The 69,627-nt window shown below is 36.8% G+C and overlaps 3 protein-coding genes across 6 annotated transcripts; 1 reads left to right on the plus strand and 2 right to left on the minus strand.

The window, feature by feature from the left end:
* Positions 1-6,531: 6,531 nt before the first annotated feature.
* Positions 6,532-19,492, plus strand: LOC18442872 (ubiquitin carboxyl-terminal hydrolase 3). The gene is made up of 6 exons (XM_006853081.4): positions 6,532-6,897; positions 11,303-11,419; positions 15,767-15,865; positions 15,958-16,146; positions 16,568-16,749; positions 18,635-19,492. Exons 1-6 carry the CDS (start codon positions 6,775-6,777, stop codon positions 19,023-19,025), a joined length of 1,101 nt encoding a protein of 366 aa, XP_006853143.2. The 5' UTR covers positions 6,532-6,774; the 3' UTR covers positions 19,026-19,492.
* Positions 19,493-20,137: 645 nt separating this feature from the next.
* On the minus strand, positions 20,138-36,348 carry LOC18442873 (multifunctional methyltransferase subunit TRM112 homolog B). The gene is made up of 2 exons (XM_006853082.4): positions 35,859-36,348; positions 20,138-20,348 (listed from the first exon to the last, which is right to left on the minus strand). The coding sequence occupies exon 1, from the start codon at positions 36,227-36,229 to the stop codon at positions 35,861-35,863; it is 369 nt and encodes a 122-aa protein (XP_006853144.1). The 5' UTR covers positions 36,230-36,348; the 3' UTR covers positions 20,138-20,348; positions 35,859-35,860.
* Positions 36,349-39,993: 3,645 nt separating this feature from the next.
* On the minus strand, positions 39,994-58,829 carry LOC18442874 (uncharacterized). 4 transcript variants are annotated; one of them, XR_016054057.1, is made up of 8 exons: positions 58,164-58,829; positions 57,918-58,058; positions 52,803-53,030; positions 50,356-50,579; positions 44,687-44,823; positions 43,299-43,379; positions 41,040-41,106; positions 39,994-40,487 (listed from the first exon to the last, which is right to left on the minus strand). XR_016054057.1 is itself a non-coding variant. In XM_006853083.4 (8 exons), exons 1-8 carry the CDS (start codon positions 58,487-58,489, stop codon positions 40,179-40,181), a joined length of 1,497 nt encoding a protein of 498 aa, XP_006853145.2. In that variant the 5' UTR covers positions 58,490-58,829; the 3' UTR covers positions 39,994-40,178. The 4 variants fall into 4 exon arrangements, 2 of the variants coding, with proteins under 2 accessions (XP_006853145.2, XP_088720928.1); XR_016054058.1 differs by having other exon boundaries at positions 41,030-41,106; XM_006853083.4 differs by having other exon boundaries at positions 50,356-50,563.
* Between the last annotated feature and the right edge of the window lie 10,798 nt (positions 58,830-69,627).

Below are 69,627 nucleotides of genomic sequence, written 5' to 3' on the forward strand. Positions count from 1 at the left end.
AGGTGACCATTGCCTTTGTCGTTCAGAAAGATTTGAAGCCAAAAATGCTCGTTGAGATTGATTTTGATCAGAAATCGTTTGATCAGAAATCGAAGCCATGAGGCGGAGTAGACCACACTAGTCTAGGATCGCGTAGGGTAGTCCACAATTAGAGTTTTACTAGTTTAGGGCTTGTGTGAGGATCCAAGAAGTGGGTTGAGCTCACTAGAATTACATGTGAGCCTAGGCTTCATTGAACCAAGAATTGCTAAGGTTTAGAGGTTCTCAATCCAATGGAATTAGCATTAGGGTTACATGGCGTAGGTGGGCAAAGTTCCCACACGTTATTCACCCCAAAAAAACAAAATCCCATTCCTTCCAAATTCAAGTTTGAGGGAGGGGTTAAAGAGGCGCCATTGGATTTATATAGGGAGTTTTGGAACGTGATGAAGGTGTTTTGTGTGAGGCTTAATGAAGGGGGTTTTATGAGGCTTAATAACCCACTTAAATAATTTTATTTTATATTTCATGGGTCAGCTAGGGTTTTAAGGTTGATCAAATGGTAACTAGGGCCTAATATTGATTAAGGGGCTCCTAATCTTGGGTTTAGACAGCTTTGGAAGGTTTCATGATAGGCAGTATGGTTTGACCTAATTAGGCAAGTTTTAAAGGGAGACTAACCTAATTATGCAGGCTTATGGCTGGCTAAGGTTCTAAGAGCCGTAAGTGTGTTCATTGTTGAACTACGCAGGTTTAGGTTTGGTTATGGGAGTTTAATTATCATGGGCCCTAGTGGGGTGTATGGAGCATGGGGTAGGATGTACTAGGGTGTATTAGAGTAACACTGCCCTAAGGCATAGCTTAGATTAGAAATAAGGCGTTTGGATGGGGCAAAAAATTAGGATTTGTCTAGAAGGGGGGGTAGGTTCCTACAGTTTTTAGGAATCCTGGTTTATGGAATTTCCCTAGCTCAAAATATAGGGTGTCTAGAGTTGTAAATTAGGGTCACTAATTTGGGAAGGCTCTCTAACTTTCTTTTTAGGCAAGTAATTGCATATGAATTATACCCTCATAAAATATTAGAGAAGCTTTTTATGCTTCCTCTATAGCATAAAAGTTCTATCTTCCTCTTTATCCAATCCTCCATTTTGAATGGAAGGCTAAGATTGTCCCAATCACAATGTCACATCTCTATACTATTTTATTTTTAATTGTTTTTAGAAACTATTTTGATGCCAAATTTTGGACATCCATTCTTCTATTAAATTCGCACTAGCAAAAATTATTTTCAATAAAATAAAATGACCAAATACCCTTGAAAGTTTCAAGGAGTATTTTGATCATTATATTTTATCAAAAAATTATTTTTAATATTTTTTATAGGTGTGCCCTAAAGAGAAGATGGTACGTACCAAATTCCATACTCATATAATTTGTATAAAGAAAATTAAAAATAAAATACTTTGAGATATCGAATCCAAGATCAAACGGTGAGTCTTTGGATCAAAATTGGACGGCTGGATGGAAGGAGGAGGATAAAACTTCTACGTTGTAGGAGAAGCATAGAAACCTTTCCCTAAAATACTAACCCTCAAAGAAAAATAAATGCTTGCCAATCCACTTTGCTTCGCTCTCTCTCTCTCTAAAGCTTGGTTCACTCCTGGCCTTCTCTTTCTTTTTCGCTGAACATGAGGCCTGGAAAGCTAAGATATATAGAGAGCAGCAATACGTATACAATGCTCCTGTGGGAGCACATAATGTACACCTACTCCCTCAGTTAGGAGACCTACTTGTGAGATTTTTGAACCACTTAAAAATCACTAGATCATTATTTTATTAAAAAGATTTTGTATTTTGAGTTGTGTAACACTTAGATCTCACCCTTTGAAAATAGAATGGTCGGACATAATTTCTTTGAAGAGCATAGACTATGAAATTTGGAAATATTTCTTACCAAGGTCAGTTTATAGATAATGATGTTACATCCCCATAAATTGGAATCTAACTGGATTTTATTTTACCTGACATTATGTACTGCGAGCATGCAAGGAGGACATGCATGGCAGCCCAAGATTTAGAGCTATTAATTGCTTATTTATTGGACAGAAAGAGGGTTCCAAAATTCAATAGGGAAAAAATTTAGAGAACCTAAAGTCAAAATAAGATAAAAAAACTGGAATTCAAGAAAGAGAACCTACCCTAATCAAACTATGTTTGGAGAGACAACTTCACATGAAAGAAAGTGAGGGAGAAGTTCATAAAAAACTAAAAGGAAACATCGCAAGATAAGAAAAAGGGAAAAATTTATATGGAGCTGAGGCTCTAAACAATCAAATTCAAGCCTATCTTAAAAGTTCACTAGAAGAGGTTGTTTTGAAGCCCAAATATCATCAAATTGATCATCTCAACATCAAGATGCATAGACATGAGAAAAAAATGGATTTCAAGTTTTGGAAATAGTGTATTTTGCAACGCTTTTTTGGACGGTCAATTTTAAAGATTTTCAAGGTTTCATAGATCTCTTGATCTACATTATTTTTTAAGCTTTAATAAGCTTTAAAATTTATAAATAAAAATAAAAATATATTTTAAAGCTTTCAAAAAGATTTTCAAAATTGAAACTACATTTCTCGACACTATTTGAAGGTAGGCTCTAATTTAATTGTTTAGAGCCTCTATATAAACAAGAGGGACAAATTCACCAATTGAAAAAAGAGGGAAAAATCCATCAAAAATTGTACAAGAGGAGAGTGAACCCCACATGTCGAGAAAGATGGATTTAAGCTTTTTGGTTTGATTAGTTGGACTTCACATATAAGCTTTTTGGTTTGATTAGTTGGAGTTGACATAGTAACATATCCAATGTTAGGGGTAGCAACGGGTTGGGCCCCGCTGGACCCAGACCCAGATTCAGACCTAAATAGTATCTGGGTCCAGATTTTGGACCCATAATCGATCCCGTCGGTTCTTGAGTCTGGTCGGATCCATTATCACTCTATGATTTTGATTTATTTTTTTTTTTTGCCATCATATATACCTTATGACGAGCACTTTTTTTTTATAATGTAAATGTTACCATACCCATAGCTAGACCCAAGGTTAGGCCTACCCGTTATGTCTCAGGTCTGATCAAGTCTAGTGCCACCCCTATCCAATGCTTTGCTCCCATGCTCGAATCCTACATTTACAAGAGAAAGTAACTCGTAGGGTGAGAAATAAGAAAAGAAAGAGAACCGCACGAAGAGAGGCGTCACACATGAAAATATTTATGGGCTAGGTGGCCCGACATGGGCCTGGCCTTTTTCTTGGGTTGTGTTGTCAGAGTGAGTACATATTTACTTCATAAATTAAAAAAAAGCCGCCGTTAAAGCAGACACACATTCAAATGGTGTAGAAAGATATCGTTTTAGTACTGAAAATCTTTATGATGGTCCGAAAATTTATTTTCATATCTAATTATAAAATTTAAATATTAAAAAATATTGTAGATCAAGCAGATATATGAACATTTGAAATATTAAAAAATTGCCGGTCTAGATTATGCATTACAAGATGCAATATTTCCAAGACATGAAGTCCATTTTTTTCATGCCCATGCATCTCAAGGTCGAGATGATTGGATTTGAGGGTAATTTGGCATCATAACTTCGTCTAGTGAATTTTTGACATGCAGCTTAGTTTGATGGTTTAGAGCTTCAACATTATATAAACTTTTTTCTTTTCTAATTCATTAAAAAAAAGGAAAATATCAACCCCTTACAATATTACAAATTTTACTCAGGGATATGTATTTGTAAGTTTATGTATCAATCAAGTATGCCCTTAAAAAAAATATTGCAATTCCTCAAATTGCCAATATTTAATATTTGAAATGTGAAAATTTTAGGGGTATTTTCGTTATTTAGCATGGGCAAGGTATTGATATTATTTTAAAAAGGAAAGGCTTTATATATAACTCTATATAAAAACTATTTGTGACCCCTATTCTCAGTTATCAGATTTTGGTGGATGGCTGGGATGGCTTATGTCACAATGTCACAAGTTGGCTCTCGAGCGTAAAAATCTTGATCTGAGGCTCATAGTTTTTTATTTTTAATATTCATTATATATATTATGTTGCAGCAAAAATTGGGGCATGCATACATCTTACAAGGGTGTTCAAGATAAAAATATAAAAAAAATATTTTCTTTGATGAAAAAATTACCATAATACCGTTGGATTTTTTGGGGGCGTTTTAGTCATTTAATTTTATAAAAATATTTGTTTTTAATATTTTCTAAGTGCAGCCCAATAAAAAGATGGGAGATCCCAAATTTCATTCTAGCAGGTTTTTTAGAAAAAAATTTAAAGTCAAACAGTATTGTGACGTGATATTATGACATGAGTAATCCTAGCCGTTTATTAAGATTGAACGACTGATAAGTGGAGTCGCATAGAAAATTTTCCCTTTTTTAAAAATACCTTTCAAATTGTTCCACTTCAAAAAGAAGTGCAAAAAAATTTTCCACTAAAAAAAATACATTTCTTGCTTGTTAATATTGAACACTAAAGATGGTAATTTTGCTCATGTAACTAAATCGAGAGAAAACTCATCTTGCCCCTCAAATTTCAGTATTAAGAAAACGGGACCCGAAAATATAAGGAAAGGAACACTGTTTCGTGTTTCTAAAACAAACAACCAGGGGTAAATGAGTAATTTTGCTTGAGCCACTCAAGTATTGAGGGTAGTTTCATCAATTGGCACCAATGCCTTATCCGTCCGTGATAAATGACAAAAATCCCCTAACAATCCCGCATTTCAAATATATTGAATGCGGCAATGTGGAAAATTTTAACGTCCTTTATTTAGGATGTACCCAATTGAAACTTCAAACCCTAAAGTGCATTTAATACTGTAAGGGTTTCAACCCCTTTTTCCATATTTTCCCAAAAAATTAAATTTCGGTTGAGACTCTTTAAGTCAGCCCACCCAAGGGTTGGCACGGAGCTGACTGTTGGGCCGGGCCAGGTGTAGCCCGGCCCCGAGCAAAAAAGTTCTTAGCCTAAGCTCGGCCCTAGCCTTACTTGGGTTCTGGTGGATAAGTAAATTAAAAAAATATAAATAGTAATGATCTAATGCAACAGTTATATCATAATATAATGCAACGACATTTCTAGAAAATCATGTTTGTGGTATTTGTATGACCTCAAATTTTACACACACACTCTTTTTATCTCAATAATCAATTCCCAAAAAAAAAAAATTCAATTTGAGCCCTAGATAAGGTCAAAATGAGTCCCCTCCAGAAACGAATCTAGGCCATTTATTTTGTGAATTTCAAGATCTTAGCATTTATAAACTCAAAATCAGTTTTTTCTTTTTTTAACATTGTTCATCTAATGATAATAAAGCCATCCAAAAAATTTGAAAATGAAAAAAATCCTTCTAAGGCTTAGATCTAAACATCTCAGCAAAATGAACAGCTTAGGGTAATTGGGCTAAAAAAATACTTTTTAAATTGTTTTTTCAAATTTTTTTTTTTTGTAATAATTTATTAAAATAAAAAAATTGTATATTTAAAATTTTAGATCAAATAAATGGCCATAATATAGTTTTTTAAGGTTGTTGCATCATATTACTATATAACGGTCGCATGAAATCATTGCTCATATATGAATATCAAGAACTAAGGGCTCGACCAAGCCAAACTAAGCCAACCCTTGTTTTGCCCTAGATCTTATCTGCCCAACCGGATCCTCAAGCCATATTTTGTGACCTAGGCCTTAATTTTTAGGGGCCAGTTCTACCTGGCGAGGCTAGGGCACCTGGGCCTATAGTGTCACAGCTTGGACATTGGGCTAGCCCTGGCTCTAACTATTTAGGGTTGTGGGCGTCCAGCCCATGCCACTCTCATCTTGTTCATCCCATGACGGAGGCACACTCGTCATCCACGAAAGTTCTCTACATTGTAAATCCCGTTTGGACTTTCGGGTCCAGACCCAAGGCCATTATGAAATAAAGAGATAGGTGTCAACCTCATACTGGATAAGTATGGGGCACCTAAAAAATCAATGGAGAGTGTTACTTACATGCCTGAAAACCATCAAATCGATCATATGGATTTCAATATCAATAATATTTTTTTTTTAAAATGTAGACTTTAATATTAATAATTATTTTTAAAAAAATAAAAAATTTTAAATTTTTAAAATAGTTCACTTTTTAACACATTATCTGGATCATTTATTTTCAAGATTTTCAAATGTTTATAGATCTGCATAATCAATTATCATCTTTAAAACTTTAAATTTCAAAATTAAAAGAAATAATATAATTTTTTATCATCGCAAATCTTTGCGGTATCAAAACTGATGCATTTTCGGTATAGTTTTGAGCGAGACCTTACTTCAATAGTATAAGGTGGACACCTTATAGGCTTATACAAACTGACCCTATAGAAATTTGGATCCAGGTTTACATATTTTTTCCTATTTATATTCCGTTTCCACGCGTGAGCCGCTTGTTGTGCAACAACTGCACTATACTCGATCGAAAACGGACCCATCTCTCTCTCTCTCTCCTCTGAAACAAGGGCAGATCACACTCGCAAATCCTTCTCTCTGAAACTCTACCTTCTCTCTCCTGAAAATTTCCTTATACTCTCTCTCTCTCTCTCTCCATCTATCTATCTTTCTTTCTATCGGATTTATGCGCTGTTTTTTCACGACTTTTAGCCAGTTGTTTTGTTTTCATGGAAGAATCAGAGCATGCCTCCTAATTAATTAGAGGCTGAATGCGTGATTAGGAGTAGGGCATGGTCATGGGAGCCGCTGGTTCGAAGCTTGAGAAGGCCTTGGGTGACCAATTCCCTGAAGGCGAGCGTTACTTTGGTCTAGAGAACTTTGGTAATACCTGCTACTGCAACAGCGTTTTACAGGTTAATGGTTTTCCCCTTGGTTATCATTTTCTTCATTTTTTTTGGTTCGTTTAATTATCTTTCCCTAATTTGTATCCTTCATCTTTGAATGGTTGTTTTGATAATCGGTTGCTGTGTTCCTTTTGTTTGCTTTGCATCCACAATATAATTTGGCCAACAGTGTCATTTTATGTAGATTCTGATAGATATATATCTTACAGAGCGTCTGTTTTTGGTAGAAAATTTTTATGGTTTAGATGGTTTTATTTTAGTGTTTTGATTTGTTTAGGGTTCCTTAATAGAGCAGAATGGCGGCCCAAGATTCTTGTGCCAACCCCAATTAGTTGGGAAAAGGCTTTGACAATGATGATAATTTGTTTAGGGTTGTAATTTTGTGATGAACATGGTATTTATCTTGTTTCAATTCAAGTTTTGCTCTATTTCACTTGGATTGGTTTAATGGCTATGGGAAGAATCAGTTCTGCGGATGTTAAAATTGAAACCCTAGAATTCTTGTTCGTTTACCAGGTTTCATGCGTACAAATTTCTATTTTTTCTTTTACTATGTAATGTCAACATTCAGTCAAAATTGATGTACAAAAAACAAAAAAAGTTTCTTTTACTGTGGTAACAAGATTCAGGAAATGGTAAATGATGACTTGGTCAAATCTCTTATTTGATTTTTAAGTGTAGGGTAGCCTACCTTCCTCTGCATAAAAAGGAGGAGTTCTTTTTTAGTAGGGTTTAGTGGATCTATTTAAAAATAAATAAAAATAATAATAATAGTAGGAAAAACTTTTGTATTGTGATGCTTTGTTTATTTGAATGGGTTAAAATGCTCACCATTTTGAATTGACCAGTTTGACCATATAACTGGTTGAACAAAGCGGTCCAAATTAATTTGTCCTTTTTTTATTACTTAAGGGTAAACAGACCAAAAAATGGAGGCATTTTTATCAGGTCCTTATACATTAATCACGAGCGTGTCGAAGAGTTGAGGAGATTTGTACTCTAGGTGATGCTTTTATTGTACAAGCATCCAAAGCAAAGTAAAATTAAGCATAAGCATTAAACTTCAATGTCCTTGGGTAGATAGTCTGAACTCAATCAACTATGAGCAGGTTTTGATAATACCTAGTGTCGCTGGAAAGGAAGACGAAAATATAAGTGTGTGGACAAAATACAGTTAATGTAACTCTACACTGAACTCTTCCCTTGATTCTTGAGAACCTTGAAGAAAATCAGACTGGACAACATTTACTATTGATATCTGGGTGCATTTTCCTCATTTATCCCTGCACCAACTATCTCATTGAGGAGATACATCTATTATTATTATTTGTGCGGGTGTCACATTGTTGTCGGATTTTTATTATTGTACCTTGAATAGCTAGCAATATTGGTTGTTTATAGATATTTCTGTTATTTAAATGTTAGGTCTATTATTCTTATTGGTGTTGGAGTGACATTGTTGTCAAATTTTGATTATTTTACCATTAATAGCTAGCAATTTTGGTTAGTCTTAAGAAAAGAGCCCGGGCTTAATTGGTTACTGCTTGACGATTTGCAACGCTACGTTCTAGGCTCAATTCCTACAAAGGGTAGGGGCCCTCTCCTCACTGACACACCCAAAAAGAATTTTGGTTGCTCTTAGATATTTCTGTTAGTTAAAAGGAGTGATCGTTTTTTAAATGGCTTTGACTGTGTATTATACGCATTGACACTTTACCGTTTGTAGTCGTAGATGGATATATCTATTAGTGTAGTGACCAAGTGGGGTACATTTTTGTTATTCACATGTGCTTTGGCATCTTTTCTTTTACTTCCCAATCTTGTTCTTCTTGACTTTTTCTTTTCATATGCAATAAGCTAAAGTTTTAAATAGGGGTGGCAATGGGTGGGGCCGGGTCCGGTTCAACTTGAACCTAGTCCGAGGTCGTGTCGGGTCTGGGTCTAGAAATAAAGAAAAGAAAATTTATATACTTTATAATATATAGTGAATGTTATTTAATTTATATAGTTATATATTTTCTACTTATATATACCGGGTCAGGTCATGGTCGGTCCTAAGTTGGTCATGTAGGTCTCAAGCCCAGAGAAAGGAGGAGGGTTGTGCTAGGTTGGCAGCGAGCATAAATTTTTTGCCACATTTCCATTTCATGAATCCTGATCCAATGCCCTTGATAGAGTCGAATGGCAGCACATGATTTGTGTAGCCAACCCCAAATAGCTGGGATAAGGTTCAGATGACAACAATGATGGTGTACCGGGTCGGATTAACCCTAGCCAAACCTAATAGGATTGAAGGCTAATCTAGACCTGACCCCGGTCAGCTCCAAGTCATTTGGACCAGTACCCAGCCCATAGGGTCCAACCCCTGGAGTTGGACTTGGACCCAGTTCGATCTCGCAGGTCAACCTGACTGGTTTGCCGCCCCTAGTCTTAAAAACTGAAATCTTCCTTGGTTATTGAGAACCTTGATGGAATCTTCAACTTTGTTGCTCATTTCCTATCAATGTTTCAATTCATTCCCCTCCATCTGTCTACACCCTGAGTAGTTTGTATAGAAAGTGCTTCTTTTAGTCTTTGAGCATTGTTATCATGTGTTCATAGAATCAGTAATACAGCTGGATGGTTGTTGTCATTCCATGAACTTGTTGTGGTGTAATTCTTTTATATATTATATGTTCTTTTGAAAGTGTGAATTTGTGTTTGTATTGTGTATAAGTTTCATCTTGAAGGTATTTTTTTAAAGTGTCAAAAAATAGTATTCCATATTTGGGTGCTTGCTACATAGTAAGTTATCAAAAATAGAGGGTATATAGTTTCCCACAGTAACCAAAAACTGTAGGCTGTCACTCCCGCTGTTGCAAAATAAGTGGAAGACTGCACCCTCACGAGAGGACTATAATCTAAAAATTTGCTATCTGTTACCGATGGGACCCTGCGCTGCGCCTTCCTTGGGGACAGATTCAGCAATGTCAGAATGTCACTCAGATCTTCCTGCACAAGTGAAATATGTGATCAAATAGTGAAAGTAATCTCCATGGGCAATGGGCAAGGAGAAGTGTTGAGCATATTTTGGTTTACTTCTATTTTTGTTGGGCAAATTGGTTTAGATTTAAATCTAGTTGCCTGGCTGTATAGGAGAACAGACTTTAGGAATAGGTGATCTGGAGTTCCAGTCTCCCCGGATCCCGAGTTAACTTTCAAAAGAAAAATTACCTGCCGTATGTCATTAAATTGATCTCTACATACTAGTTTTTTTTTTTTTTTCCTTTTTGCATTATTTATCGCCCACTATGCATTGTTGATCGAACTTCATTGTACAAATTTTGAATATAGTTAAGTAGTTTCACAAGTTTAGATTTTTGTGAATGGTTAATTGTTAACTCTGAATCCCATTTCCTCTTCACTTATATTGGATGCATAATAAATTTTTTCTACATGAGAAGGGCAAAATACCAGTTTGTAACTGTGGGGAAATATAAAGTTAGTGCCAGCACAAAATAAATGAAAATAAGCTAAGAGCCTATCCAAACAATCATGAGGTGGATGCCATTCATCTTCTAATGTGCAGTAATTGTAATAGCTACGGTTATCTTGCATCCTTACTTCAACAAGATTCGACTAAACATTTGAACCTTTAACTGACGTCCTTGATCCCTGTGCATGACCTGATACCCAGTAGGGAAAGCCTCATAATTGGCCTTTTACTTATCTTCAAGGTTTGTTAGACCTACAAATCCATTATTCATCCTGGTCCCCTGGAAATAAGGGTGGTGACTGAGGGCTTCTTTCCAGCAGAAAAATAATCATTCTGAACCTACTTACTATACCCCAATGGTCATCGGGTTTGTTCCCTTCCACTCTGGACTCCTAATATTTTAGGGTCAATATTCTTGTGAGCCATCCATTTAGATCAGATGGTTGGGAAGCACCAGTCACATATTGATTCTATGTTTGTGGTGCCACATAGAAATTTCCCTCTTTTCTAATTGGTCATGCTTAGGATCATAAAGAAAGCCTCTGACATTTCCAATTAAAAAAAATAAAAAATCTCTGGATGCCGTGCAGACGATATTTGTAATTGCTCATAGGGTATTTATACTCATTTATATTTAGTGAAAGTGCATTTTGAAATGGTTGGTGGCTGTCCTTATGGTTCCTTTGAAGTTTTAAGTGCTTTATTTGTTTGAGATCCTGCTGTGATGGGATTCATGGATGCTTTATCTGTGACATTTTGTGCCTTAATCAGAATCGTTTGTCTCATAAGTCTGCCCGTTTCTCTCTAACGCACTAACATTGAATGTCTGTGCTGTGTACACTATGAAATATATTTCCAGCAATCACAAGTCCTGTGGCTTCCAATTTCTCTAGTGACATGCCATTTTCTTTGTTTGAAATAATTTATGTGTGTGTGCAGGCCCTTTATTTCTGTGTCCCTTTTCGTGAGCAGTTGTTAGAATACTACGGTAATAACAAGACTCAGGGAGATGCAGATGATAACCTTCTGACTTGCCTGGCTGAACTTTTCTCTCAGGTAAATTTCTATTGTAGATTTTTATTATAGTCATGTAAGCTTATTGCATTTAATTTCTGTGGGTCATGAACCTGATTTTCATTTTTCCAACTTGCTATAATTTATGAATGGTTTGAAACTGGAGATACTAGAAACAATCAAGTTCTATGATAATGTGTTATTGAGGCATTACATGTACATTTGGGATGGTGGTGATCAGCATCATTAACAATGTTCTTGCATGATGTGTCCTAGTTCCATGGAGTGTATATTCTGGAACTATGCTACTGCTTTTAGGATGACCATTCTGGGGCTAATGGCAAGAATTTGGTGAATGGATGTGTGAGCATGTGTGTGCTTACCTTTTTTGAGTTTTTTGAGTTCATGAATATCGCTATTTGGATGGAAATGTGATTGCTGCACTGGTACAATGTCCGTTAAATGCACCATTAACAGATTGTGTAACACATCCTTCTTATCTTAATGAAGTGTATTGATTGTGACCTCACTTCACAATAAAATTGCAACACGGCTAACTTTTGAACCTCCTTCCAATCTTGTCCCTACTCTAGTTGCCTTTCTTTAAAATTGGACACAAGTGTCATTGCAAAATGTGTGCATCGTAGAAAATTTGAGGAAAACTGAATACCATATAGGAATAAAATAAACTTTGTAGGTGTAGCTTGCTTCCATGGTGTAGGATACTCGGTTCTTGGTATGATGGAATCGTGGTTCCGAATGATATTGGAGCCATGATCTTGGGCATGCGGATATGGATCCCACTTACTAGGGAACTCGTTCCCAAAATAATAGGAATCGAGTTCCCATAAATCTGGGTAAGAGATTCAAATATGCAAGGAAGCGTCCAGAATCGAGATCTGGTCACTCGGAGTGTGGGATCGAGATTCCTGGGCGGAAGCAAACCCCTACATGGGCGTTCCCGGTAACTATGACACACATTATTTTCACAAAAAAAAAAAAAAAAACCAATGACACATACACACACATGTATGGAGGAAGGGAGGGAGGGAGGGAGGGGTGGAGGGAACTTCCTCTAAGATGCGTGCAATACTAAAGAGGGCCAATGCCCTCCATGAAATTTAGGATTCTGGGTGAGTTTAACGTCAGGCGGGCACCCTTTTGGAATGATTGAATGCATGCATTTCCAAATGCTCAGAGTTTTAGCCAATTTGGTGTTGAACCCTTTTGTTCTACTATTTTCATGGGGGTTTGGGTACCTGCACTTTTTTATTAACTTGCATAGAAAAGAAATAATAGAAGAAAGTTTGTTATTCTAAAATAATTCTGTATATATATATATGAAAATAATTTATAATTATTTTCTCAATGGTTGAATTTTACAAATCTATCAACTGACATTATAAACTTTAATAAGTATCTGAACAGATATACTAGTTGCTGATTGAGTTTTAAGAAATTGGAATTGTGTTTAAATTTAGAGAATTAGTAGAGAGATTTAAAAGCAATAAATTTTTGGTTCTACATTTAGTGGAATTGGGAGGCTGGTTTAGTTTACGAAAGGATTTGCCATATGTTGCATGGATGCGGGTATTGGTTGTGGTTTTAGTCATGGGTTTGGGTTGTCAGACTGTTTGAGCCTAGTAGAATTTGGCAACATGGCTGTGTATGTGTGTTTGTGTGGGTGTGGGTGGGTGTTTGTGTGTGTGTGTGTGTGTGTGTGTGTGTGTGTGTGTGTGTGTGTGTGTGTGTGTGTGTGTGTGTGTGTGTGTGTGTGTGAGAGAGAGAGAGAGAGAGAGAGAGAGGAGGGGGGGTAGGGAGGGAGGGAGGGAATCCTATTCACTTAATATTTTGGCAAGAAGGAGATTCAAGGATCAAGCAAACTCTGATGAGGAAATCACTAAGTATCTAACAATGGTGCATCTAGTAGATATTGCCGCGACAGGCGGTTTGAGACACTTTCCCCTGTCTTTGTTTGGTTTAGGATTTAATAAATGAAAAACTCAAGATTGAAAAATAAAAGTTGATATGACATCACATTATGTGATACTTTGGTAGAAGAATCCAACACATACATTAGAAGATTCAAGACTTGTCAGATTCTTCTTGTCCACATGTGTTTTTTTTTTCAGGTTTCTTCTCTGTGGAGAATCCAGCCATGTCCATGGTGTACCATAATTGTGTCCATATGTCTCGGACACGAGTGCAAAGCCTAGGTTGAAAATCCATGCCACATAGGTTTCCCTCTTTCCATGTCCATCCTTTTGCATCTAAGAAAAATGACTGTGCATTAAAGAATTGAAAACCTGGAAGCTAGGCTGATCCTTGCGAACTTCATAGATTGATTTTTCTGATATGCTGGTGGATTTTTTCCTGCTGGTTTGTGTACTATGTGATTTTTGTCCTTCGTCAATTAATCCCCGTGATGAGTTTGAGCTTTGTCTCATGCCTCAATTTGTATTGAGAAACTTTGGAACATGTAAAATATCATCCATGATTATTAAAATATTCCCTTGAATCTCTACTGAAGTATGAGAGTTTTTTACAGCTCCTGCCTGGGCTTTATTGATTGTTGCTGAGAGTTTTTTACTCTGGCACTGACTGAGAATGAAGAGGTTCTTCTGACTCTATAGCCTACCCAGCTCTCCTTGTTTGCTACTTCTCCACATTTCATTTCATCCCTTGCCCTCTCTCTCTTTTCCTTTGAATGGTTGTCTGTTGTCACATACCATACTCTGATTCTTCTGCATTTCGTTCTTTCTGGATTTAAGGATAAGAGTTCCCTCTCTTTTCTCAAAATGATGTCTTATGTGTGAAATGCGGGAGATCTAAGGCAGCACTCAGAAAAGTTGCTCTGTTCATGGCACGCAAGCATTTTGCATTTCTGTGCTTTACCTTTTCCCCCTGTTCATCTGACCATCTTTGTGTTGACCTTTATAGCAACCTTGTACTTGGGTTGCAATGTATTTTCGATGCTAACATTCTGTGAGCGTGAGGGTGTTAACAACATAAGCTCTCCCGTTTACTCATTCCCATTGTTTCTCTGGCTCTCACATGCATTCTTTTCAATAAAAAATCTCAACAATCTTCAGAATATGTTTGGCTCTTTATGAGTGTCACTTTGGTTCCTTTCTACAAACACCAACGGGTTTTGTCCTCAGAGTTACAAAGCTGCGAATGAGTCCCAAAATGTCCAAGTTGAGCTAGTGGCACCTATGTTAGCCAATTGGGGAAATAAAAGGTACAGATCACCTTTTTTTAAAATAATAAAAAATAAAAAATGGGATACCTGTGTGCCGTCCACCATTTCTTCTAATTAGGCAATGTGGATGACCTATTGTTTTGATCTTTAAATTCATGAGCAGAACAGCATCTAATCTCCATTGGGCCATTGAGGGCGACATCTGGTGGATGGCTGGTCTACTTCTCTACTTACACTATGCGTGGAACATGTGTTTTATGGAACCCTTTCGAGCGCAACTTGCCATTTGAGGCATCCCTTTTAAATTTTCAATACTTGAAAGTCCTAAAGAATGATCTCTAGAATCTCTTGGCAGTTAACATTTTCAAGAAAAAACTCTCTAGAATCTGTTCATGAAGATGACATTGGTCTTAGCCTCCATTAGTGATTTCTGATTACATTGTACATATGACCCATGGGTTTGGGTCAGTTATATAAATAGACATAGAGAGAGGAACACCTTGTTATTTCCCTTTGGGTTATCTTAGGTTAGTTAGGTTTCTATTTTTTATGCTAGTTACCTTTTTGGGTGAATAATAAGTAGTTTTAGGATAGATTTTAGGCTATAAAAGAAGAATATGGAATTTCAATGAAAGTAATGAAAAATCATCTTTTATTGAGCAGCAGCTCTAGGAAGCCCATCCACATTGAACCGCACGCTTTCACACCATTCTTTTTTATTGCTTTATGCGAATATTTTGTTCATGCTCCTTGGATTATATCAAGTACTACGTGTATAACAAACTTTGGCCATTGTGCCCTCTACTCTTCTATTTCAATGCTTACTATGATGATAGACTTAGAATTTCACATGATTGGGTAGTCAATTGATCAGGCCTTTTGTATTATGACTGTAATTCGATCGGTGAAATATGGTTTAGGCAGAAAATTAAGTCAAGTCAAAAATGTGTCAGCTGTTCTAGTTTGAGTTGAATCTCAATGCTTTAAAGAAGCCTGGGTTTAGGAGAATCTCTGAACGAGGTGCTAGGTAATTGTGGGTGTGCTTTTCTTCTCTTTTACAGTTTTAATTTTCCTTTTTGTGTTTTGTCCATTTAAGCAAGTCCTTATGTAAGGGGCCATAGACTTTTTCTTCAAGTGATGAACACTGGCAACAGAGGTTTATTGAGTGGATGCATTGGTATGTGTAGATATGCTCACAGAAGAAGAAAACGGGTGTTATTGCACCAAAGCGTTTTGTCCAGAGAGTGAAGAAACAGAACGAGCTTTTTCGCAGTTACATGCATCAGGTGCAATGCTGTGATTTTTTCGAGGTTCTTCCGCTATTCTATATATCTTTTCTCTTTGCCTAAGATGAACCTTTCTTGGTTCTGCTTTGTAGGATGCACATGAATTCCTGAATTTTCTATTGAACGAGCTGGTTGATATTTTGGAAAAAGAATCTAATGCTGCAAAAGCTTCTCCAGAAACTTCATCACCATCTGAAAAAACTGCCAATGGGCCCCGTAGTCTTCAACCTAATGGTGTCCAGAAAGAACCTCTGGTCACCTGGGTTCATAAGAATTTTCAGGTAAGGCTTCATTATGCATGGCAGACCAAGAAGCATGTTGGACTGAGCAGCCTTTTTCCTGATATGGCTGAATGAGGGTCAGACTAGATTAATGTGGGTATGATTAATCTGGGACATCCACTGCCCATTTGCACTTACAGATGTGGAGATGAACCAGGGTATGGTTGATCTCCATCTTCGGTCATTGAGAATGGATGGTGGACACTTCAAACAGCACACCACGGTTCCAGATAACCTCCACTGTCTATCGTTGAGAAGAAATGGGTGGATTCCATATGCACAGGCTTTATATTGCATACTTGTCTTTCCTCCATTTCCTTACTTCAACTCTCCAGCTTGGGTGCAACATTCATTCTTCATGTAATATGGGTTTTAAAGTTTAACAGTCTCCAAAGTGTGTGCTTTCTTTTGTTCTTTTCAGGGTATACTGACTAATGAAACGCGATGCTTGAGATGTGAGACTGTGACCGCAAGAGATGAGACGTTTCTCGACCTGAGTCTTGACATTGAACAGAATAGTTCCATTACAAGCTGTCTTCGAAACTTCAGCTCTACTGAGACATTGAACGCGGAAGACAAATTCTTCTGTGACAAGTGTTGCAGGTTTTCTCCTTACCATTTATATCATATCATCATCTAGTCTTGCAGTTGAACATATTGAGTATATATTTAATATGCTAGACAAACCATTTTCTGCTTCAAGGCGTGAATATGGGCATTCTTCTCTGGATTTTCTCAGGATTTATTAAGTATACAGGAAATGGGAGGAAAAAGTTTCAGAATTGTTTAGGTGCTGTAGAAAAACATGAAACATTACAAAAGCAAATAGAAAATGCAGTTAAAAGACTGAATTATAACCGGAAAATGTGTGAAACATTTGGGAAACATGTGGTTCGCATGTTTATCTAAAGCGTGTAATAAAATCGAACACACGGAATTTTTAGCAATAACATGAGGATACATGGGTGAAGTTGAACTACCAGGGAGAATTGTGGACATAGCAAAGGGAAACATGTGAACATCTGTCTTCTTGTGAAGGCGGAACAGGATTTTACTTGTTTCTCGAATGAGTTCACCAGATGAACAATGTCACTGCAACTCTGTTTGTAATTATGTTTATTGGTTTCCTTTAATTTATTTAGATGATATTTGTCCCATATTTTGTATAGAGAGTGTATGATATATATTGGACAGACTTGGACAGATAAATCAGAAAAACCTTTTTTTGTTGAGATAATTGACGAGAAGAGGAATAACATGCCTCTACATCCATTTTTGACACTGGATTGTTGAAGAGCTGCCAACTTACTGTTTTAAGCCAACTATAGGAACCTTTTAAGAAATGTTATAGATTTCCAACTTTGATTTTAAGTTTGCTCATGGGAATTTCCATTTGTTGGTGTGTTGTTTTGTTTGTGTGCGCTACTATTTTGAAAATATTGAAGGGTTACCAGGATGTTTTTTGGTTTGCGTGTGGCAGATACAAAAGCTTAGCTTCATTAAAATCCCTTGTAGCTTTCCTTGTTTGCTTAGCTGTAATCACTCGCCATAGTCAGATCCCTTACAAATCCCCCATCTACCCTCAAATTCCTAGTGTTCTACAAGTTGTGGATGGAATTTTTAGGGAAAGCATGGTTGTTTCCTTTGAAACTGGTATGACCATTAAAAAAAGAACAATTGTTTCATGCGGGCTGGACTGCATTTCTACAATATGCGGTCTGGAAGTATAAGGCATCCATCTCAAAATGGATGCAAATAAGTGGTCCATCTAAAAACAGTTGTAACTAACGGTCCAAATGTTTTCTTAATATAATTATTATTTTTAGTTTTCAATTTATTTTTATTTTTATTATTATTATTTTTTTCATATTAATGATCTCCATGTTAAAGATCATGTATTCTCTAAAATTAAGATCAAATTATATTTAAAAAATAGATTTATTGCCAAGCCCGCATTTCTACATGTGTGGGCTTGGCCACATGCTAACTGCGTCCTTAGAAAAAACAATTATTTTGTCCACTGAGCTTGATATCTGGATATGATATTTTCCATTTTCAATCACCCATTTGGTCCAGATAAGTTGCAAATTTGCCGTGATATATAGTTGTTTCTAAGCCTATCTCATTAATAGATTGGAACGAACTGGTTTGAAGATAATCCAGATGTGAAACATCCTCATTTACATGAGAGGAATGTATAATGATTAGTAGGAGGTTTGGTTTTCAACATGGTTTATGTTATGTCCATCTTAGTTTGCTGCTTTTTTCACCAATCATCAGTTTGATCGTAGATATTGATGCGATAGCTTGGCATGGTGTTTCCTTTGAGAGATGATGTGTGGAGATTTACCATGTAGTGGGATTATAATATTCAATCATCCATAAATCGGAATAGACTGTCAATGTTGGTTGGAATACATTTCAATGGTCCATTGGACTGGTATATTTTCCTAGTTGTCAATTGGTTTCTGTTTTCTATCTCATACAGCCTACAGGAAGCTCAGAAAAGAATGAAGATAAAGAAGCCACCTCATATCCTTGTTATCCACCTTAAGCGCTTCAAATACATTGAGCAGCTTGGGCGATACAAGAAGCTTTCTTATCGTGTTGTCTTCCCATTAGAGCTCAAGCTTAGCAACACAGTCGAGGATGCAGATTCAGAATACTCTCTATTCGCTGTGGTGGTCCATGTGGGTTCAGGCCCCAACCATGGTCACTATGTGAGCCTTGTGAAGAGCCATAACCACTGGCTGTTTTTTGATGATGAAAATGTGGAAATGATTGATGAATCAGCTGTGCAGACCTTCTTTGGGTCTGCGCAGGAGTACTCAAGCAACACTGATCATGGGTATATCCTCTTCTACGAGAGCCTCAAGTGAGAGAATGTTATCATGTGAGGAGCCTCAAGGGAGAACGGAAGAGTATGCTGATTTTCCTCCAGTGAGAGAGAAGCATGTTGATTTTTTTTATGGTTTCGGGTATTTGTTCTGTTCCGTGGTATGATCTCAACTCTCCCAATTTATGTCTACTTGGCACGGGGCAGTGGCTATGGTTCCTCTAATTTTTCAAGTGTTTAGAAGAGAACTCGGGGAAAATTTGGTTTTTTTGTTGGTCATTTTCTTTGATTTTTCCTTTTACAATATATTCTCGAGTACATGCACAGATGGGGGTGCCTATTTGAGTGCCATGGATGTGAAGTATCATTGCAATGTTGCCATGTACAGTGGACAGTTGAAGCACACTGTCCTTTGTTCAATAAGGAGTGTAAATTGAGGTTAGAGACATTGTATTTTTCTCTGATGGGACGTATTTTATTTTGTCATAGAAATGCAATTTGTTCCAGCAACTTCATGTTTTATTTTCCTTCTGGTATTCCATGGTTTTAGAGCAGGGGAGCTTCTTTTACCTGAATTATTTATTGTTGTTGAACCAAAAAATGCTTGGTTCTAATCTTGGTGGTGTTATATTCTTGATTAAGTGATTTCAAATGTAAAGATTAGTTGACAGTCAGAGCATTGCACATTGCACTATTAAGCTGACCTTCCCTGATTCAAAAACTTGTATGATTTTCACCAGAGGATGATACGATTAATTTGACTTTATTGAATTGATAAGTTATATGCTTTATGCTGGATAATATGATTAGACTGACCTATCTTGAATTGAAAACTTGTATGTTTGCCAGATGATAATTTGGGGTGCAAGGCATATTTGGATGATATTTTGAGATGCAAGGCCAAAAGACAAGCATGAGCACGTACCCACAAACAGATCCATCATATGCATTCTATAAAACCAATCTCTCTCTCTCTCTCTCTCATGTGCACACACAATGTAATTGCATGCAGAGCAGTTCAACACGCATAAACATACACAAAAAAAGGCTCACATACAGCAACAGCTCTAATATCAATCATTAGGAGCAGATTTCAATATATGTCCATGGCTAACTTCGGCACCAATCCCTGCGAACCTTCATAAGTGAATGCACTTAACAGAACTTGGAAATCTTTTTTTATAAAATATGGACCTTATATGATTTCATATCAAGTCTGATGAATAATTTCTCATATTGAGCGTTTCTGGTACTTTTTTTGGCCAATTTGGTGCCAGTTACCTTCAAAATTCTCACATTTGAATGTGATTTAAGTCCTCATTCCATCCAATTTACAAGGACTTCTTCCCAAGAGGTCTAACAATCCCTGGTACAAGTAAAAACAAAGAAGCGTGATTTTGAAGGACAAACTTAATAATTTTACAACATCGACAAAACAGCCAGAAGCAAATGCACTCGTCTGCTACTTTCTTACCTTTATTATTAAGTCACAAACTTTCAATACATGAAGTCAAGGTTTTGATCACGAGTCAATTGGGAAAGCCACTGTTGTTTGCCTCCCTTCTTTTTTGCCATCTGCACCCCTGTGCATATGTAGATATCCTAACTAGTATCTTTTGTCAGTCCCACCAATATTTGGGTGGGAATAACTGAAACATGGTGCGCACACAATCTCCAATACATACTATTTATATGTCGTCATCGTTATCATCCAGTCTTATCCCAATTACTTGGGATCCGCTATGATAAGATGTGGCAAAGTTTTATTCTGAAAGCCTATCTAATGCAACCCACCTCCTTTACCCGGACTCGTGATCGGTCAAGGGATAATTTAAGGTCCTCGCCCTTATTAGACCGAAAATGATCAAGATCTTTTTAGATTAGCGTCAGTTGTTTAAAATTATTTGAGATTTTAAGTTAATTAATATCACAGCACATTCTTCGTAATCCAATAAGGTGAAGTATTCTAAGCTCTTGTTCAAGTTCCCAACAGTTTCCCAATGCTCCCCAAACTGTCAAATATCAATAATGGAAGGTTCGGTGCCATCAATCCTCCACTCGAAGTCCTTGTGTCAAAATTACAACGGACAACACCCTGAAACCATCCATCAAGAACTCGTCTTTAGCACCCCAATCATCCGTTGTCGGATTGGACAGTTGGAGGAATGCTGGGAGGCTGTAGAGAACCTCAAGAAACAGCAGTGTACAAATTAAAAATAATTTCTAAAAATTTCAGTTTGTTTCCTCAATAGGATTATTGTAATCTAAAATGAATCATAGGATTTACTAGAAAGTAGGTTCTCTTAGGAATTGCAAGCCATCATATTGAGCATTCAACTTATTTTGAAAGAAAAGAAAAAAGAAAAAACAATGGTTGGACAGCTACAACGTGAAAATCATCTATTGATTTTAATCTTATAAAACTTATTGGATACATGTTACAGTTATTTCCCACAAAGATGGAATTTTGATGCCTTCAATGGAATTGGATGCTTGTGGGTGACTCATCGATATGGATAGTGAATCAAATGCAGGTGACTGCTTTAGGACAGTTAAAATGAAAATGCAAGTTTCTGACCTAGCTACTGTCCCAAAATCTATTCTGTTTAAGATTGATGGCAGAACCTTTCGTTTACAAAAATGGGCTTATAGGTTTGCCCGTATACGAAGAGAAATTCTACTACGTGTACCCTCTGTGGTCCAGAGCAAAAAAGGAGGTGGATTGGGTTTGGTCTTCTACTTGGGCCCTAGCCCCGTCCTTCACTAGGAAATCTACGAACTCGTTTGACGCCCTCGAGGTATGCATCCAAAAGACGACCATATCCCTATAGATGTATACAATCGAAGCGAGGTACCATGGAGGTGTGGATCTCCTGGTTGCCCATGATATAATATTACGCTCATCTCCCTCCACTATAAGGTATCGCCCCCAAGACAGATTGACGCTTTTGAGGCCCAACAGTAAAGCCATTGCTTCGGCATACTGAGAATCTTGAAGGCCAAGATACTCGGAGTAAGTTAATAGGATTGTACGATGCTAGTCTCTGAAGACACCACCAGCACCTGCATGGCCGGGGTTCCCCAGTGAACAACCATCGAAGTTAAGCTTTATGAATCCTCCTGGAGGTAGCTGTCAGTTGCATGATCCTTGCGTCTTCCGTGGTCGTTGGTACAGGATGTTTTCCCATTGACTTAGGAAAGTATTCGGAGCAATCCCTAAAAAGATCTGATGGTTGGAGGCCCAGAAAGTTACAAAGGATGTAACCTTGTGAAAAAGTGCTGAACCTTGGGTAATATGGCCTTGAAATATCTTGGCTTTTCTTTCTATCCAGATTACCCAAAGGATGGCTGCCACCAAGGCCTTCCATAGGATTCGCCCAGGCTTTGGACAATGTGGGGCAAGGTCATAGGAAATGAGGTCCTTGACCATCAGGGGCATAACCCATAAGACACCAAACAGCTGCAACAATTGACCCCAGAGATCGTGGACCAGGTTACAATGAAGGAAGAGATGAGGATTCGATTCTTCCTCACACAGACACATGACACATCTGTTAAGAATAGGAATCCCTCTCTTTTGAAGTTGAACTGTAAGTACCCTCTGGAAGCCCCTATCCAGTTGAATATCTGAAATTTTGGAGGTGCTATTGTGGACCAGACCTTGAATAAAACAGATGGAGGATTAAGAGGGAAGGTGGGAGGTTGAATGAGTCTTTTGTAAAAAGAGGCCACCGAGAAAGTACCAGAGGGGGTAAGGGACCAAAGCAACGAGTCCCTCCCTTGTCAATGCAATGCTGCCAAAAGAGAGAGAAAGTGGTTTGTTTCCTCTTCTGAGAGGTTTCTTCTGAAGGAGGGGTTCCACAATCTTCGGCCTCCCTCCAACACCATTTCCTCCACTATGGTAGAATCTTTGTTAGAGGCAATGGAGTAAAGGGATGGGAAGAGGTCCCTTAGAGGAGTGTGGCCGAGCCAAAGATCTGACCAGAAGCACACTGTAGTTCCTCCTTTTGGATGAAACCTGATGAATTTTTTGAACAGTGAGAGGGAAGAGGTGAAAGACTTCCACGATTCTGAGGCCTTGCTTAAGGATCTCCTCTCTGGCACCCAAATGCCCTCAAAAATCTTATATTTACTGCGTAAGACCTGAGCCCAGAGGGAATCAGTCTAAGTTGCAAGACGCCACCACCATTTCCCTAAAAGGGCCAAGTTATGTTTTCTTGGGATCCTGATTCCTAAACCCCCTACTGTTTGCGTAGGTAGACCTTGTCCCAAGAGATTAAATGATATTTTGTTCTCTCTGTCAAGGTTTCAAAAAACGCTAGGCGGCCCACCCCTCGCCTTGTAGTTTTTTTCACTTTGGGGGTTTTCATATATTGAGTTTTTGTTTTTGTTTTGTTTTTTTTTTTTTTTTTTTTTCCACTTTGGGGGTTAAAAATAAACCCCATAATGTTGTTATACAACTTCGGGGGTTAAAATGGTCCCTTTGCCCTTTTGGGCGATTTAAAAAAAACGAAAAAGGCCTTTCGGCCCTAGGTGCCCGCCCAGGTACATCCACCCGTGTAGGGCCGCCTGAGTCTAGGCGTGTGGATTTTTTGTCCAGGCCGCCTAGGTGGGCGCATAGGCGCCAGACGGACCGTTTTTTAAAACATTGCTCTCTGCCTGTCCAGACCAAAGAAAATTTCTCATTAGCTGGTCTAGCCGGTTTGCCACTGAGGATGACATTTGGAAAAGCGACATGAGGTAAACCGAGGTGTTGGCTAAGGTTGCTTTGATCAAAGTGGTTCGGCTAGCCTGAGAAAGGTATCTCGATTTCCATCCAGCCAGACGCCTATAAACCTTTTCTATCACATGTGACCAATGTCTTTTTTTAGGTTTACCCAATCCCAGAGGCAGGCCAAGGTAAGTTGGAGGAAGATCCTCAACTTTGCATTCCCAATTGGGGATAAGCTCTCTGATTTCAGTGTTGGCGATTGCTACCCCCATCATTTTTATTTTTCCATGTTAACCTTGAAACCTATGGCCACTTGGAAACATTTGAGATAAAGCCTCAAATTTTTAATTTCTTGTGAAGAAGCATCTAAAAAACCTAATGTGTCGTCTACGTATTGCAGGTGGGACACTGTAGGGCCTTGGTGAGAGGTTTTGAAACCCGTGAGGAGACCTGTCTGGTATAGACAGGAGATAGATCAATTGAAGACATATGCTATAATAGCAAAGAGGAAGGGGGAGAGTGGGTCCCCTTGACGTATCCCCCTCGAGGAAGGAAAGAATCCTTTTGGGGTTCCATTTATGAGGATTGAGAAGTGAGGATGGAAATAGCAACCTCTCATCCATCTTCTCCAGCGGTCTCTGAGCCCCATTCTTACCATTGACTCATCCAGTATAGACCAATCGACATGGTCATACGCTTTCTCCCAGTCTATCTTAAATATGAGACCAAGCTTTTTGGATAAATGTTTAGAATGAATACACTCATGTGCTACTAGAGCTCCGTGTAAAACTTGTTTATCTGTAATGAAGGCCGACTGTGACGATGAGATGATAGAAGGAAGGACTTGTTGAATTCTTGAAGCCAGCACCTTAGCCAGAATTTTATAGGAGGAGTTGAGCAGGCTAATAGGTTGAAAGTCCTTAAGCTCCTCAGCCCCTTCAACCTTGGGGACCTAGGCAATGAAGGTAGTGTTGATGGCTTTGTGGAGGATTACCCGGTGGAAAAATTCCTCGAAGAAACTCATGAAGTCTGGGCGAAAGGTTTCCCAGAATATTTTGAAAGGTGCTATTGGGAACCCATCCGAACCGGGGGCTTTGTCTTTGGCTAACTCATCCAAGGCTTTCCGGATTTCCTCATCCGAGAAAGGTCGTTCAAGCCAAAAGGGCCTGGCCTTGGGAAAGAGTAAGAAAATCAAGGTCGGCCATTTTAGGTCTAGGACCCAGAGGTGCAGCGTAAAGGGCCTGGAAATAGTTTAAGATAGCCGGTTTAATTTCTCCAGGCTGTACCAAATAGTGGTTATTGGACTTAATAGTCAAAATTGTATTGCCTCTCTTGCGACAATTTGCTATCCAGTGGAAGAAGCCTGTGTTTTGGTCACTTGCTTTAATCCGATTTACTCTTGACCTCTGGAGCCAGTATAGTTCTTCTTTTTTGAGGGTGGAGAAGTATTCAAGCTTAGTTTGGGTCCTCATGTTCGATTCAGTGTCTATCAGGGGTTTGGACTCCTCAATACGGTCAAGGTCTTGCATGGAGTTGAGAAGAGAAGACTTAATTTGGGAGTAATTCCCAAGGATCGACTTACTCTAGGTCTTTAGGGAGGCTTTGAGAAGTTGAATTTTGGTTTGGAGCCTATAGCCTGGTCTTCTCGAGACCTTGTCAGAAAAAAAGTTCTACCAGATAAGAATCAAGGAAGGTAGGGACTTTTCTTCCAGCCAGGCTAGTTCAAATCTAAAAGGTTTCAATCCTATGCTGAAAGCTTGGGTGTCTGGGAGAATAGGATAGTGGTCAGAGGTAGGTTTAGGCAGGGCCATGGCATGAGAGCCCGGAAAGAGTCCCTCTCAGTTTAGAGAGAGAAGGTTGGGGGGAGTGGTTGGATCAAGTAAAGCGGTTTCCTTGTAATGGGATATCCAAGAGTTCATTTCGGAAAATGCAATCCGAGAAGTCGATCATACCCTGAGAGATGATAGAATTGGAGTTTCTCTCATGCGACCATCATGTGATGTTGAAGTCTCCACCCAAACACCATACAGGGTGGGGTAGGGCAGCAACATAGTCCAATTTTGTCCTAAGACGTGGACAGAGAGGATGAGTAGGGGCCATAAATGGCCGAGAATTTTCGCAGAGAGCCATCAGAAGAGCTAGAAAGAAGAATGGTAACGGAGAATTCCCCTATGTGGGAGGAGAGGAGGAGGTGCTCTGAAGGGTTCTAGATCACCCAAATACCCCCTGAAGCCCCATCTGCAGGTAGAGCGACCCACTGGAAAGGCCTTCAACCCCAGGCCTGACGAAATATGTGGAGAGAGGGCTCAGGTAATTTTGTTTCAGTGAGGGCAAGAATAGCGAGGAGGTGTTGCGACGTCAAGTCCTTTACTGCCTCCCTTTTGAACGGGTGTCCCAAACCTCTTATGTTCCAAGTAATGATCTTCATGGTTTGGGAGTTGGAGCTGTGGTAGAGACTAATTTGGCAAACCTCCTCCGAGAGGGCGAGGAGGTAGTGGAAGGGAGACCTTCTAAAGGGAAACCTTCGTATGATATAGAGCAGAACAAATGGAGAAGCTCCCTTTGTCCTTTAAACCTCAACTTCAGTCGTCTCTGAGCGTCTGCAAGAAAGAAATGGTGAGCCGTTCCTTCAGGGCCTTCATGCTGGAAGCCCATAATATGATAAATATCCTTCATTCTCTCCAAATCTCTGTTGATCCCATCCTTGTCGACCCCCTCGATGTTGTCCCTCGCTGAAGGGGGAGAGATGGGCATGCTATGATCCTCGGGCAACTCCATGACTTGCTCGGACGGTGGTAGGGGTAGATAGATGGTTGGTAGGGTAGAGGTCGGGACGTAAGGTAGGGAGAGGTTAAGAGAAAGTAGGTAAGGGAGAGATGGGGCGATTAACCGAGCTGAGGGAAGCAAAGGGAGTGTCGGGAGAAGACGAGGGGAGGGGTGGGAGGGCTGAGAAAGGGAGGGGAGTAGGCGAATGAGGAGTGGGAAGGCAGGACATGACAATTTGAAGTGGCTCAGAGAAGGAAAGAGGAGGTGGATTCAATACACCCTAAGCCAAGGTAGGTGGGGAAGAGGATGAGGCGTGGTTGATATAAGTTGGGTAATGAAGAGAATATGGGCTAGAAGGGTAGTAGGAACCAGGATGGACAGAAGAAGGGAAATATGTAAGGAAGTGGTGAGACTGGGGGGGGGGGGCGTAAGATGTATAAGGCCAAGGATAATGTAGGGTGTAGTTAAAATGAAGAGTTCGGATCCTGCAAATGTGAACCAGCTGGGGAAAGTAGGAAAAATGAGGGGCAAGAAGAGAGGAGATGAAGTCTAGATCTGAGGGGAGGGGTCCGTGGATTGCACGACAATGATACCGTAGGGGAGTAATGGTCTGTCCATAGATGGAGAGAGAGAGAGAGAGAGGAATGAACGAATGGGGGTGTAGATCAGGTACAGCTTCCAGAGTTGGATGGAGGGGTAGGAAGGTGAGAGAGATAATGGGAGAGGGGGGAGGCGTCAAGTGAGGTGGACACAGGTACTGGGTGCAATGGGCAGGGTGTGTACGCAAAGGGTGCCGAGAGGATGGAAGAGGGAGGAGCACCCACAGGGAGCGAAAGAATGTCAAGAGAAGGAGAAGAAGAGGTAGAGAGATAAGGTTGGGCTAGATCTCGAGGTGAGGTAGATGTCAGCGTGTCAATGCCAGAGGGGTTAGGGTGAAGTTGAGGCGCCTTAGGAGATGACGGTTGGGCGAGGGGGGGAGGGAGGTAGGTGAGGGAGTCGGCGGTGGGGAGTCGACCGATGTGAGTTGACTAGGCGACGAAGGCAGCTGCGAAAAAGGCGTGACTGACCCGCTAGCTTCGAGAGTGGATCTCGTCAAGATGGGGGCACTTGTGGCCTGCGAAGCTGGTTTGATTACATCATTTCCGTTTCATGGCTGTTCTGGAACATCACGGTGAGGCTGCCAAATGGCTGACCGTGGTGGTTTGGGTGCCTTGCCCTGGTGTCACACCCTGAGGTTCAATGGAGCAACGGGGGGCTGCCGGAAGCACCTTCTAGGGTGTTTGCGCAACATAGTGGTCCATGACTAGGATTTGGGCTCTGCTGGCAGAGTAGGGTCCGCCTAATTGAAGAAGTGGGGAGGAGGCAAAGCCCCCAACCACGATAGGGTTACCGGGAAGAAAAGGTTGTCGACTTCAAGCCAGACACTAGAAGGAATAAGGCTGGTATCCAGCACCTCCAGAAGGAGACGAATGGAGCCAAGTGGGAGCATCTCTAAAGATTGCCAATGGATGGAGATTAGGTTACCGCAAACTTCTGCCACTCTCCGGAAAGTAGACGGGACCACGCATGGAGAGGGATGTGGTCCAGGGCAAGCCATATTCTCTGCTTCCTGAAATACCCTTGAACCGAGGACCAGGCATGGAGGAGGCAGGAGGCTCCTTTGAAGGTGGAAGATAGAGGCTCCTATAAAACACACGAGGCGTACCCAGGGGACGGGAAGGTGAAGAGGAAGTCACCGCTAGAAAGACATCTGCAGGTGAGATTGGGCTCTCCCCAAATGCGTTTGGCCCATCTTTCAATTCCTCTGGCATCGTCACGTCTGAGTTGGAATGTTGCCACTAGGCAAGCGGAGAGTTTTTGTTTGACCAACGCGAATTCCTCCGACGGAGTTGAGATAATGCAAGGGAGGAAAGGACAAGGAGCAGAGATATTGAGACTCCTCTCGGGTGGAGCTGGTGGAGCAGTTTTTGCAGAAGCAACCAACTGGGAGAAAGTGGCCTTAAGGGGTTGCTTAGTTGCCGCAAAGGGCTGCTTTTCTCCCTCGAGAGAGGATTGGGCGACGACTGGATATGAGGGCTGAAGTCTAGAGGGCGGAGGGTGGGTTTTGGGTAGAGAGCATAAATCTGGTCCCAGCTGAGAGGAAGAGGAAATGGAGGACGACAACGGTCCCTCATTGTTTTTCCAATCCCTAGAAGTCTTTGTCAATGATATCATATGAAACCATGTATTATTTGAAACTTAAAAGAAATAATTCAAGATAGATATATTACCTGGATCAGATTTGGTCCTTTATCTCACTGCCATATCCTTCTGAATGATTTTAATGCTTCTCAGCAGATATCCTGTCCTGGATATCCTTGTTGGAAACAAGCCTTTTAAGACACTCGTTAAAGTCCTCCACAATTGTATCCTTATTTCTTTCTCTTGGTATCCAGGTCAGCATAAAAAAAGACTTTGGATTCAAATAGTACCCAGCTTCATGCTATGGTCAATGAAGTTGCAAATCCCATTTGCTAACTATAATCTCACATATTGGGCCGTAATTGTTTGCATCATTGCCTAGGGTCTCCAGAATTTCTCTCTTAGCTCCATTTAATGTATTATATATATATAAAGAAGGGATATGGATGTCTCTTGGACACATATCTGGAGGGAAGGAAACCAAGAAACAGACGCCCTAGTTTAAGCAGCGGCATCAATGGATGGATTTTAGAAGTTTCTTCATCGGTCTTTTGGATCAGTTTCTTTTTCTAGTTGCTGTTTCTATACTGTAACCTTCAAAAAGAAGGCTTTTGGATTCCTCTTTTGCTTTTATTTCTCCCCTAGAGCATCCGCCCTTGTGGATTGCCTAGGTCTCTTGTACTTATCCTTTTCCATAATTTAAGGTTAACATTATCAAAAAAAATGTATTATATATAAAGCCCATAGTGGGCCTCACCTCACCATAAGCCAAATCCAAACTTGGATCAAGGGTAGAAATATTGTGAGTACCTTAACCCACCCAAAAAAGCCTTAGACAAAACTATATCATGTGCCTTCTTCTCTTTACCATACTTGCTCTATTTGTATGTAGACCACTCCTCTGAAGTGAGCATCATTTTCGTGTCGTTTCTTTTGTCACATATGCTCTGTAGACTTAGGAAAGAGGTGGCAAATTTCATCTTTGCAAATCTATTGTAATCGGGCAGGCCTATAAGCCCATTTTTTTGTACAGGGTCAATTTACCTATTTTTTACCGAGAGACCCGTCTAGTGGGCACTCTCAGATTAACCCAATACTGTGTTCCAACTCTTTATAGCAATACAAATGTTAACTTAAATAAAGAAAAAAAGACTTGTACTGATTGTATTAAATATGCAATTTGGAGGCCAATGATGGAGCCAACATGTAAATTGTGCTCCAAACTTACCAAAAAAAAAAAAACTTGTAGTGATTGTATTAAATATGCAATTTGGAGGCCAATGATGGAGCCAACATGTAAATTGTGCTCCAAACTTACAAACGAGCTTAAAATGTAGCTCATCTGGTTTTGAGCACAATTGGAGTCCATTTGAGATGGTAAGTCGGCAATTTTCAGACTAGTCTAGCCCATGTTTTATTATAATTCACATTATCTTTTAAGCTGTTACTCTAGTTCTCTAAATTTTAAACTAGATCAAGCATTTTCCCCACAGTGGCATACAAAGAAAAGGAACAGGTTTGAGTAAAAGAGGCTCAATGATTTAGTCTTCGTCAAATATTATCACATGCTAAAAGAGAGTTTCAATGAACATGACAAGAGGGGCTCCATTGCACCTAAAGGTATGGTTGAGGCAAGTAAGTGGAAGGTTGAAGAACTTGGAGATGAAGGGGTCTCCCATAGTGTAGGTTTGACTAGGGATATGGTTAGGAAGGCTTTAGGGCAAGCTTCCAACCCCAGGAGGACCACTACATTGACTATGACCAACAATACTGGATCAAAAAGAGAAGGGAGTTAGATGAGAAGGAGGAGGCCAATTTGGAAGAAACTGAGGAGGGTGACAGTACTGAATATGATGGCCTAGACTCAGATGTAGGTGCTCAGGACGAAGCCAACAACTACAAAGAAGATGAAGATTGAACTGAAGACTAACTTCTTAAATCTTTTTATATCACTGTAGTTTTATGACCATTACTACATTTTGGATCGTGTGTGGAGATTGGAGTATATGAACTACGTACTTGTGGTTGCAATCCCCCATTTCAGGTATTTGAGGACTATGGAAATGTTATATCTTTTAGTCTTTTACAGTTTTACTCAATTACTCCTTCTAGTTGTCACTTAGTTACTTAGTTTCAATGTATACACTACTGAGAGCATACTGATTTATCACAATTCTCAAATATCAAATGTGATTCACATTATTCAATGATTTAAATGTGTTTCAGAAGTCAGGCGCATTTTATTTGCATTATACTTGGTTAGAATTTACATGAATGCATAAATACGCAAAAATGATATTGTTTATATGCAACCTAAGACAACAAAATCCAGAATCTCCATGCCCTACTCATGTCAGAACTTAGATTAAAATGTGAATATGAGGTCTAAGAGACTGGGGTCCATCAAACTGCAATCTATAGAAAATGGATCTCGATACCCCTTAACTGTAGATTGGCAAGTGTCGGGATCCCTTTCATGTAGGTTGTTGGCAAGTGTCAGCATCATTTTGCTCTAAAACCCTAAAATTACTTTGACAAATAATTCCCTTTCCATTGGACTTGGGTCACTCCAGAATCAATCCCCACCTCTTTCGGATTTCCCTATGTCCCCCATGGCCCAAATCCGGTCTCTCTTTGGAGAGCCTCCATTGTTGCCACCATTTGGACCATCTGGATAGAGTGAAGCAATAGGACTTTCAAGGCGGAAAGTAGTTCGTCACAGCAATGTTTTGACAAAATCCTTGAACTTGTCACCTTCTGGGCTTCTCATCACAAGACTTTTCGAAACTTTTCCCTCTCGGCTTCTCTCCAGAACTAGCAGGCATTGCTGTATTTTGCAACCCATCAAACATTTCTTGGTCCTCCTTGTGGAGACCCCCCGACAGAGGAATCATCAAATTCAACTTTGACGGTTGCTCACTTGGCAACCTAGGCCCGCTCACTCCAACAGCCTCTCCTTCTCCATCCCCATTGGCCATGCTAACTCCATGTTTGCCGAGGCCCTGGCTCTCCTCGTCGGCCTCAAAAAGTTCAACCTTGACTGGGGTAATGTTTTGATTGTAGAAGGCGATTCCAAGAACACCATCTTATGGGCATCTGCCTCCACCCCACACACCTGGTGTTTGGGCCATCTTTTCGATGAAATTGCTCACATCTCCTACACCCACATCATCTCGTGGAAGCATATCTGGAGGCAAGCTAATGCTGACCCAGACTTTCTCGCCAGGCAGGGTGCATCCAACAATGTTTCAGAGGGGTCCCCCAGCACCTTTTTGAGCTATTCAAACCCTTTATATCCCTCCCCCTTGTGCCGGATTGTATAGTTCTTTTGGGATTTTTTGGGCCCATTGTGGGTTTGTATTGGCCCCCACACTGTGTTGGGGGGCTTATTTTTTGGATTACAGTCACTACTTGTAATTCTCTTATCTTAATACAATACAGTTAACAGAATAAAAATAAAAAAACAATTTCCTTTTTCTTCATTAAGAAGAAATTAGTAGGTGTTCAGAAGCTTAAATATAACTATTGGTTTTACTGGAATGCATCCAAACATCCTCTTTCTATCCTACAAGGCCCCACTTCTTGGGCTTCTTTCTTCTCTTCTTTAATGTTTTGCAGGGGATTAATGGCTACTAAGGAGGTCAACTTCCTCAAAGGGAAAAGAGGTCATTAACTTGGATAAATTAGTCAAGTCTTCCTCTTTTACCTGTGTAAATTCTTTTTCTTTGAGGTATGAGGTCATACTTCAATTTCTCTTGCATTCGGGGAGATGCCTTGCAGGGTACAGAGTTTCCTCCTTATCCCGGTTGGTTTAGAGATCAGTTCTCTACTGCCATGGATTAGGTGGAACTAATTCCCTTCTTGTTGGGCTTATCTATAGCGGGAATCCTTACAATGGCGAGTTCCCAAGTTAATTTAATTCAATTGAGGCTCTTGCTAAGAGATAATTGTGGGTCAAATACATACACAATTATTAGAAATCTCAGTGAGGGCAAATATCTAGAGTTCACAATCCATGGCTGTGAAACCATGAACCATAGCTACTCCGAACCCCAGAGCAGCCTGCTCCAAGCTTTTCAAGATGCATTTCCAGGAACAAAATAGTCCAAATCAAGCAAAAGAAAGAGTACATTAATTAAAAAAAGGTAGAAAGAAGGGAAAATTGGTTACCTGTACAAACTATATGAAATTGTGAATATATGGTGACCTGTGTGTCAACCGGTGATAAAGCCATCAGTAAATACCAGCCAAGACCGCGGGGGGTAATATTAGGGCCATGCCTGAAGGCATAGGCAAGAGGGATGCGAGATGAAGAAGCGTTACTGCTCCCCGAAGGAAAGAGTACTAGCATAACCAACCAAAAGAATAATAACCTAACCCTCTCCTCAAGAGTGACTTGGTCTTACACATAACAAGATGGTCCAAATTGATCCAACTCACCGAAGAAGGGAATGAGACTCCTAGTAACCTCCCACAAGCAGGGGCACGGTTGTTGGTCGAGATTGTAGAATTGTACATGGTCCTTGAAAGATGCAACATTTAAGGAGTGAGAGCTTCCACCTCACCCCTCCTCTTGTAGCAGTTCCTAGTTGACAAACTACGAACTGCTACAGCCACCCGAAACTTTCGATGCTAGGTGTCGAAAGTTCCGGTTATCAAAACAGCCTCAAATTTACAAATGTCAATCCTTTTCATTTCAAATCAATTTTCCAATTCAATATTGAAACCCGGGATCAACAGCATGGCTAAACCTCGCATTGGCCAAGCAATGACACTCAATGAGAGATTTTTCACAATGCCTCGAAGTTGATATCCTATGTGCCTTGAAAACAGGTTAGCACCCTCTTACCATCAGGCAATAGGAATTCAAGCAGCTTTCTCTATTATTCTCTTGAACCTAGGATCAGTGCATGTTGAAACCTCCAACATGTGTGACACTTAGTTGACATCCAAGGTGCTTTGAAAAAAAATGTCAACACCTTTTGACCATCAGATAATAGGAATTAAGTTATCTTCTCTAGTACTTTCTACTCCATTCTTTGTCTTTGGATGTCTACGCCTTTCACACTCATCCTGCCATAGCGTGCAGCATGGGTGCCAACGAGGGAAAACTGCAGACACCCATTTAGGATAAGGAAATTTCCAAGTGCCAAAACCCTAAAACCCTATGAACTATACCCCAATTATCTCCATTAACCTACCATTGACCTGAAATACACCCAGAAGCAAGACCCTGAATCAAGGAGCGAACGAGGGGGAGGGGTAGGCACTCATGGTGTTTGCATAAGGCACGTACAACTACCTACGAATCAATGTTATCCCAGTTTTCAACGAGGCATGAATGCAACATGAAAATGGATGAATGTCATATCATGGTAAAAATGGGTACCAAAATTCTCACCTTATATTACATACATAAAACATAATATCACTTGCTCAAAAAAAAAAAAAAAAAACCCTTATTTAGATTAGACTTGCTAATACAGTCTAAGGACTAAAGAGTTTTGTATCTAGTAGGTTGGGAACCTGCAGACAAATATCATATGGAGTATTATTGCTGATTGGATCTATTGATTCTTGAAATAGGAAAGACAAACCAAAAATCGTATGAAACATAGACGAGAAGGAGGTCAATATGATGTGGACTGGAACCCCTTAGATTATCTGCTAGGGTGCAACATTTCTATGTTCAATATTAGAAAATCATTTTTTCTTTGTAAGCGATTACATTTTTCTCTACATGACAGAAAGGACCATTGCTGGTTTTGGATAACTTAAAGCAATGAAGCTTTTTGATGCCTGGTGTAAGAACAGATGAAATGGAATAAGATAAAATGTAAAGAAACTCTAGCTAGTGGGTCATCTCCTATAGGAAGATTCATGTTTTTACCATTAAAATAACCACTGGTCATAATCTTTAATTTGGGAAGATAATGTAGTCTCAAATGAATGTCAGGTGAAATTTTTTTTATATCTTGTAGTATATTGATGGAAAAAGTTTTCCGGGCTGAATTGCCACATGAACATACTCTAGCAAGTCATTATTTAAAACAATGAGACGAACAATTGAGGAGAACAACTTCAGAAAAGAAACAAGGAAAAACTGAAAAGAACACGAATATAAAGCAAAAAGCTATCCATTTCCATTTTGAATAAAATTGTTGGATTATTTGATGCCTGAGACAAAATTTTGATATCAGAATTACTGAAGAGCAAGTATTTAATTAAACTAAGTGTTTAAAAATGACATCTTCCAGAATACAAATATTGATTGTTCAAAAACAGCTGAATACCAATGATTGAGACTAGAAAATGTAAATAAGAAGACATTATCATCAAAGCTATTGAAAATAAATCAAAGTATAATTGGATAAAACTGATTTGAATAGCTTTACATAAAATTTCTAACAAGGTTAAAAATTAACTGCTGTGAAACATATACTGAAATGTTTTTTTTTTCCCAATAAATACTGATAGAGCATCGAGTTGTTCTTGATTGTATGCATTGCGTATCTTGCAAGTTGGTGAACTAGTAGATAACCACATGCCCAAGCGCTGTTAGCAAATTTCTCCTTCTTCCCTTAAACCATGATCAGAAAATGCTCACTTCAAGAGAGACTAAAATAGGAGAAGAATAAATCCAGAATCCTAACCCTAGAGTCCTATACACAACCACTGCACCTGGAAACCTCATTTCACACCTTAAACCTTGACCCTAGTTCCTTCGCCAAACACAGAAACCTAACCCTAAAAACCAAGTTCTACCACCAAAGAAATCCATAAATTATCAAAATTAAAAGCCTCAAAGGCGAGAAATTTCTAATAATTACAAGTAATTCAAAGCAAACAATTGCTTTCTGACCCTACAAACCAAGCTCCTTAGACCCAACAAACCCCACAAAATTGTCAAAATCCACAAAAAAGTCAATAAATTCCAAATAATTACATGTAATTCAAAGAAATCAATGTCTCTTTCACCGATCATCAGTAGGGAGATAGAGGAACAAGAGGACGAAATGTTACATATCACACTTTAAGAAAGAGATAAAGAGGGAGAGAGAAAGAGAGAGAAGGAAACGAGTAAAAGTTACATGTCCTCATCAAACTTTCAGAGAGAGATACTTAGATAGAGAAAAAGAAAGAGACCAGGAAAAGTTGCATGTGCTCATGAAACATTAAGAGAAAGATACTCAGATGGAGAAAAAGAAGACTGTCTACCTCTAGACCTCGTCTTCGTGGAGAAGCATATTGGGTATACCCTTGCTCACAGGGAACCTTCGACCAGTTTCAGGACATATTAGGGCTCCCTCTTCCAAGTGAAGTTGCAGCAGAGCATGGTGAAACTTCCTGAGAAATTCTTCGTTGTCGAGCATTGTGGCCTCTGCATTTTCAGGAAGGTCTCCACATCCCATGGCCACAGCTGCATCTAAAAGGGCTTTCCACTCTATCTTTGGGAAAATATTCTTCAGAAAATCGCCGTTGAAGGCGACCTCCTTAACCACCATTTTCTCCACCTCCAATTGAAGGGGGAATCCATTTGTCACGCCCTTTATGTTGGAGGATAGCATGTTGTGCGTTAGAAGTCTCATCTCTCTCTCTCTCTGTCTCTCTCCTATGGTTCACTGCCCCACTCCTTGGTAGGCCTGAACGCTGCAAAAAAAATGGCAAAACTCCGTCGCGGGAGAAGTTCCATTTATTGTACTTTATGAAAACCAAATAAAGCGGCTAAAAAATCAATTTTAAACACCGACGATAAATTTTGAAACTCAAAAAATCATTCAGATCTTATGGATATTTGAAAACGGCAAAATGAACGGTTAGATAATCCGTTAAAGAATAAATTACTTTTTAGATTTTGAAGTCCTAATTTTTTTCACAATCATAGTGTTCAGATATGAAAGTTTTCGAATACTTGTATTACAATTGTGATATATTATTAGGTAAGGCTATACTTATTTTTCGAATACTTGTATTACAATTGTGATATATTATTAGGTAAGGCTATACTTATTTTGATAGGGCTTGTGGCCTATCAAACCAATTTTTTTTATTTTTAATGGATGCAATATGCTTTATTAATAGTAATATATATATATATATATATATATATATATAATTATAATATGAGACAATTTATCTTTGGTACAATGTGGTCACAATTGTTCTCGATCTGGATATGATATTCGGTAGCTGCAATAATTTTATTGACCAAGCTCGAAATTCAAAAGAAATTTACTCGAACTTTACGACACATCCAAACTATCAAATTTTACATTGGATGATTGTAAGGAATTGTTAACTTCATGTATGAAAGGTAAATGGTCTAATCGTATATAATCCCTTCAAAAAATGTGAAGCCTCACCTCCAAGAGTTATCTAGAAAATACTTAAGGCATTAGAAAATTTGAAGTTTAAAAAATAGGGTGCAGTTTGTATAGAGCCTAGGCTCTAAACAATCAAATTAGAGCTTACCTTCAAATAGTATCGAAAAATATGGTTTCAATACTAGAATTTTTTGTGATAGCTTTAGAATATATTGTCATTTTTATTTACAAAGTTTAAAATTTTAAAAATAGTGTAATCTATAGATCTATGAAAACTTGAAAATCTTGAAAAATGACGGTCCAAAAATGGGTTATAAAATGCACTATTTCCAAACCTTGAAATCCATTTTTTTTATCATGTCTATGCATCTTGATGTCAAGATGATCAATTTGAGGGTATTTGGACATCAAAACAACCTCTTATAATGATGGCTCTAATTTGATTGTTTAGAGCCTCGACTCTATATAAACTTTTCCCTAAAAAATATACACAGTGAATATTTAAAAATAGATGAAAGTTGACCGGCTAGATAATGTGTTGCAATATATATTATTGTAGGACATAAAATCCATTTTTTTTACAACATAATAATCAAGATCGAGATTATCGCTTTGAAAGTCTTTCGATGTTGAAAGTGCAATTTTCAATAAATTCTAAGGTGAGGTTCTTCTTTTTCCTAATAAGGCTTGGACTTTTTATAACTGTTTCCTTTATTTTATTATGGAAAATGTTTTGAGAAAGCTGCAATTTAGCCACCCACCATTTAACTTAGTTGGACAATGGTGATTGAAAAGTTGTCCACTTAAGCTGGACGGTAGGTGGCTCAAGTTACTCTACGGGGTAGTAATCGTGTCCAATAAGTAAAACCTCACCTCCAAACTCATCGAAAATTGCAGCTTTGTTGTCGGAAAAACTTAACATTGATCATCTCGGCCTTGACCATTATGGTGATAAAAAAAATAAAAATTTAAACGCTAAAAATAGTGTATACTATAGCATATTATCTAGACCATCTATTTTACCTTAAAAATAAGTATTCACAGATCCGCAAGATATGTGCATTTTTTTAGCTTCTCATAATCACTGTCGAACTTGATTTTAGAGCTATCATAGAGATTTCCAATGCCTAAAGTGCTTTTGGGATGAAGATTCGAAGCAAGGTTTGACTTTATTTCCATAAAGTTTGGGCCTTATAAAAATTGCTTGCTTTTACTTTCAGTACCATATGATTGTCCAATTCTTAGAGAGAAAAATCTAGGTATTAGAAAACTCAAAATTCAAATGTTTTTTTTTTTTTAATAATCATCTGGTAATTGTTAAGTAGTTTACAAAAGTTCATAATGAAAAATTCCTACCAAGTCTTCTAATCAAGAGAGTAGATGTACACTATGATCTAATGCTTCTTGTTGAAGATCGATGATATGCTAAAGATACACATCTATAGATAAACGCATGTGTCAATGGCTTATTCGAGATAAATGAATAATTGGTCAACGTTTTATTTATTATTATAAGGCAAAAGATATTATGCTTCCAAAGAGTATACTGTCTAATTCCTCTTTAGGTGAAATTATAATTTCAAGACCCTAAATGTTTTGGGATGCAACCTCTTCAACCCATAGATTAACCTCAATAAAAGAAAATTTCCAAATTATACTCTATATACATAAAAAAAATAATGTCTCAAGATTGAATAAAGACCGTCCAATTTTTAGAGGGTAAGATCAAAGTGTAGAAAACTGAAAATTCAATTTCTTTTATTTTGAGAATAATCAATTAATGATTCTTAGGTGGTTCCCAATATTTCAAATTGAAAACATCCTCCTAGGCAGGTCTTTTGACCGAGAGATTAGATGTGATAGTATACACACTCCAATATCAATGAGCCAAATGAGTTGATTGCACAAGAGATTGATTGGATAGTCATATAGTCATATATGTGCATGTGTCTAGTATATATTTTTCTAATAGATTAAGAGTTACCTCTTTTAAAGTGTCTATACCTGTAAGATTGAAAGGCCCAACATAGCAACTAGGTATAGGTATGGGGGTGCTATCGCTACGATCCAACCCCTTTCCCCTTCCCGTATAATGTTTGTAAACTACGTATGATTTTCAAATAGCTAAATTCCAAACAGCATCCACTTTTCCAAGTTTATTCAAAATAAGAAATAATATCTAAATTTTGAAATACGTGGTAAGCAATCATAATAAGGAGTCATATTTTAGTATGAACAAAGACTAAATCTACAAATTATACAAACAGACACAGAATTTACGCAATTTCGGGTCCATCTATAAGCTATCCAAACAACGGCCCAATAACCAGGTTTTGGCGTAAGCATAATTTATCCAAACAAGATAATTATTGCACATAATGATGTTCTCCAGACTTTTCCAGCGCTTGAATGCTAAGTAGATGACTTTTTAGGTGACATTGGTTGCAATGGGTCATATAAACACCTTGCCTTGGTATGGTATGTCAACACCTATCGACATGTACACACGTGGCCGACACTTGACGATCATCAACTTCTGATTACATTTCAACATATTTTATATATGTTGTGCATTTTTTTATCACAAAATGCATAACGTCAGTGTGTTAGCACTAACATTCATGATCAAGACATCCACGGTTCTAATCCTGCCAAATAAAATATAAATGCAAGAAGGACTAAATTTTTTAACCCCATGTACTGGAGTGCCATCACAATGTAGCTATTGAAGTATCTCTAGTTATATTTTAGTAAACTTATATATTATACATATGTCAGAAAAAATACTAGCTTTTTAACCCTACGTAATGGACACCTATATTGATATTCATGTCAGTATCCATATAACACTGGTTGCAGCAGCATCTTTGGATGCTACTTTTCACCCCTTTCGAAGAACATAAAACACTTAAAAAGTGCTGCCATAAAAGGTGAAGAAAAGTGGCAACCACAGGACATGATCCCCCTGCACACAAGTACATCAGGCAAATTTCACAAAGGTCTCGGATGACTCAAACTAATTCTTGATAGGCCTCAAACTTTGAACTCTTTTCCATCACAATTTTTTTTCACGTCACAGATACACCCTAAACCATTTCTATTCTTAAAAGAGAATCGTAAACTCCGACCCAAAAGAGAAGTTAGAAAAAATAAACAAGGAGAGAAAAAATCTATAGTTGAAAAAAGAATATATAAACCTTCAAATAATCAAGCATCAAATATGCTTGCTGCCATTCATGTGAGGCTCTTTGTCACAAGGAGGTGGCACACCAAAAACCCAATCGAGGACATTCAAATATTTGGATCGAAACACTTCTCTCTCTTGTGCATAGCAATGCATGATAATGGCAGTTGACAGGCTGAACACTATCACATCAGCTCTCCTCAATCTCTTGGAGGGGGGGACATAGCCTGCATGTGCCAAGCATGTGAAGAAGCTCTCTATTGCCCGAGCAAAGCAGTAGAGAGAGATTTCCATGCGCCTCGTCTTCTTCTCTATCATCAATGCCAGGCCAGGAGGAAACTGCATACATCATCAAATATTCAAATGACCAAGGAAACAAAGCAGTGGCAATGAGGGATCTTGGAATGAAAAGAATATAAGTTGGTGTTTCTAATTGAATTTCTCTAACACTACAAAATTTTTAGATTGAGGCCAAATATCAGCTAACTTTTCACCTCATTTTTTATGGGAACTTGCAAAATGAGCACCATTTTGAAAAACATGGAAAAATATCAGTACTCACTCTCATGGATTTTGGTATCATCATCTCTCTCTCTCTCTCTCTCTCTCTCTCTCTCTCTCTCTCTCTCTCTCTCTCTCATGCACAAAATTTGTAAATTTAGGATGAATGTAAGCCAAACTTTAACTCATTTTCCATTGAAGCTTGCAAAAATGAGCATTGTTTTGAAAAATAAGGAAAAATATCAGTACTCTATATTTGCATCAATTTTGATGGGTTCTTGGACACCAGACGAATCCAATAACAATTAAGTTGCTCCCACAAATGATTAAAATTTGTCCATAGGATTCAGGGCATCCAGGTGTAGGGAAGAGGATATAACTTTTACTTACAGTGCCCATTGCAACCATTGGAATGTTACAAGACTTGAACAATCTAAAAAGAAGGCAGGTCCACATCCTACAGTTAAAATGCAAACAAATGAACAATAAACTGTCAAAAGACCTGCAAACCTCTTGACAAACTTTTAACAAATATTTCGTTTTCAATAAGAAAATAAAAGAAGATCTCGAAACCAAAATCTGCAAAATGAAACAAACAACCAGAATAAAAACCTACCAGAGTTTCTATATAATTTCTTTTTTCTTTTTTTTTAAAGTGTAAAAGCTGCAATACTTCAATTGTCTGAGCATATTTCAAAAGGTCTAATGGCCATTTTGGGGCTCCCCTTTCTTGTATTGCCAAAATATTTCTTTTTTAATTTCCTTTTTTTGGTTAGTTAAGAGAATGAACCCCCATTTATGTTCCATGTTTTCTGCGGATCTATCTCAGAATAAGAGCACGGAATGAAGGGTGATGGAATGGTAGTGTTTCGATCGAAGATGTACAACACAATAAGAGACACTCTTAACTTCACGTAAAATGGTAAACTGAGGCACCATATACCTCCAAATAACCACTAAAGCTCTGATATCATAACATGGAAGTGCCTTTTTATTATGTTAAACTACAACTTGGGAGAATCAATGGGATTGCAACAATGCCATCCTCCCTACTTTACCTGAGAACACAGAGATTCAAGAGGGATCAATCTAGTAAGAGGTCAGTTGGACAACCACAAACCCACACATGATTCTTATTGGTATCTTTGTGTACTAACGTAAAGTTGGGATGTTGACATTATTGCTATGCTCTCTATATGCTGGCAGTTGTATATACTTTCCTACATAAAGCACAAACTACAGTATGTAATGAAATAGTGCATGCAGATAGTACTTCAATACATCTTTATTCTATTTTATGAAGTACCTTACAAGATACAACCTATGTTACCCAGAAATGCCAAATTTGGCAGGATTTCAGGCATCAAAGTGATAATTAAAAAGTCCAGCAATGGAGATATGAGGAGTGTACGAAACCAACAGACACTTTGTGCATGTGCATATATATATTGTGGGACTCCATGCATGCATGTTGAGAATGGCTTGGGGCCTTGGCGGTAGTATTGCCTAGCCCCATGGTGAGGTCTCTGACTCCATTCTCACCAAAGGGTAGGGGCCCAAATCCCCACTGACTTACCACTTTTAGGAAAAGGGCTGGGGTCGTGGTGGTAGCATCCCCACACCCAGTTACCACATCATGGTATCCATTTGTACCACTGACACCCCTAATTAACACTTTCAAAATGTAACTTCCTATCTATTGAAAAAAACAGGTAACGGCCTGTCGTCCCCACTGAATTACCAAAAAGAAAAGAGTCCATGCAGTAACCATGAAGGTATCGTGATCTTGGCTATAAAGGAATTTCATGAAAATCATTGAAACAGAATCACATGCATTTCCAGCATCCTAAATGCACCAAGATGTTATCAAGAGGATCAGCTTTGTTTATTGATGAAGAATACACTGAATATAATCACCAGGCCCTTCCATTCTTTAAATACTCCTTTATACATGAAGTTTCAGGATTGAATCCTTCGAGTACATCTAGGGAACATGAATTTCACCTGAATTATGCTTAAATTCTGGACTAACAAAACCCCTTACATTTCTTCTTCTTTCTCGTGCACATGATGAGCCAAAGCATAACACTCACTTCGCAGGTTTAGGGACTCAACCATGTTATTGGCTTAACCAATAGGGAGGACAACAAATCCATTACAAATGAATGAATTAGATGGTTTTGAAAAGGAACTCGAGTGTGGGACTAATGAGTGGTGATGTCTATATCAATCAGTACTACTATTGACTCTTATTAATAGATGTTACACAATGATTTCAAATGGACATTAATGCCTCTGGCTAACTTGTTAGATTGTTCAGACAAAAATTCTTGCAGTTGGACTTAGTTTTCTTAGTAAGCCGAACCTGATCCAGTCACTAGTGTATAACTTAGATCTGAAATTTGTGCTCTTCAGCACATGGTTTTCTCTATGTTTCTTACATTCCATAACTAAAAGTATACAGAAGCATGGCTTTCTTAGTCATTCCATCACTTAAAATATCACAGAAATACAGCTTTTAAACAAAACATATAGCCAAAATCCAACAGATACATGATAAAAAAGAGTATATGAGCCAGGTAATAGAAAAAATATACAAAAGGAGAACAAAACAACAAAACATTGAATAAAAAAGGTGTGGGTGCTAACCAGGCAGATGAACAATATACGGAGAGAAATAAGCTTGATCTTGCCGTGCCCAGGAGACCCTTAAGGAGAATAGCATATGGCCTGCATTTCATTACAAAATAGTTCAGCTAGGAAGAGAGTTTGTGCATGTCAACAGCTATAGAAAAGCCAAACTCATAAGCACAAAATAGGGGAAAAAAATTAAAAAAAATAACAAAAAGAAAAACCCTCAACAAAGTATAATAGCCAACCATCAGAACGTCAACCTCAGGTTGCCAATGCAGAAATTCCAACCCATGATATACTTCTCTAGAACTCCTGCACAGCAAGTCTATGTTTTTCTTTTTCCTATGGGTAAAAAGTCTAATTTGTCTTTTGGCCAAATACAAAGTCAATAAAAGGAATTCTGTAATAGAATCATGCAAAGAAACATGATGAACCAGTGTTTGAAGACTGGCAGAGACGTCTGGGACTTGACATCAAAAGGGTACCAAGGTGAGTTTTCGGGTAAAGACTCAGGTATACAAAAATGATAGTATTTTTATAATTTTTGTTACTAAATCACTGAAAAATGATGTATAATTTTAATGTTTTTCTGATGATATATGCTCAAATTTTCCATATTACCCTTTTTTGGATTTTTTTAAATTGTTTCAAATTATAAATCAATTTTTTCATATTTCATCTGCCACATGCTTTTTTAATCTTTTATTGACTTTAATGATTCTTATAGCTTCATTTGCTTTTAACCATTTTCTTTTTAGCAAATTTTTCTATTCTATTTTGCATTTTTTAGACATTTATGCGCTTGTACATGACTTGGGCAAGTCCACTCAGACTCGTCCAAGTTACTTTGCCCAGGCAGGGGCCAAGTTCTGAGCGCAAACTCAGTTTTTGCACACTGTAATGAACAGAAGACTTGTGTAAATGACTTAAATCAAGTTCCACCGATAAAAGTCCATGGAAACTTAGAGGAGTAAAATGAACTAATATTTTGTATCTTTTCTTTCAAAAGGTTATCACATAAAAGAGAATAACTGAGGCATGGAAAGGCCATGTCAGACCCTGTTATGAGAATAATTATATCTGCTTCATATTCACACTATGAAAATTTATATAAATCGGAAGGGTAACATGTACAAATTCTAGGAGTGTGGTGCATGATTAGATGCATACCCATATAGGAACTGTGATATTGGATGAAGCAATTAGAAAATTTCTTCACTCTACAGTTACGTAACATATACGTATGTGTGTGTATATAATGACATAAAGACTGCATAATGACATACACACATATTGTACGATTTTGTGTGCGTTCGTAAAACCAGCCTCATATCTTGAAAATTTATATTGTTTGCAAAAATTAGATAAGTGATCCAAGATAACCATGAAGAATTTTTAACCACCTTTTCCAGAGGCTCTGTCGATGAACAATGAGTGCAGGAATAAGATACACCGGTAGATAGACTGGCAGTGCTCTTCCATAGGCCTGAATAAGGAAAGAAACAACATGTGCTGTGCAGGATTGATTCCCATGCACCATCTACATCACAATAAAGGACCACCTTCAGAGCTCAGGTGAATTTGATCAGTAAAAGCAGATATGACCAAAACATGGATGACAGCCTTGACACGTGAATTTGATCAGTAAAGCAGATATTCCCAAAACATGGATGACAGCATTGACACGTGAATTTGATCAGTAAAGCAGATATTCCCAAAACATGGATGACAGCATTGACATGTGAATTTGATCGGTAAAGCAGATATTCCCAAAACATGGATAACAGCATTGACACGTGCCATCTTCATACTTAAACAGATTATAACAACTATTTTAGCAGGTGATAAAACAGCAGATTCAGCTAAAGCGATAGAGAAGCAAACATATGAGAAACTCAGTGAAAAGATGGGGAAAAATTGAGTACCCACTCTTAACATACTTATTATGAGAATTCACAAAGAGAGGAAAAGAGCCACTTTGAGGATCCCTACGAAATGAGGCATGGAACAGAGCCACCATGAAGAAGTTCCGGGAGTTACGAAGGAAGCTTGAGGCCCCATATTGGTCATGGGTTGAGAACAATTATTGAACTCTATGAGGTCTAATTGCCCATTGTTCCTTAGTGGCTCAGTGGCGATGTCGACCTTTAACTGACTGGTCATGGCTTTGAACCCTGCCTAGGGAGATTCAAAGGGATCATTTTGACCATTAGAAGTAGGTAACCCAGTCGTTGTCATTGTTTCTATTCCACTCTGTCTCATTGCATCATATTTTGTGATATCTGAGAATCACCAGATCCAGGAAGCCCACCTAATGAACTAATATCAACATAAGATATGATCTAGAATTGTTAAACTACATGAGTAAGCATCTCAAAAGTCATCTATTAAAATTACGTTTTAGTCAAGTAGCAAAACATAAATCTCAATGACAAGTGAAAATGATCTGTGATTAATTTCAAGTTAACAAGACATAAAATAATTGATAAGGCTTCATTTGGGACTGGTTATCTGACTGAATGACTTTCTCACCTACATTGTCATGCTCCAGAATGCCTTTCAGAGTGAAACACAGTCAAACCAAAAAAGAGTCCAGAACCCTTTTTTTTAACATAATGTGAAATGCCGCTTATTTGTGGCATTCTACATCATTTCAGGAAGCAATTTGGAGCAGCAGGAATGCTCCATTGACTGCCTTAGAAAAATAAGCTTTATGCCCAGTAACATTATTTGAAAGTGTCTTCCAAACGCAGCACAAACCATTACAAGGTTTTCTTATTAATGTCTTTTATATATAATTAAAAAAAGTGCCTTATCGGGATTGTATTACAAGAACATGCATGTTTGATTAATGTTTTAGGGGTAAAAAGAAAAATAAATCTTCTCTTCCAAGCTAAAATGCACAAGAAATTGCTGGACCTGGTAACTGCTAACCACTGAATGAAAGAGCATTAACTCTTGATACAAAGGATCAATGAGTCCATTGGGTAACTACTACCATAAAGAGTCCTGTCTTATCCCATCCAAACCTCCAAATGGTGCAAGAAATAAAAGGCCATTCAAAGGCGCCTTTGTTTTTATTATTACAAGGAACTGTATTAAGTGAACAAATCATTCTCAATTGAAGAGTAGCGATGTTATGCTGTTGAATACAATGTTAAATAAAACAGATCAGCGACCCAGATTGCCCATCCAGAAAACCAGTCCGGATCGGCTGGATCCGGCCTTAAAAAATTTTCAAAAAATAGCTAAAGTTTTTTAAAAATCTAATTTCTTATGTTTCCAAAGAAACTGGGGGCATTGCATTGCATATTTTCATTGTTTTATTGAGAATCTGTAAATATGGGATCCTGTTTCATGCTTGAGAATTTATTGACTACCACATCTATTTCATAGTCAAAATGAAGCTTAAAAGGCAGCTAATTGCAAATGGTCGCAATTTTATAATCTCCATTACCACTTCCACTTATAAATATAGGGGATCTTTCTTACTCATTTCTTATTTTCTCCTTTTCCTGAAAATAAATTTATTTAATTACGTATTCATTTCCATTCATATTTTTATTGTAATGAAGTTGCATAAGTCTAAAGATCAAAGCATTTTTTTCTAATTTTTCCCATAGTTTTTTTGTAGAACTTCCTTAATCGCTACATCATTCTGTTAATTTTTTTTTTCTAAATTTTCTTTTGCTTCACTGTAGCTTGATCTTTTCTTGTCATAGAGTAGCTGATTAAATTTTCCTTTTGCTTTGTTTTTTCTAAATCTTTTCTTTTATTTTGACATGCTTTGATTTAAACCGGTGGCTCTCGATTTTATATATATGATGAAAATCACAAAGGGGCAATATCGCATAGATAGAATGAACGTGGTGCTTTGATTTAAATTGGTGTATCAAACAAGAATACTGCATAGGTGGAATAAATATGAATGGATACACAACATTCTTTTCTTAAGGGGAAGGGAGCATTAGTCCCACATCGTGCAGGAGAGGCAGAGAAGGGAGGGCACGACTTATAAAAAGGTTCACGGGATAAGCGAGGTGTTGCATGCGGGTTTGCAACTTAGAAGCAGAGGGGTGGGCCCTCTAGTATCCTTCTTTAAATAAAAAACTAAGTTGGATTAAAAAGAATTCAGGGTATAAAAAAAATAGTAATAAAAAGTACAATGGGACTGGTTCTCTAACACCAGCAGGTTCATGGGGGGGAACCAATCGGATCCCAATATCATGATCTTGATGAGCTTGACTGATTACTAATCTGGATTGGCCAGTTCCGATCTGGATCACAGGTTTTTAAAACATTGATTGAATGTTATAACGGAAAAAACTAAACTCACACTTTATGGAATATGACTTCATTGAGGTTAAGGAACACATTCATGGGTGAGCAATTTCAGGATTTGGAAGAATGCATGAGGCACACAAAGACTGGGCGGTCAGTAAGAATAACATTCGGAATCATAGCCAACTCATGTACCATGGCTCAAAAACAGAAGCAATTAGGAAATGATCAACTGTATGTGAGTACAGATAGTCGAAGCCGACATAAAAGAAAACTTGCATATGGGACAACATATGAGATCAATTCAAAAATGTGGAGGAATGTGCACTTCGATGGAACTATTCTGCCTTAATCTACGCAAATCCAAGACATGCATTAATAGAATGTAGAACTCCTAAAAGTAAAGTGTATGCTTCATAGAAAGTGCTGAAATAAGAGGTCTTTCCATTATTTTCAAGTGTTCTAACCTTTTCATGGATGAGCAAACACTTACCTAAGGGCCTGTTTGGGTGCATGGATTTTAAGGCATGGATTCCTAATATCTTGGATATTGTCAAAATCCATTGTTTGGATTGATTAACGACTAGGATACTTAAAATCAGGAAAATCAAAACCATGGTAATAAGTCCTACTTTTCCATTATTTCATTTCCGAACCAAAACCTATTTTTTTGCATTTCCAAAGCCCATGGATTGGTAGGGAGCATTTGGTAGGTACGAAAATTTTAAAGAGAGGAAGTACCAAAATTTTTTAAAGAGAGAAACTATCTCAAAATTTTTAGAGAGAAACTATCTCAAATTTTAACTTTTAGAGAGAAAGTATGTTAAAATTTTAGAGAGAGAAGGTATGTTAAAATTTTAGAGAGAGAAAGTACCAAACTTTTTTAGAGAAATGAACTATTTCAAAATTTTAGAGAGAGAAACTATCTCAAATTTTAACTTTTAGAGAGAGAAAGTATGTTATAATTTTAGAGAGAGAAAGTACCAAAAATATTTAGAGAGATAAACTATCCCAAAATTTTAGAGAGATAAACTATCTCAAATTTTAAGTTTTACAGAGAAACTATCATATTTTAGAGAAAGTACATGCAAATTTTTAGAGAGAGAAACAATCTCAATGTTTTAGAGAGAGAAACTATATCAAAATTTTTAGAGAGAAACAATCTTATATTTTCATTTTTAGAGAGAGAAACTATATCAAATTTTAGAGAGAGTGCCTAAAGAGTTTTAGAAATAGAAACTATCTCAAAAAATTTTAGAGAGAGAAACTATATCAAATCTTATGTTTTAGAGAGAAAATATTCTTAAAATTCTAGAGAGAGAAAGTATTCTTAAATTTTTAGAGAGAAACTACTATAAATTTTAGAAAGAGAAATGGCCAAAAAAAATTTAGAGAGAGAAATATCTCTTTTTTAGAGAGAGAAACTATATCAAATTTTCAGTTTTAGAGAAAAACTATCTCGAATTTTGACTTTTAGAAAGAGAAAATATATTAAAATTTAAAAAAAAGAAATTATATCAAATTTTAGAGAGAGAAACTACCTAAAACATTTTAGAGTAGAAACTATCTCAAAAAGTTTGGAGAGAGAAACTATCGCAAAATTTATGTTTGAGAGAGAGAAAGTATATTCAAATTTTAGAGAGATAAACTATATCAAATTTTATATAGAGAAAGTACATGAAATTTTTAGAGTGAGAAACTATCTCAAAAAGTTTAGAGAGAGAAACTATCTCAAAATTTAAGTTTTAGAGAGAAAAAGTATCTCAAATTTTAAACTTTAGAGAGAGAAAGTATATCAAAGTATAGAGCGACACTATATCAAATTTTAAATAGAAAAACTATTTCAAAATTTTAGAGAGAGAAACTATCTCAAACATGAAGTTTTAGAGAGAGAAAGATTTCTTAAAATTTAAGAGAGTAACTATATCAAATTTTAGAGAGAGTACATAAAATTTTTTAGAAAAAGAAACTATTGCAAAATTTTTAGAGAGAAATTATCTCAAATGTTAGCTTTTAAAAAGAAAGTAATTTGAGAGAAAAACTATATCATATTTAAGAGAGAGAAACAACTTGAAAATGTTTAGAGAGAAACTATCTCAAAATTATTGAAAAGGGGAACTATCTCAAGTTTTAAGTTTTAGAGAGAGAGTATCATAAAATTTTAGAAAGAGAAACTATATTAAATTTTAGAGAGTACAGCACCTAAACATTTTAGAGAGAGAAATTCTCAAAATTTTTAGATAGACAATTTCAAATTTTAAATTAGAAAGTATATTAAATTTTAGAGAGACGAACCATATCAAATTTTAGAGAGAGAAACTATCTCAAAATTTTTATAGATACACTATCCCAAATTTTGTGTTTTAGAAAGTGAAAGTATATAAAATTTTAGAGAGAGAAATTGTATCAAGTTTTGTTACAACCAATCGACATGGAAGTGATTGCAAGGAATCCATGAATTTTGTATAGTTTATCCAAACAAGAGATTTGAGGAATCCATGACAAAAATCCTTGATATTGAAAATCTATAGATTTCCTTGGATTTCAAATATCTAGGATTCCTAATTTCCCCATATCCAAAGGGGCCCTAAAAGAATATGGAAGGAAAAAGATGTCTACAGAAAAATAATAAGAAAAGAAAAAAGACATGCAAAACCATGTCAATGACCAAAAATAATAACAAAAGAAAAAAAAGGATGCAAAACCATGTCGATGACCATTTCATATATCAAACAAATTATCAGAGTCGAATAGAATTTACAGGGCCTAGTGAAAAATGTTTGGGGCATACCGTGCATGGAACTTTCATAAGGGGGTCTAACTTAATATCAACACCCTTGGACTGATAATGCTTTTCTATCTCCTCCAAATTAGTCAAAGGCATACCAGTTGCAATCTCTTTGATCCCATGCAGAATAGAGGCATGCTTTCCACCATGATGGTTGAGGAAAGACCTATATGAGGAAGGCAAGCTATCTTGCTTTAAAATGTAAGCTGACCTGCAAAGAAACACAACTGCACACATCAAGACAACCAAAATCAGAAAAACTGATGTGGTCTTTGAAGACTCAAATTGATCCTATCAAGAAAAAGATAATCCAGAAAGACTAAAAAATTTGGAGTTTGTACTTAAAAGGAAAAGAATCTTCAAGCAAGATTAACCCAAAATTCAACATTTTATATGATGCTTAGATGTCAACAAAACTCATTTAACATAGAAAAACAAACAGGAAAATGGTCTGAAAATTTGACTTGAGACCTCGTGTGCTGGTAACAAGACATGTCAGCTCATGCCAATGGCAGTATCATGATATGCATTTTAATCTATTATGTAAAATGACAATAGATGGTATGTGAAGTATAAGAGCACTAAAGTATTCTGACCAGTTGCAGTTAACTTAGGAATCATCCCATTAGCTTCTCTTTGAACATATTTTTCTTCAAAAATGCAGCACAACCAAACACACCTAACCACTTCCCTTCCCCCAACACCTCATTCCAACACATACATGCACATCAAGAAACACCCACAGGTACATCCAGAGTCATTGGGTTCGGAAGCAGAATCAGGATCGGGATCGGGGGATCGTGAAATGCTAGAAGATCCCTTTGGTTGGAAGCATTTTCCGTACAATGCATATGTTGAGGGTGAACATCCCCAAATGTTAAGGATCAAGATACCAACTTTATGGGGATCTTCATCCTGACCTTTTGGGATCTTGAACCCAACCTTTTGGTGTCTGGGATTATATATACTCCTTAAAGTAGGTATCTCTTTATTTATAAGCAGCAACCAATGTAGTTATATTCGATATCTTAATTCAGGAGAATGGAGAGATTGAGAATAATGTCGCACATAAAATTAGAGCTGGGTGCGCGAAGTGGAGATGCACATCAGTAGTTTTATACGATCGCCACATACCAATGAAACTAAAGGTGAAGTTTAGAGGACAGCTATAAGACCAGCCATGCTTTATGGGACAGAATGTTAGATGGTCAAGAAACAACATATCCATAGGATAAGTACAACTGAGATGAAGATGTTGAGATAAATGAGTGATATGACAAGAAATGATAGAATTCGGAATGAATACAAAAAGGAACTTAGGGGTGACTCCAATAGGAGCTAAGATTAAAGAAAGTAGACTTAAATGGGAAAGCCGCGTGCAGCGTAGACCTAATACAACACCAGATAGGAGGGACGAATTGGTTTAAATGGAAGGTTCTAACAGGGTAAGGGGAAGACCCAAAAGGACATGGATGCAAATAGTGAGAAGAGATATGATGACTTATAGTTTGATTGAGGGAACCCTTGCTATAGTAAAATGGTGGAACAAAACTCGTGTAGCTAACCCCAAATAGTTGGAATAAGGCTTAGATGATGATGATTAATAAGCAATACAATTATATTAAAACTACAGTTTTGGCTCTAACTGGTTATAAATAAAGAAAATCATCAGTTTGATTTTTATCTAGTCTTTGAGGTTGGGGTCGAGATCCCTAACAGTGGGAACGGGGATCACTAATAGTAGGGATCAGGATCCCAAAATTTAGAAATCGAGATCCCCTTCCCGGAGTGCGGGAGCAAGATCCTGGAGCGGGATTGCCACCTATTTGGAAGGTCCCGTATGGATAGCTTACACGCACACACCATACACAATCCAAGGGCATGCCACAAAGAATCCTCAAATCCAGGTTAAGCCTTTAAGCCATAAGATATCATATCATCCAAGAAAGAGGCTATGAAGAACAAATATCTGTAGTAAGACATTATGAATAATTGATAAAAGATCACGAAAGTAATTTGATGATTGCCACTAGCTCAGCTGAGTGCAAAGAAAGAATATAATCAGTTTTTAACTCTTGATGAACAAGTATATGGCAAAAGTTTATCAAAGTTGGAATAAATATAATGAAGACAGTTCAGAATTCTATTAACACTGATATTCAGACAATTAATGCAATAATCCAACAACTCAGAATCCATGGCATTCTCATACATGACACCTCAGAACCTCAGTCACTATGTTGTATTTAAACTAAAGGGGAAAGGTAGCAAAATAAAGAGCAGAGACAACTAGTGACAATAATAATACAATTAGGAGTTTTGATTGAAATTTGAAACAATAATAAATTTCTGATAATGAATCAAAAGTCATAAACATAAAAAACATATTTAAGTAACAATAATTAGTAGAAGTTGCATAAGGCAATCGGAACTTTATAAAGAGTACATACAGAATTTGTGAAGAGGACAGGCACATTAGGAAAGTGTCGCCATGGGTCCATGTCAACGGTTTGCACAAAGGTCCAAATCTTCTACTCTTTATACCACAACGTGATGCTAAGACAGCAGCACGCATAAAAATGTAAAGAGCCAAGCTTGTATGCTGAGTGCGAGGTCCAGTCAGAAGCATTGCTGGCCCAGCAACTCCCCCGGCTAATAAAGCTCGCCATTTTGCAGTTCTGTGCCCACATATACATTCATATGATAAATATTACTATTTTCTCCGCACAAAAGGAAAAGCAGAATGTCACACATTAGCTCTCTAGAGTCTTGTGTTACTTCGCGAGATCTGTGAACATAAGAAGATACTATTCTTCCTTTAGTTCCAAACTTCCAATAATCATCTAAAGCCACGTATAACAATTATCCCATTTTGCAGCAAGAACCAATAAATAACCACAGCGGAGCAGTCAAGCAGTAGATAAAAGGATGAGAAGTTTGTTGTCCAAAACAGATCAACAAATTTTCAGAGGTTTCATGACACTACTGATTCATGCACTAGGAACTTTAACTAAACAAATCATACCATTGAACACTGTACATTTTTAGACTTCCACATGAAAAAAAAGTGTTTGTAAGTTCCAGGAATATTTGTTAAGGATAACAAGCAGTTTTATGATGATATAACAAACAAAATCATGAGAGCAGATACCTTTCTTTGCATACTGAGGACATATGGGACTCGTCTATACAACTTCACACTGAGAAAGTTTCTTACGCACTTTTCAGTCAATGGTAGCAAAATCTTCACAAAACATGTATAGAACCATAGAACAAGGATACCTTAATACAGCACATATATATTGAAACTAAAGTCCATCTACAACTGACAAATATTATTATATGAAAACAGATCATAACTTCCCAAATGAACAGACAAATATTTTTGAATAGGGACAGGTAGAGTAGACAATATTAATGGATAAAATCAGATCGAAAGTGCTTACGGGATGTGACACAACTATTACTTGCAAAACTTACATGGCCAAAAATATGAACGCCTGATATATTCAATTCATAGAGGAACACAATAGATTCAAACTCTGAGTAAATATCAAGTACAAATACATATTCAACCCAACATTCATATACACCCATTGTTTCAAAAAGCGGACCGCCCAGCACCTGGGCAGATTTCCTTGGGCACCCGCCTGAACCTGCCTAGGCGGCCACCCAGGGCCTGCGCCCCACCCAAGGGTGGAACTGCGGCTCCTTGAGGGTATTTTTATGTCATTTTTTTAATACTAAAGAGGTAAAAATTGTGGGTTTTAGGTTCATTTGAAACCTAAAACCCATTAGAGGCTATTTTTGAGAGAGAAAACACAAAAAGAAAAATATTTCTATTGGGCCGCCCAGGTTCTGGGCGGCCTGGACCACCCTAACCGCCTAGGAGCCACCTAGCGCTTTTTGAAACACTGCATACACCACATACAAAATAAGACAAGTTCATGTTGTGGAGGCCGCTCTAAAGGCCTTAGAGGGTTGTTGACCTACGTATGGTTCAATACTTGACTTTCCCACCCATATGGAGAGGACCCTTCAAAGTCCTCTTGCAAGTCCCTATCAACCTTAGTTGCTATTTGTTCAGAAAAATTTTAAGACTATCCCCATTCCGTCCCCTTGAAAATTATTAGACTTTATATTTCATGTAGGGCAGCCATCATATTCATATGGATATATATAAAAAATGAACATATAAGCGTAGAGGAAAAGGTATCCAATGAGCAGCTGGTTTAGACTTTGTTTGAAAACTGCGAATGACGCCGGCCCACAAGACCTGAAGATCCATCATCACCACCCAATCTTTCTCTGGTCAGTGCAGTTCCATAGCATCATATACTTCTCAATAATGAATAAAGTCAATCGACATTTCTTGAACCATATACCTATATGATCCAAAATTTCTCTATTTGCAAATCCAAATAACCAACAAGAGAACTGACTACCATGAGGTTTAACCCCTCAGCCCATTCTTGTGGTACCTTTGATTTGAATAAGCTGAGAAAGAATCAGGCATCACCCATGAGATATGAGACAACCTCAATCTATCTCTCGAAAGAGCCCACCATAGCTGAACCAGCAGATTGTCTACAATCTCTTCCTCATCGACTCATCTCTATGTAGAATGCACACAGAGTGAAGCCTATGTGTTAGACCTGCCAAACTTTTTGAAAGTTGCATCCTTTCAAAATCAAAGCTGCCAATCATATTATCGATGTCATGTCCTAAAGTACATTCTCAAACGGTAGTACATTCCTGCAAGAGTATGATATGCATTGGTGATTGGTAACCTAGTCATGTCCAAATATATGGCTCTACAACACGTTAAATAGTATCATTGGAATCATCTTGCACTTTTTAATAAACTTTGGTAGGTTTGCAAAGTTTATAACAAGATGAATCATTTGGCTTTTCAGAGCCATAATACGTTAATCCCACCTACATATCAAGGATAAGGATCTCCATTCTCCATAAAGCATTTTTTTTCGATGTCAATTGTTTCTCCATAAAGTCCAGATCAGAATCAAAGATGCCAACCATGATGGGTAACCATTACCCGTCATTCACACTATAATCAGTTCAACATCATCAAGCCGAGCTCTATTTCATGCCTATCATTTTTCCTTGTCGTACGAATCAAGAAGAGTTCTCACACTTGGAACTTCTTGAAGTTAAAGTTCATTCCACAAGGATTCATTGTGAAGAATCAAAAGATTATTTAAGGAACTAGCTCCAGAGAATCTTCCTCGGACCTAAGCATGTCCAGCAAGAATCAAGTCTTGGCCATTATTTGTCATACCAAGTAGAGCATTACCCTCAATAAAGCTTCCACCATCATTTGGAATCCTCTTCAATGAAAAATCTACAGACATGCTTATAAGTGTTTTTTAGGACCACCTAATGAACCATATGGTATTTAGAAAAGTAGATGTAGGAAAAGGATTCAACTGTGAATCTCTTCAATTACATATGGGTCATGGTTATGATGAATATCAATCAGCGATTTAAAAAATGGATCGGTGACCCGGATTGGGCACCCAATAAAATGGCCCGAATCAGCAATCCAGATCGCCGTTTTATTATGCGGAAAACGCAGTGAACCGGCGAAAAAACACGTGAAAAAATAGAGAACCAGCCAAAATCCAATCCCGATCGGTGAATCGGCGGTCTAAATCGCCGTTTTACTATGTAAAACTGCATTTCTTCTAGACTCGGCCGTTTTCCTATATATACAGAGAATCGAAATGGGGTGACCAATTCTCAGGTCGAACCAGGTGATTCCGTGCCAACCCGGCCTTTTTTAAATCATTGATATCAATCATCATCATTATCGGATTCTTTATGATGAACATTAATATATCATCTAAAGGTTTCCTCTATAGTATTAAAGGCCTTAGGCAAAGGGATCCCCTCACCCTATTTCTCTATTCCATCATATTTAAATCTCTTAGAGGACTTGTGGACAAGGAGGCTCGTTTGGTTTCTCAAGGCATCATGACCAGCCAGCCAAGTTCATAATTACTCCCTCACATTTTGTGGGATTAATCCTTCCCATGTGTAAAATTTGAGTTTGTTTGTTGGTTGCTTTAGATTGAATCATCTCAGCGACTTAATTAAGGCAAAAGAGAGATGGCCTCAAAGGGGTTTGTTCTTGTGGCAGTGAATAGAGAAGGGCATAGCTTTCAACTCACAAGATGAGAGAATATTTGAAGACAGAAGAAAAGTATGTGGACCTGGGGATCAAGGGGATTGAAGTAATCAAGCAATTTTTAGTTGGTGTTAGGAACCTGGCAAGTAGGAAAATATTTTAAATAGAAACAATTCTGTAAATCTTCTAAATAGGAAAAAATTATTAGGTTTTGGTACATTAGAGTTGAGTTGGGTTACTATCTTACTTCGGGAGAAGTAGACAGATGAGGCATAAAGACACAGTTGGTTTCACTTTTAATAGCAATTTGGACTGCAAATTTGGATTAAGGTTTTAGTAAGTTTGGGATTTAGGATTGAAGTGTAAGTAGCGTAGAGAAGATGATCAAAGGTGCTATGAGATATGTAGTGAGAAGGAAGAAAATTAAAGAGAAACCCTCTCTTTAAATTGCTTTCAAAATTTGATGGAGGAATGGTTATTGAAGGGGATTCAGTGAAGATTATAGCATGGTGTAAAGGAAAACTGAGAGTTCCTTGGAGACTCTCTCCCATTTTTCATGAAATTGGTGACATTCTTCAGTCATTTGAGTTTGAAATACTTTATTGCTACCATGAAGCAAACGCTGAAGCAGATTCTTTAGCCAAGGGAGGTGCTTTTCAATCCTCATCGGTGATTACCAATTTCGTGTGATGTATCTTTATGTTCTCCGATCCCCTTGTAACTATTTATAGTTAATAAAAGTCACGTGTTAATGTTAAAAAAAGAAAGAAAGAAAATTAAGCAGAAACCCTACTGGAGGACCAGCTCCCTCAAAGTGGCTTGTAAGGAGGTTGGCTCATTAGAAGCGGCTATATCTAATAAAGTTACTATTTTTTATGGTATTATGATTTTATATTTGGTTGATAGCAATTGAAAAGGTTCTCTCTTTTTTCTTTTATTTGTTAACCAGTACACAGGGCTCTCATATATTCAATTGGATCCAATTCAGTCTTTTCTATGTCTTAAACACCATGACTGTAATTCAGAAAGTTGCGATGTGAAGGATTCACCAGGATTGAACTAGAGAGCCATAAATGTGAACTTTTTAAGCTAAGATGCCTTCAGAAGAAGCCATAAGAAACCATAAATGAACACAATAACCAAAAAAAATGAAATATTCAATTGATTTTTTCTCACAATAACAGCCATAGAAACCATGTCTCAACAGAATATGAAACCAACCATTATTCAAGACTAAAAGCAAGGAACTTGAATCGCAATAATCATTCTAAGTTTTGCATGTCATAACAATTATAAGAAAGGAAAGAGAAAAACAACAATATAGAAAGAGAAACTGATCACTAATGACATACATGAAGAAAGGTAGAGAGAGAGAGAGAGAGAGAGATTGAGAGAGAGTTGGAGAACTATAACATGCCTATGATGTCCTCCAAAAGCTGCAACGAACTCGTCAACTGAAACAAATGTCCCAGCAAAAGTCCCCAGAAAAAGTCCATATCTAAGCGTCTCTTTGATGGCCTCAACAATTGCCTCTGGATTCGAAGCAACCCTCGCCTTCCTATAATCAATCAATTAATGCCCATCAAAAGAATTGCAGGTTATCTAAAACCCTCTAAAACTGAAGGAACCAAAAACCGTTAGAATCTCCATGACCACACCATACCTTTGTCTGCTTCTAAGCCGAGCTAGAATACCAAAGGCTGCAAGGCCTCCTTTTAATCCAGCACCAATCACGAAACCCTTTGCACAAGCATAAGCACATCTCTCAAGCCTAGCCCATTCTGAACAAGGAGAAGATGAGAGGGACTCAGGATTATCGCCTGGTTTCAAGCGATCTGGGTCATCGAATTGTGACATTTTCTCCCCGCAGTTCCCGCAATCACCATTGGTTTCTGAAGCCCGACTAGAGAGAGAATCCATCTTTGATTCGAATTGTGACATGTTCTCCCCGGAGTTCCCGCAATCACCTCGACTAGAGAGAGAAACCATCGTTGGTTTGGGCACTTAGAAAAATAGGGTTTTGTAGGTATCTAGGGTTTTGAGGGTTTCGCCATTGATGGAGAGCAGTGAGAGAGGGGATTGCAGAGGGCTAGGATTGATATAACCGGAGGTGGCGATGGTGTTTTTCTGACATGCATGGAATGTAAAGAAGAACGAATCGAAAAGTGGGGCTTGTTTATGGAATATCAGATGACGGTGGTGAAGATTGTGTACACATGGCATATTATATGTGGTTTTTCACTTGATGATGTGGATACTTGTTTGCTTTCTGTGTTTTCTTGCCTCGCGGCTCGGCTGGGTTCCTCTTTTGGCTCGGCTCCTCGGACACGATTTCTCGGAGTCCATGTTGAAGTTATTTATTGGGTGCCTTCAAATTTTATCATATTATATAATTTTCATATTATATAATATTCTTGAGATTATTTCAAAATCTATTTTTATATCTAATTATATAATTTTAAATTTTAAAAATGGTTAAAATCAAATAGATCTATAAATATATGAAAATCTTGAAAATGGACGGTACAGATAATATGTTGTAAGATGCACTATTTTTGAGTCTCAATCTTTTTATTTTTCATAGTCATACATCTCGATGTCGAGATGATTTTCAACATTAAAATAACTTTTTTCGATAGATTTTTGAGGTGCATCTATAGTTCTAGTGTAAGGTTGCAAACCTTATGTAAACTTTTTCCTTATTTAAAATAAGAAAGGAAATGTTTCTATACTTCCCCTACATATCATTAAAATTAGGTCGCGGGTTGTATAGAGCCGAGGCTCTAAACAATCAAATTAGAGCCCACCTTCAAACAGTGTCGAAAAAAGTGGTTTCAATATTGAAAATCTGTACGATAGCCTAAAAATATATTATTAAATTTAATTATAAAATTTAAAGCTTTAAAATAGTATAGATCAAGCATATTTATAAAAACTTGAAAAACTTCAAAATTGACGATCTAAAAATGTGTTACAAGATGTATTATTTCTAAAACTGAAAATCTATTTTTTTTCTCATATCCATGCATCTTGATGTCAAGATGATCAATTTGAGGATATTTGAGCATCAAAACAACCTCTTCTAGTGAAATTTTTGAGCTGGCTCTAATTTGATTGTTTAGAGCCTCGGCTCTATATAAACTTTTCCCTCTAATTTGATTGTTTAGAGCCTCGGCTCTATATAAACTTTTCCCTTAAAAGTATCTAAACCCTCTGCCAAAAACGTCCAAGAACAAATTAATAAAAAAATAAGAATTTTTAAAAAAGAAAAATGTAAAATTAAAAATATAAATTCATAAAATACAAAACAAATAATTCACTTCATCTATCTATTAAGACATTTCAATCAAAATCAAAATCAAAATCAATAAATAAAATAAAAAAAAATTCACAAAAATAGGAAGGTAAAAAATAGTGAAGAAAAATAGCAAAAATGTATCTTGCAAATTTTTTGTTTTAATTCAAAAATTTTGCTAGGGCTTTGTAGACGACTATATTAAGAACATGTTAGGATGAATTTGAAGAAGTGTAATGAAACACCGTTGGAGAAATCAAGATTTTCTATATCAGTTAAAAAAAGGTCGAAAAGTCACAATCCATATCTCTTTAAAAAAACTTAGGGTTTGATAAGAGGGATAAAAAAAGTACTAATTTGAAACAAATATCGAACGTTTTGGTGCATCATTATTCCATGCCAAATCAGCAAATGTGGATTAGGTTTCAAGAATACTGAAAAAAAAGAAACCGAACTTTAATCTTCAAGTTCCATAAAATTTTACGTCATTATTGCAAAAACTTCTTTAAAGTCAATGTAGATCAGTAATACAAAAACATATTGGAAAGGTTGAGAGATTTTCATGAAATACTGAGAGAGAAATCCAATTTTCCTAATTGGGTTTAAAAATAAATAAATAAAAAGCTACCCAGCCTGCGCAGCCGATTCTAAGAGACTCAACCCTTCACTTCTAAGTCGACTCGGCAAATTTTAATGCCTAGTCTAAGCTATCAAACTGCCCCTAATTAATTAGGGTTATTAATCCTCGGCAATTTACTTATTTTTAGAATTTTATGAGGAGGTAACACATTGAAATGAATGTTAAAGATTAACCTATGTTAAATTGATTATTTGACCTATAATGGTTTTGCAAGGGGTTTTGTTCCCATTAGCAAGTCTCCATTTAAAAGACGATTTTTTAAAAAAATCTTTGACTTTTTGAAATCCGTCAAGAATTCTTGAATTTTTTTAAAATTTTTCAAAAAATTGCATTTTTTTTAATGAAACTGATACTTTTAAAACTTTACAAACTTCTACCAGTCTCTCATATAGCTTGGTCAAACCAAGCCAAGCCTGAGAATTAGTTGTGAGTTGTATTTTGAATTTATTTATGCTGGGCCCCAATGGGTATATTAGATGGCCTAACTTCCCAGTTTCATCTTGTGGGGCTTATACCTTCACTTAACCGTTTTTCTCAGCTTTTCTCAAACTTCCCAAAATTGAGGTTGAAAACGCCTTTCATAAGTGTCACCCATCGACCCTTCGGCCTACTCTTCACGACTCCAAGATGAAAGAGATTTGCTAAATTTCTTTTAACATCCACTTCTAAAAAATCTTTGCCCACTTTAGTAACTGAGCACGAGAGCCACACCACATACAATATTTTCTCTAAAATTCTCTCAACAAGAAGGCCGATACCGTAAAAAACTCTTCGATTTTTTTCCTTCCAAACTTCCTATAAAATTGTGCTCCTAGCAATCTGCCAAAAAGCACTCCAGTTCTAAGTAACCAAATCACAAACAAGTTTGAAATTACCCCAATCACATTCGCAGGCATAACCATAGAGATCGCCAATTTATCAAAAAACTACCGCCAAATTCTTAAAATAAAAGAGCAATGGAGAAATAAATGAGGTCCTGTTTCTACATCACTCTTACACAATAAGCAAATATTCGGTAATACTTTACCCCTTTTGATAAGATTATCCACGGTGAGGATCTTTTCTTGCACAGCCACCCATAGAAAAGCTTGGACTTTCAACGGTGTAGGCCATTTCCAAATGCAAGCAATTTCAGGCAATGACCACCTCCAACGGTCATGAAAGAGTAAGTGATACATTAACTTCACCAAATATTGACCATGTAACTCAATCTCCCAGATAACTATATCTGAAGCCTTTTGCGGCACTTAAACTTCATGCAAAAGTGATAAAAAACTTATATATTCATGAAAAAGCTGCTCAGAAATCCTATTATAAGGAAGAGAGACATTCCATATGATCTGATTATCCCTTATTTCAAAGATCTCAACAACTGTCACATAGGGATTCTCCACTCTCTGGAAGACCGTATGGAAGAGGAATTTCAAAGGTGAAATGCCCAACCATTTATGATGCTAAAAGGAGATGTTGCATCCATCACCCAAATTCCATCGATTGTCCCTATGGATCAAGGGTTTGCAAACATTAATGGATTTCCAACAATATGACATCCCCCTCGTACCATTCCTCAGTCCAAACCACATACTTCACAGCAATCACTTGCTACCACAACTGATCTTTGAAGTTTAGGCTTCTCCACCTGTAAGACATGATTAACAATTCGCATTTTCCTAATACCCAAACCTCCTTCCCTCCTTGGCGTACATACCATGTTCCACCGGATAAGATGGTACTTCTTGAAATTATCAATGAACCCCCAAAGGAAATTTGTCATAAGAGTTTCAATTGTTTTTTGCAACCCGAGGGGGAATCTGCAGTAAAGACAATTGATAAATAAGTAAATTTGACAAGCAAGCATTCACCAGTGTGATCCTTCCTCCCAAAGGCAAATATTTATATTTCCACAAATCAAACTTTACTTGTATTCTTTGGATCACTTTATTCTAGACAGTCATAGGAAGTCGACCATCTGAAATTGGCAATCCTAAGTTTACAATTGGGAAGGTCTCCACCTTATAACCCATAATCTCTGCAAACTCATGCAGCACAAAATCATTACAGTTCATGTCAACTATTGCATATTTTGCAAAGTTAACCTTGAGGCCCAAAGCCACTTCACTGCACTGCAAAAAAGTGGCAATATTAGCAACCTGAACATGCTTGGCCTCACAAAAAAACAGAGTATCATATGCATATTGAAAGTGCGATATACAAGAACCACCATTAGGCATTTAGAAACCCAAAAAATGTCCTTTGGCCCCTACATTACGTAAAAAGAGACTGAAGCACTCTGCATAAATGGCGAACAAGAAAGGGGGCAAAGGTTCCCCCTAAAAAAGCCCCTAAAGGCAAGAAAAAAAACCAGTAGGACTACCCTTAAACAAACGCGTATTTAGGAAGATTGTTTTAGTCTAAAATTTTGATAACCATAGATGAGTTACTAGATTATTTTCAAAAGATGGAAATTGAATTTTGAGTTTTGTGAGACTTAGATCTAGCCCTTCAAAAATTGGACAGTCTCTATTCAATCTTGAAATATTATTTTTTTTATAGTACATAGAGAGTTTATTTTGGATTTTTTTCACCGAGATTAGTTTATGGGTCTTAAAAATATTCCTAGAATGTGTTTTTTTTTTTAATAGAAAGTATTCCTAGCATGTGCTATACCTGAGAGAGTATATAGATAGAGTATACTCCTGTGGGAGTCGGAAATCTTGAGGCTTTGGATAGCCATTGATTTTGAAACTGTTAAATGAGTGATAGCTTGCTGGAAACAAGTAGAAAAACATGCCCGAACCAGAGAAGAATTTGATTAGATTCGTGGAGATCTCTCTCTCTCTCTCCTGCGAGAATTAGATTAAACCCGTGATCATTATCATCTCTCTATCTCTACATTTGGAGCATGAGTGCATATACTATGCTCCTGCCGGTGCCCAAATTTGTCCAATTTCAGGATCTACTTCAGAATATCCATGGAGCAATTTCATTAGAAAAAACAAAAAAAGGTTGAGATGTCTCAGTGATTGATCACATAACTTTAACTGTGAGGAAATGGGAAAGTTCGTATTGAATCCGATGGCATTACTGTATAGTCAAAATTCTTTGTTTTTCATATTTTGTTTTTTGTTGGTAGTTGGGCTGGGTAAATAATGCAACAAGAATGTTAGGTCCTAAAGTTATTTTTAGGTGGTTTTACTTAAGGGAGCATATATACAATTTGCTCCTGCGAGAGCATATAATCTTATTTATTGAATAATTGAAGCATCCAAAGTGGCCCACAAAATGTGATTTTTGACCAAATACGCAATTTGAAGTCCACAAAGTATGATTAAATTTATTTTAAGTTTTTAAAATTTAATAATGGTGCATTAGTTTAATTATTTATTCTTTTGAGACGACCAAGGTATTTAACTAAGGAAAAAAGTTTACATAAAGTGTCAATCTTATACAATAAACCCAAAGTACATACTCAAACATCTACATGTAAAGATTGTTCGATGTCAAAAAGCCAAACTGCATCTTTAAGCAAGATTTAAAGGTGCATCTTACTTTGATTATTTTAGGCTGACAACTTATTTATACATTACCTTTTAACTAAACCAGTAAATCAAATATGGGATTTGATTCAATTCAATCATAGCTAAAACTCCAGGTACCAAAGGAAAGTACTAATTATCAAAGTTTGGGAGAAAAATCTAGATAAGCATTTACAAAAAACTCTAAAAGGTAATAAGCAAGTTTTACAGGAGAAGCACACAATAATGAAACAATGAAAGGTTTACCAAGAACAACAAACTATCAATGATCTCTGGATTATCCATATTTATATTTGAGAAATTTTAAAGACCACTTTTTTCAAGAACTTAAATTGGGATAGATTGATCTAGCTTAGAACCCTAGAAGTGATATGGGCTTTCAGATAGAAGAACCAAGGGTAAGGTAATTTGGTCTCAAATCCAGAAGTCGTTGACCCACTCAAAGTATCAAACTTTGGAAAAATGAAAAGGTTTTAGGGAAATGGAGAAATACAAAATATGATAGGAGAAAAATTGGAAAACTATTGGAAAGGAAACAAAAGGATAGACAATATAATAAAAAAGAAAAATAAATAAAGTGTGACTATTTTGTTTTGGATTGTATACTATGAGACCATTTACTTTTAGTACAAGAAGGTCATAATTATTCTTAGCCATTAGATGTCATATTTAATAGATTGAAATGTGTTACAATATTTGATAAATTTTGTTTTGGATATTGTGTCTAGTCAATGACATCTTCAACAACCTGTTTTTACATCTAATGGTCAATGATAATTATGATATCTTGCACCAAAAATAAATAATCTTATTATATACATTTTAATGGTACTAAAATTAGATTGTATATCGCTACAAATTAACTATAGTTAATCTTGTATCCTCATGACTCTTTAGAGAAAAGAGAAAACAAAAGAAAAAGAAAAAAAAAAAAACCAAAAAAAAGAAAACCAAAAAACCAAAAAAAAGTTAAAAATAACTACACGGATGAACGGCACGAAGATATGTTTTGCTTTGAGCCTACGACTCTATACAGATGATAACTATTTATCAAAATACAGAAAACTAAGTGGAAGGAGAAAACATTGAGGAAATAGATAGATATTAATTTTGATATATAGGAAAGGATAATAATAAAACTAACGTAAACATATTAGTAGACAAAGATTTAAAAGACAAAGTAGTTAAATGACAAACACAATAGGAACACAACAGTAGAAAGAACTGTTAGCATAAATGAGGGTGGAAGTCATAGATATATTTGTATAATTAGGATAATGGAAAGTGAAAGAAACATCGAAAATTATGAATATAGAAAAGGCTTTAGGACCAGATGATATCCCGATAGAGGTTTGAAAGTGCATGGAGGAGATCAACATTAAGTGATTGACTTACCAAGCTGTTCAACAAGGTGTTGAGAATAAAAAAAAATGCCAAATAACTGGAGGAACAATATGTGGTACCTATCTACAAAAACAAAAAAGTCATACAAAATTATGCAAACTATCGAGGTATCAAACTTATGAGCTGCATTATGAAGTTGTAGGGGAGAGTGATTGGGTAATGATTAAGGCATGAAATAGGTGTATCAAAAAACTAATTCGGTTTTATTCTAAGGAGGTCTATAATTGAGGATATTTTCCTACTTAGGCAACCGATTGAGAAGTTTGGGGTGAAAGAAAAATACTTTGATTTTTATTGAGTTAGAGAAAACTTATGATAGAGTATCTCGATATTTAATTTGGTGGGTATTGGAGAAATAAAAAGTATCTAGTGCTATATTGACTTGGTAAGAGATATATACAAGAGAACACTAACTAGTCTGCAAACAACTAATGGAGAGATGAGTGGAGTTTTTAGTGACAATACGTGTATATCAGGGGTCAACGTTGAGCCCATAGCTTTTTAGCTTGGTTAATGATGACTTAACTAGGTACCTACAAGATGTGGTATTACGATATGGTGTTCGCGGACGGCATAATTTTGATTGATGAAACTCAAAGTGGTGTCTACACAAAGTTAAAATTTTTGAAGGATGCTCTAACATTTGAAGGTTTTAAAATTAGTTGGACTAAGATAGAATATATGGAATCTAAGTTTAGTAATAATAAGACTAGATGCAAATAAGCAGTTAAGATTGATGATCAAGAAATACCAAAAAAAACTTATTTTTGATACCTTGATTTGATAACCCAGTAAAATGGAGAGATTGAGGAAGATGTCATATATAGAATTAGAGTTGGGTGGAGATGTACAACTGGAGTTTTATGTAACTCCTGCTTACTAATGAAGCTAAAGGGAAAATCCTATAAGACAGAAGTGAGACCGATTATGCTTTATGGGACAGAATATTGAGCGATTAAGACAAAACATCCCGTAAGATGAATGTAACTGAGCAGATGATATTGCGATGGATGAGTGGCAAGACAAGAAGGGATAGAATTCGGAATGGATGCATTCCGGAGAACTTAGGTACGGCTCTAATAGGTGATAAGATGAGATAAAATAGATTTAGGTGGGTTGGCCATGTGCAGCGCAGACTAAGTAAAACATTTGTTAAGAACGAGTTCGTTAAAGTGGAAGGTTTGAAAAAAATAAGAGGGTAGGCCCAAAAGAATATGGTTGGAAGTAATGAGATTAAATATAGGGACTTATGGCTTCATCGAGGGTATGCCTTGATATAGTGGAATTGCGGACTAACATTGTATAGCCAACCCCAAATAATTCGAAAAAAGCCATGATAATGAACTATTTAAGGAAAACAAATTTCTCACAATAGAGGATAGTTATAATTAGAAGTGTACCGATCTTTCTCTAGATGATACGCTTCAACTTAATGACATTACGAAATTATTTTGTTTTATAATAAAAATTCTATTACCTATGATAACTGCGATAATATCCTAGTAAAATGAATTTATCGCGATAGTTTAGAGTATTCAATCATTATCAAGATAAAACCCCTCCTATAATAACTTGTATGCAATCTGAAAGAAATATTGACCATTTGAATTTGAAAAAAAAAAAGACATTTCATTCACCTAAAGTAGCTTTAAAAGTATCAAACTCTGCAATCAAGGAATTGATAATAATAAATTTTGATATTGTATTTTGTATTTACAATAGAAATTACTGTGAACTTTGTCACTTGTAAAGTTTGTAACATACACATATATTCTTTTTATCTTGTACAATTTGGACATTCAATTATTTCCAATAAAGATATATTTTAATAAATAATATCATTAATTAAATATATTAGAGTCCCAATAATTATCTACAAAATCCCAATTCAAAACACAAATATAATAATATCCCGTCACTACTAAGCTCGTCAATAAAATAAGTATGTGTCTCTCTAGATATATCTATCAATCTATTTACTATATATAAAGCGAGATAAGCACCCACCCTATTTTCACATTACATGTTTCTTGTTCTTCCATTCTTATCCCTCACTCCCTCCCACATTTCTCTACTCTCTCTCTATCCTATACGTATGGTATACTCTCTGCCTCCCATGTTCCACCTCCCATATTTCTCTCTCTTATCTCTCTCCCAAACACGCCTCTCTCTCTTACACATGCACTCATTTAAGCTTTATGGAAAGAGATAAATGCTCTATTTGACAACTTATTTATGTTTTCTCTCTCATGCATGCATGTGATTGGGTGCATTGTGAGAATAGTGGCCAACGGATAGGGGTTTGTGCAACACAGCCCGCCCGCCCTCGGAGAGAGGAGGGTTTCTAGAGAGAGAAATTGTTGATTTTGTTGCATAGGCAATTTCTTGATGGTTAATCATGTGATTCAATAAAATATGAAGTTATCGGTTAAGAACTATGCTTAGAGTTTCAATGGTAGCATGTCTTAATATTGTATTTGAAATTTATGGTCATTGTTCTGTAATTTTTTTCAATATTTGGGATGTCATTGCATAGATTTACCTTGAGGTCCACATGAGGTTTTTTTTTTTTCCTTTACACATTATATTATTCTCTCACATTTCAATTAAAACTTTTCCTGAATTATAAATAGCCACATTTATTTCCTTCACGTCCTGTGTTTGCACTTGTTTTTCTTTCTGCATTCTCCCTCTCAACGAATTTACATGCACATCATTCTCTTATAAATATTTTTCTCTAGATTTTTCTATTTAGGTCTTTTTGTTTCCCAAATATTTCTCTACATTCCCCCGCCCCCACCCCTCTCTTCTCTCTGGCTTTAACGCTCTCTAGAATTCTAATGGGTGAGTATTTTTAGTCCATGGTTTCCTCTATCTTCATCTTATTGTTGTCGGTCATGCCCATGTTTTTTTGGATAAGAAACAATCCACATACAAGACAGGTTCGTATCAAGAGGTTAACCTTTTTGCCTTAGCCCTGAACTTCCATTAATCTTGCTTTGTTTATTAGTATTGGAATGAATTTATTATTATTATTATTTTTAAAATATTTTGTAGTGTTGGAATGCTCGACTTTTGTTGCGTAAAGGTAGTTAATTATGTGATTCAATAAAATATGAAGTTATCAGTTAAGAATTATACTTATAGTTTTAGCAGTAGCACGTCTTAATATTTTATTTTCATTTTTTATCATATTTCTATAATTGTTTTTCCAATTTTTGAGATCTCATTACATAGATTTATCTTGAGGTCCACATGAACTTTTTTTTCCTATATTTATTTACACTTATTATACTATATTATTTTCTTCACATTTTAATTAAAATTTTTTCCTATTTAGTGAGTGGTTGAATGTATGATAAAAATTGTAGCTTTCTATCTTATATAAATTCCTTTTGTGTGTTTGAACCATTAATGTTCTTTGTTTTTAATTTTAAAATTTTATTTTTAGATTCTTTAGGTTTCCTACGTGGTTACTTTTATTTTTTGGATAATTGGGTTTTAGATGAAAAAATAGAAGTCATTTTTCTATTTTATTTTCAGTGTCATTTATGGGGCACTAACCTAGACGATCACATTAGATATGTTTTATAGAATTATATTTTTTATAGAATAGTTAGCTTTTACTCTAATATTTAATTTTATATTTTCCTGATAGTTAATTTATATTATAAGAAAAAATTATTTATTGGGATATGTTTATGGTTTTCTTCTTACTTTGTATGTTGCCATTATTAAATTGACAAATCATGATAATTGTTTGACAATATATGTGGGGTCAAATATGACGTTTTTTCTAAAAAATGTTAAAAATAAAGAATTGAGAATTAATTAGCTTAAATTAATAATTATAGATTAATAATATATTATTTCTATTAAAAAGGAAAAAAAAGGCACTTATATTGATAAATATAAAAATGAAAAAAATTATTCCTTCTCTATTTTTCTTTTAATTGATACTTATATGTAAATAATATATTTTTATAATGTAGGTAAAATTAATTTAATTCATATCTTCTATTTTATTAAATGTACTCTCTCTATCTTAAATGCTTCCATATTTTTATACTTTTCTCCCTAATTCTATGCCATTTTACTCTTATCTTAAATACTTTCTACTTTTTAGATTTTGCATTTTTCTCTTAATATGCTCTCTCCCTCTCTCTCTCTCTCTCTCTCTCTCTCTCTCTCTCTCTCTCTCTCTCTCTCTCATTTTCTCCCTAATTTAACTTATTAAATGTTTTCTCTTCAT

This window comes from Amborella trichopoda, chromosome 4, assembly GCF_054954075.1.
Source record: "Amborella trichopoda isolate Santa Cruz 75 chromosome 4, AtrichopodaSantaCruz75HAP2 v2.0, whole genome shotgun sequence".
NCBI lineage: Eukaryota > Viridiplantae > Streptophyta > Magnoliopsida > Amborellales > Amborellaceae > Amborella > Amborella trichopoda.

Coding starts and splice junctions, on each gene's coding strand:
- LOC18442873 (XM_006853082.4), bottom strand. CDS start 36,229: ATGAGACTTCTAACGCACAACATGCTATCCTCCAACATAAAGGGCGTG.
- LOC18442874 (XM_006853083.4), bottom strand. CDS start 58,489: ATGGTTTCTCTCTCTAGTCGAGGTGATTGCGGGAACTCCGGGGAGAAC. Junction 41,107..43,298: donor GTATATTGTTCATCTGCCTG/GTTAGCACCCAC, acceptor TTTTAACTGTAG/GATGTGGACCTGCCTTCTTT. Junction 40,488..41,039: donor CAATGGTTGCAATGGGCACT/GTAAGTAAAAGT, acceptor TGATGTATGCAG/TTTCCTCCTGGCCTGGCATT.
- LOC18442872 (XM_006853081.4), top strand. CDS start 6,775: ATGGTCATGGGAGCCGCTGGTTCGAAGCTTGAGAAGGCCTTGGGTGAC. Junction 6,898..11,302: donor ACTGCAACAGCGTTTTACAG/GTTAATGGTTTT, acceptor GTGTGTGTGCAG/GCCCTTTATTTCTGTGTCCC. Junction 16,147..16,567: donor GGGTTCATAAGAATTTTCAG/GTAAGGCTTCAT, acceptor TGTTCTTTTCAG/GGTATACTGACTAATGAAAC.